The sequence below is a fragment of the Balaenoptera acutorostrata genome, chromosome 12 (assembly GCF_949987535.1).
Source record: "Balaenoptera acutorostrata chromosome 12, mBalAcu1.1, whole genome shotgun sequence".
NCBI classification, from domain to species: Eukaryota; Metazoa; Chordata; class Mammalia; order Artiodactyla; family Balaenopteridae; genus Balaenoptera; species Balaenoptera acutorostrata.
In genome coordinates, this window is record NC_080075.1 from 35,629,602 (window position 1) to 35,701,690 (window position 72,089).

At 38.9% G+C, this 72,089-nt stretch overlaps 1 protein-coding gene across 1 annotated transcript; it reads left to right on the plus strand.

The window, feature by feature from the left end:
- The first annotated feature begins 8,537 nt into the window (after positions 1 to 8,537).
- C1D (C1D nuclear receptor corepressor) lies at positions 8,538 to 29,058 on the plus strand. Its single transcript, XM_007189764.2, has 5 exons — positions 8,538 to 8,631; positions 23,937 to 24,083; positions 24,851 to 24,917; positions 25,220 to 25,275; positions 28,195 to 29,058. Exons 2-5 carry the CDS (start codon positions 23,946 to 23,948, stop codon positions 28,357 to 28,359), a joined length of 426 nt encoding a protein of 141 aa, XP_007189826.1. The 5' UTR covers positions 8,538 to 8,631; positions 23,937 to 23,945; the 3' UTR covers positions 28,360 to 29,058.
- The last annotated feature ends 43,031 nt before the right edge of the window (positions 29,059 to 72,089 follow it).

The following is a 72,089-nucleotide window of genomic DNA, read 5'->3' on the forward strand; positions in this document are numbered from 1 at the left end:
AGAACACTTATACCATGGAAGTCCATCCACTGGAGTGAAGGTTCTGAGCCTCACGTCAGGCTTCCAAACCTGGGGGTTCATCAACAGGAGGAGGAATTCCGAGAGAATCAGACTTTGAAGGCTAGCGGGATTAGATGGCAGGACTTTGACAGGACTGGGAGAAACAGAGACTCCACTCTTGGAGGGCGCACACAAAGTAGTGTGCACATCGGGACCCAGGGGAAGGAGCAGTGACCCCATAGGAGACTGAACCAGACTTACCTGCTAGAGTTGGAAGGTCTCCTGTAGAGGCAGGGGGTGGCTGTGGCTCACCGTGGGGACAAGGACACTGGCAGCAGAAGTTCTGGGAAATACTTGGTGTGAGCCACCCCCCCCCCCCCCAGAGTCCTCCATTAGTCCCACCAAAGAGCCGGGTAGGCTCCAGTGCTGGGTCACCTCAGGCCAAACAACCAACAGGGAGGGAACCCAGCCCCACCCACCAGCAGACAAGTGAATTAAAGTTTTACTGAGCTCTGCCCACCAGAGCAACACCCAGCTCTACCCACTACCAGTCCCTCCCATCAGGAAGCTTGCACAAGCCTCTTAGATAGCTGCATCCACCAGAGGGCAGACAGCAGAAGCAAGAAAAACTACAATTCTGTAGCCTGTGGAAGGAAAACAACATTCACAGAAAGATAGACAAAATGAAAAGGCAGAGGACTTTGTACAAGATGAAGGAACACGATAAAACCCCAGAAAAACAACTAAATGAAGTGGAGATAGGCAACCTTCCAGAAAAAGAATTCAGAATAATGATGGTGAAGATGATTCAGGACCTCGGAAAAAGAATGGAGGCAAAGATTGAGAAGATGCAAGAAATGTTTAACAAAGACCTGGAAGAATTAAAGAACAGACACCTAGAAGAATTAAAGAACAAATAAATAGAGATGAACAATACAATAACTGAAATGAAAACTACACTAGAAGGAATCAATAGCAGAATAACTGAGGCAGAAGAACTGAGAAGTGACCTGGAAGACAGAATGGTGGAATTCATTACTGAGGAACAGAATAAAGAAAAAAGAATGCAAAGAAATGAAGACAGTCTAAGAGACCTCTGGGACAACCTTAAATGCAACAACATTTGCACTATAGGGGTCCCAGAAGGAGAAGAGAGAGAGAAAGGATCCGAGAAAATATTTGAAGAGATTATAGTCGAAAACTTCCCTAACATGGGAAAGGAAATAGCCACCCAGGTCCAGGAAGCACAGAGCATCCCAGGCAGGATCAACCCAAGGAGAAACACACTGAGACACATAGTAATCAAAAATTAAAGACAAAGAAAAATTACTGAAAGCAACAAGGGAAAAATGACAAATAACATACAGGGAACTCCCATAAGGTTAACAGCTGATTTCTCAGCAGAAACTCTACAGGCCAGAAGGGAGTGGCATGATATATTTCAAGTGATGAAAGGGAAGAACGTACAACCAAGATTACTCTACCCGGCAAGGATCTCATTCAGATTCAACTGAGAAATCAAAAGTTTTACAGACAAGCAAAAGCTAAGAGAATTGAGCACCACCAAACAAGCTCTACAACAAATGCTAAAGGAGCTTCTCTAAGTGGGAAAAACAAGAGAAGAAAAGGACCTACAAAAACAAACCCAAAGCAATTAAGAAAATGGTAATAGGAACATACATATCGATAATTACCTTAAACGTGAATGGATTAAATGCTCCAACCAAAAGACACAGGCTTTCTGAATTGATACAAAAACAAGACCCATATATATGCTGTCTACAAGAGACCCATGTCAGACCTAGGGACACATACAGACTGAAAGTGAGGGGATGGAAAAAAATATTCCATGCAAATGGAAATCAAAAGAAAGCTGGAGTAGCAATACTCATATCAGATAAAATAGACTTTAAAATAAAGAATGTTACCAGAGACAAGGAAGGACACTACATAATGATCAAGGGATCAATCCAAGAAGAAGATATAACAATTATAAATATATATGCACCCAACGTAGGAGCACCTCAATACATAAGGCAACTGCTAACAGCTATAAAAGAGGAAATCGACAGTAACACAATAATAGTGGGGGACATTAACACCTCACTTACACCAATGGACAGATCATCCAAACAGAAAATTAATAAGGAAACAGAAGCTTTAAATGACACAATAGACCAGATAGATTTAATTTATATTTATAGGTCATTCCATCCAAAAACAGCAGATTACACTTTCTTCTCAAGTGCGCATGGAATATTCTCCAGGATAGACCACATCTTGGGTCACAAATCAAGCCTCAGTAAATTTAAGAAAATTGAAATCATATCAAACATCTTTTCTGACCACAATACTATGAGATTAGAAATCAATTACAGGGAAGAAAACGTAAAAAACACAAACACATGAAGGGTAAACAATACATTACTAAATAACCAACAGATCACCAAAGATATCAAGGAGGAAATAAAAAAATACCTGGAAACAAATTACAACAAAAACAGGATGATCCAAAACCTATGGGATGCAGCAAAAGCAGTTCTAAGAGGGAAGTTTATAGCAATACAAGCCTACCTCAAGAAACAAGAAAAATCTCAAATAAACAATCTAACCTTACACCTAAAGGAACTAGAGAAAGAAGAACAAACAAAACCTAAAGTTAGTAGAAGGAAAGAAGTCATAAAGATCAGAGCAGAAATAAATGAACTAGAAACAAAGAAAACAATAGCAAAGATCAATAAAACTAAAAGCTGATTCTTTGAGAAGATAAACAAAATTGATAAACCTTTAGCCAGACTCATGAAGAAAAAGAGGGAGAGGACTCAAATCAATAAAATTAGAAATGAAAAGGAGAAGGTACAATGGACACCGTAGAAATACAAAGCAACGTAAGAGACTACTACAAGCAACTGTATGCCAATAAAATGGACAACCTGGAAGAAATGGACAAATTCTTAGAAAGGTATAACCTTTTAAGACTGACCAGGAAGAAATAGAAAATATGAACAGACCAATCACAAGTAATGAAATTGAAACTGTGATTAAAAGTCTTCCCACAAACAAACGTCCAGGACCAGATGGATTCACAGGTGAATTCTATCAAACATTTAGAGAAGAGTTAACACACATTCTTCTCAAACTCTACCAAAAAATTGCAGAGGAAGGAACACTCCTAAACTCATTCTATGAGCCACCATCACCCTGATACCAAAACCAGACAAAGATACTACAAAAAAAGAAAATTACAGACCAATATCACTGATGAACATGGATGCAAAAATCCTCAACAAAATACTAGCAAACAGAATCCAACAACACATTAAAAGGATCATACACCATGATCAAGTGGGATTTATCCCAGGGATGCAAGGATTCTTCAATGTATGTAAATCAATCTATGTGATACACTATATTAACAAATTGAGGAATAAAAAGCATATGATCATCTCAATAGATGCAGAAAAAGCTTTTGACAAAATTCAACACCCATTTATGATAAAAACTCTCCAGAGAGTGGGCATAGAGGGAACCTACCTCAACATAATAAAGGCTATATATGACAAACCTACAGTAAACATCATTCTAAATGGTGAAAACCTGAAAGCATTTCCTGTAAGATCAGGAACAAGACAAGGATGTCCACTCTCGCCACTATTATTCAACATAGTTTTGGAAGTCCTAGCCATGGCAATCAGAGAAGAAAAAGAAATAAAAGGAATACGAATTGGAAAAGAAGAATTAAAACTGTCACTGTTTGCAGATGACATGATACTATACATAGAGAATCCTAAATATGCCACCAGAAAATGACTAGAGCTAATCACTGGATTTGGTAAAGTGGCAGGATACAAAATTAATGCACAGAAATCTCTTGCATTCCTATACACTAACAACAAAAGATCAGAAACAGAAATTAAGGAAATAATCCCATTCACCACTGCAACAAAAAGAATAAAATACCTAGGAATAAACCTACCTAAAGAGATAAAAGACCTGTACTCAGAAAACTATAAGACACTGATGAAAGAAATCAAAGATGACACAAACAGATGGAGAGATATACCATGTTCTTGGACTGGAAGAATCAATATTGTGAAAATAACAATATTCACAATATTGATTCCTTGGGTAGTGAAATATTCACAATATTTCACTACCTAAAGCAATCTACAGATTCAATGCAATCCCTTTCAAATTACCAGTGGCATTTTTTACAGAACTAGAAGAAAAAAATCTTAAAATTTGTATGGAGACACAAAAGACTCTGAATAGCCAAAGCAGTCTTGAGGGCAAAAAATGGAGCTGGAGGAATCAGATTCCCTGACTTCAGACTATACTACAAAGCTACAGTAATCAAGACAATATGGTACTGGCATAAAAGCAGAAATACAGATCAATGGAACAGGATAGAAAGCCCAGAGATAAACCCATGCACCTATGGCCAACTAATCTATGACAAAGGAGGCAAGGATATACAATGGAGAAAAGACAGTCTCTTCAATAAGTGGTGCTGGGAAAACTGGACAGCTACATGTAAAAGAATGAAATTAGAACACTCCCTAACACCATACAGAAAAATAAACTCAAAATGGATTAGAGACCTAAATGTAAGACCAGACACTATAAAACTCTTAGAAGAAAACATAGGAAGAACACTCTTTGACATAAATCACAGCAAGATTGTTTTGATCCACCTCCTAGAGAAATGGAAATAAAAACAAAAATAAACAAATGGGACCTAATGAAACTTCAAAGCTTTTGCAAAGCAAAGGAAACTACAAACAAGACAAAAAGACAGCCCTCAGAATGGGAGAAAATATTTGCAAACGAATCAACAAAGGATTAATCTCAAAAATATATAAACAGCTCATGCAGCTCAATATTAAAAAAAACCAACCCATTCAAAAAATGGGCCGAAGACCTAAATAGACATTTCTCCAAAGAGGACATACAGATGGCCAAGAAGCACATGAAAAGCTGCTCAACATCACTAATTATTAGAGAAATGCAAATCAAAACTACAATGAGGTATCACCTCACACCAGTTAGCATGGGCATCATCAGAAAATCTACAAACAACAAATGCTGGAGAGGGTGTGGAGAAAAGGGAACCCTCTTGCACTGTTGCTGGGAATGTAAATTGATACAGCCACTATGGAGAACAGTATGGAGGTTCCTTAAAAAACTAAAAATAGAATTACCATATGACCCAGCAATCCCACTACTGGGCATATACCCAGAGAAAACCATAATTCAAAAAGACATATGCACCCCAATGTTCATTGCAGCACTATTCACAATAGCTAGGTCATGGAAGCAACTTAAATGCCCATCGACAGACGAATGGTTAAAGAAGATGTGGTACATATATACAATGGAATATTTTTCAGCCATAAGAAGGAATGAAATTGGGTCATTTGTAGAGATGTGGATGGATCTAGAGACTGTCATACAGAGTGAAGTAAGTCAGAAAGAGAAAAACAAGTATCGCATATATGTGGAACCTGGAAAAATGGTACAGATGAACCGGTTTGCAAGGCAGAAATAGAGACACAGATGTAGAGAACAAACGTATGGACACCAAGGTGGGGAAAGCATGGGGGGGTGGTGGTGGTGGGATGAATTGGGAGATTGAGATTGACATGTATACACTAATATGTATAAAATCGATAACTAATAAGAACCTGCTGTATAAAAAATAAAATAAAATAAAATTAAAAAAAAAAAGAAGTTGGAAGTTTGCAACAAGGAGAGAACCCTCACCTGACCATACTGGCACCTTGATCTTGGACTTCCAGCCTCTATAACTGTAAGAAATAGGTGTCTGTTGTTTATAAGTCACCCAGTCTGTAGTATTTTGTTATAGCAGCATGAAGGGGCTATGACAGTATTAGAACAAAAATCATTTTTCTGTGTTTTTAGAATGACTCATGGGCTGACAACCTATTTAAATATTCCTATCCCACCAGAATATTTCAAATCAGTCAAGTACTCCTTGACATGGCGTGGTGGGCAGGGGTGAAGGAAGGAAAGAAGAAGGACAAGGCAACAGAAAAAGAGGAAGTGGCTTATTTATTGAGGTTATTTAGGCAAACAGTAGAGATGGTGATGGCATCAATTCCTCATCCTCTAAAAACTCCTACCCTTGGTTTCAAGATAGAAAATCTCACCATCTGGGTATTCTCTGGCAGCAATACTCAGGCATACATCTGGAAGTTTTAAATGTTGAAATCAGGAATTATAGGAGAAAAAAGTTCGGTGAAGGAAAAGAAGAGGAAAGTAAAGTGGAAGAAAGGGGAGGAAAAGAAGAGGGGGAGGTATTCCCAGCTGTAAATTTGAATGTAAGCTCCATAACGAGGAAGGACTTTTTTGTCACTGCTCTACTTATAAGACGTAGAATAGAGTCTGGTATTTAATAGGGACTCAGAGTAAATATTTGTTGAACAAATCATGGGATTGTGGTGCTGCTGTGGTGTTGATGGTTAGATGTACAGCAGTTCAGGCAATGTGCCCCTCAGATCTCCCTTTAAGAAAGAATTTACCGTTCTGTGGTAGAAGTGCAATTGACTGAGAGCTGCCATCTGGCAGCATCTTTAGGCTCTACTTCCGTTTTTAAGCTGATGCCATGCTCTTGCTAATGACTGAATATAGAGGTGGGTGCCAGTGCCTGGCCATTTCTGCCCAATGTGGTCTCCTCTAAGGGGCAGTCTTTGCTCTGGAACTCACTGTTGGGGTGGTGAGACCCTGTCAGATGTCCATCACGGTCTGAGGCTTTTTGCTCAATCCTGCTTCCTACGTCTTTATCTTTCAGAGACATCTCTGCTTCCCCCACACCTCAAACCTCTTGTACTACTAACTCCATTTCAGTGTTTGCTTCCTGATGACCTAAATGACACGAGGTCTGACAATTTGCCTTGAAGCCTCATTATCACTATGGTGTTGGATGTACTGTCAGCTTCTGAGTTATTCTGGGTGCTTCAGTCTTCCCAGATCTCAACAGTCTTCCTGGTAAGGTTATGCACCCAACTCTCAAGGATTGTGCTACTGAAAATGTGATCTCTGGACTGGCGCCCATCTCCAAACTATTTGTTATTACCTGTCCACAATGAGATGAATGTAGAGATTGAGAATAATCATTTAAAAACTTTTATGACAATTTGGCATCACTCTAACAACTAAGGTCTGTGAACTGGTTTTCTTGAGTAGGGTATAAGATTAGTTTGGATGTTGTTGAACTCAAACTGTGAGTCCCATGTTGTGTGGATTGTGTAGTAGTCATATGTAGTAGGACCACATTGCAACTTGCGATATTTTGAGGTGACTCTAACTATGTATAAAATCTGGAATCTATTTCTTTCATCAAGAGATAATTTAATCTTAAAGATAACTTTAAAGGATAAATTGTTGGAACTGACAATTGATGAAGGATTGAAGATGAATTTTGGAAATGTCATCATTTATTTTACTTTTTAAAAATATTTATTTATTTATTTAGTTGCATCAGGTCTTAGTTGCGGCACCCTGGGATCTTTAGTTGGCTCCTTAGTTGCAGCATATGAACTCTTAGTTGTGGCATGTGGGATCTAGTTCCCTGACCAGGGATCGAACACCGGCCCCCTGCACTGGGAGCATGGAGTCTTAGCCACTGGACCACCAGGGAAGTCCCTGTTTTATTTCAGATAAAAGTAAAAAATGAATATTCTTAGCTCGCAGAAATTGCTTTGAAAACTCTTCTCCCATTCCCATCAACTTATCTCTGTTTCTCTACTGAGTGTAAAAAAAACCCAGAGAAACAGTTTAGATACTCACCACCCTCAACCAGAAGCCTTATCTTTAATCCCTGTAGATTAGAATAACAAACCACAAGAAAGCTCATTTGCCACTTAAAATACTTTAGATATTGACACACACGGTGTTTGTTCAAAGTGCTTTTGTAGGCATTTAATATATGGAATCGCTATTTCATGCATAACTTTTTGTTAAATTACGATTGTGGAATAAAGTCAGGAATGTAAAAACGATGCTCCTAATCGTTCAAGTAGCAATATGCAGTCTTTGTCTTTTTTTCCTCTTACGTTTGTTCTGATTTCATTTATTGCAGTGCAGTTTTATGTTTTTTGAAATAATTAGAAATCTGGGCTTCTCTTTTGCCTTTTTATCCATCTTTCAAGCAATTCATTTTGATTGTATTTTACAAAAGTATCTCGTAGCGATGGGTTGGAAAAACAAAGAACCCGAAACTTCCACCACGGATAACTTGGGAAGCTGCTTTGGAGGCTAATTTTGAGGCGGACAATGGGAGCGTAGTAAGAACCTGGGCCCTGCAACGAGTTTCAGCGAACGTAAACACCAGCACAAAGCTTTAGTAACTAACATTTTTTTTTTTCTGGTTAAATATGCTCAGTTTGTAATCCGGTGGGCGTTCGCCAAATGCAAACAACCTCCCACACCTTCGGCCTGCAGCGCGGTTAGAAAATGGCCTTCGAAGGCGGAAGGGAAAGGAGCGAAGGGGCGGGGCGAGCAGCGTGAGGTCACCGGAGAGCGCCGCTCGCGCCGCGGGCAGAGCCGGCGCGCCACTGACGTCACCGCCGCCGACTGCTTTCTGGGAGGCAGGAGTGGAAGGCCCGCGAGGTATTATTCAGAGCTGGGGTTGGAGTTTCTCGTGCTTTTAAGTTCGCTTCTCCTGGAAGCCCCCTGTCACCCTCCGGCTGACTGTGGGGAGGGGGACCGGGCTGCGTAGCCTTCCGCGAATGCGAGCGTTGGGGCAGCGTCGTGGCAAGATCCCCCACTTCCGCTTTCCTGTGGCTGCTTGCTGGCTTCGGCTTACCTTGGCCCTTCACGTCTCTGGGTCCGGCCTTTTCGCTTTTTCCTCGCTTCTTAGCTCCGCCTCTCAAGTATTGGGGGGCGGAGAAATTAAGAGCACGTGACTTCACCGTTAATTTTCAGTTGCCTTCAAACCTGGTTGAGGGAGGAAGGCCAAAGTGGCAGATGTAGGGGAGTAGCTTTCCCGTGTCATCCGTTATCATTCACATACATGATCACGCATTGCCTGTCACTGCAATATTAGCCCACCTGAGATGGTAGGCTAATTTCGACCTTAAGGTGAAATCTAATGGAATCTCAAAAAAGTGGGTTTTCTTTACGGCCCAGGAAAGTTTAGCGTGACTGAAACTTCTGTTTGAAAGTATCTTTTGTGTCTTGCTGTTTGTTGACTGCAACAGTTTTGGCTTGATAAAGATGTATCTGTCCCAATGAGATGTTTGCTGGCCACTTACTAATCTTTTTGGACTGATAGTAGACTGACCCGAGACTTAACCGAATGTTGACTTTGGATTCGAAAATAACCAAATAATTCCTATTGAAACTCCGAGAACTGTTTGTGATTGATGGAAAATGATAGAGCTCACCGTTTTGTTGAAAGAGAAAATAATGATTGTGTGAACAATGTTTTTTCAAAATAATTAGAACGGTTCTGAGTCAAAAGATGTTATAGCTGTCTTCAGATAGCTGTGTTGTATGTATTGCAGTTCAGAGGTGATATAATTTTTCATAACAGTCTTAAAATTTTCAAATGGCTCTTTATGTGTTTTATCTCAGTTAGCCACTGTTTCCAAACAGTTGACCCTTCAAGTATGGCCCTAAGTAGTCCCCACTGGGTTGGGGTGTTTGATCATTTTCACTTTAGTAAAATAATAGCTAGTATTACTAGTTAATGTATTGAGTCCTGAGCCAGACACTGTTCTAAAAACTTTACCTATATTATTTATTTAACCTGCACAGTACACCTGAGAGGAGATGAGAATATTGTCATAAGCAAATTTCCATAGTTTTGGAAGGTAATTTTACTGGTTCACATCAATAATTTTGAAAACACTTCGAATTAAACGTTAGAATTAACAATTGAAGTAATTTCATTGTAATCTGATTTAATTATTCATCTCGATCTTGAGCAACCTCTTTGTAATTTATATCTTTTTCTACTGTGAGACTTCGGGATAAATTTGTTTTTAGAGGCTAGCATCTCTATCTTTTCTCCGTGATTTTACTCTAAGTATGAAGGAGAGTTACAGGCTGCACTAGCGTAGACTATCTGCCAAAGACAACAATATTTATGGAAAGATTGTTATATATACATTTCACTATCATCTAAGGTAATGCAGTGCAAAAAAGTCATTACATTAATAGAATTCTGATGCAACATTTATGGATGTCTCTCTAGTTTTCCCCCCAAATTATATATATTTTGGATTTGTTCCTGGCTTAGTTCATAATTGTATGTAACTCTACTTAGTATAGGGATGGAAACAGCCCTGGAATGTACATTATTATATATTTTCTTTTGGATCCACATGGTCACTATCCTAATCTGATATTGAGATTCTCCAAAATTTGGTTCCAGTTTACTTTCATTGTTTTTAGTTAGTGAACAAATAGTTATTAAGTATGTGGCAAGACTTTATGTTAATCACGTGGAGATACAGTGGGTAAATAACCAGTGGAAGGTTTTGAACAGAGGAGTGACATGATCTGGTTTAGGTTTTTAATAGGATCACTCTGCCTGCTGTGTTAGGAGCAAGTTGTTGGAGAGAGGGGTAGGGCAAAGCTAGGAGACTAATTAGGAAGGTGTAATAATTCAGATGAGATGATAGCAGCTTCACAGCTGGAAAGACTGTGGTGAGTAGCAGTTCAATTTTGGATGTATTTTGTAGGTAAAGCTAGCAGATTTGCTTCTGGATTGAATGTGGGTTGTAAGAGAACTGTCAAGGTGTTGGGCTTGGGCAACTAGAATGGTTAATTGCCATGAACTGAGAAGTGGAAAACTATGGGAGGAGCAGGCTTGTGAGGGAGAATTGGGAGTTCATTATGATGTGTTAAGTTTGACATCTCTGTTAGTCATCCAAGTGGAGATGTTGAGTAGGCAATTGAGTCTACCAAATCTGGAGTTCAGTGGGGAGGCCATTGCTGGAAAAGAACATTTGGGAGTTGTTAGTTGGTATTTAAAATCGTGAGACTGGAGACAGTCGCCAAAGGAGTGAATGTAAACAGAAAAGCAGTACAAGACGTGAGTCCTTACGCATCTTACTCTTTATAGGTTTGGGGAGATGAAGACCCAACAAAGTAGACAGAAAGAACATCCATCGGGGGACAAGGACAGTTTTGAGAGTCTAGTGTTGTGGAATTCAGGGTGGAGTAATGTGTTCACTGTTCTCAGACGCAAGTTATGGATCAGATAGATAAACGAGGACTGACATTTTTGGATTTATCAAGATAAATGAGGAGGAGTGTTATTAATGGATAAGTGATGACGGTCTGGAGAAACTTGGGAGCAAAGAGGAAGAAGACACTACTTTTGTTTGGGAAATATGGAAGCCTTTATAGAGGAGAGGGCATTTGATGTGGGTTTTAAAGGATTAATAGGTTTTACTAGGCCCAGAAGACAGGGGAGGAGTGGGGGGAAGGGGGTATTGCAAGCAGAGGAAAAAGCCTTACTCTCTCCCTTCACGGCCATACCTCCCAGTCAGCTGTCTTCAAGATGCTTTTGCAAGTCCTTTCCTTTGTATCCATTAGTCAGTTCCTCATTCTGGATTACCATTCTTGCTCCAGGCCTACTGAACCCTGCTAAAGAAATTCACAAAAGACCCAAATTAAGGCTACCCACCTTCAAATGGGTCCTTTCTCGGTTGTCTGACAGTTGCTTTATTTATCCCTACTCTCTTCCTAGCACCTACTCCACATTTACTCAACGTTGACTACATGCCAGGCACTGAGGAGTCATTTCTTTAATAGATATTTATTTAGCATCTATGACATGCTACCCTGATACTTGGAGTGTATATGAGCAAAGACTTGCCCTGCAGCCAAGGTGCTTACAGTCCAGTGTGGGTGATGGACACTAATCGAATAATCACAGAAATATAAAATTACAACAATGATATGGAGAAATACATGGTGCTGTGAGACTATAACTAGTGGATGTGACTTACTGTGAGGCAAGAGGGAATGCTTCCTTGAGAAAGCATTGTTGATGAGGGAGCCGAGTTAAGCAGGCCAAACGTGTTGGTGGCATGGAGTCCTCACAACAACTCTAGGAGGAGTTTCTAGAGAGCACGAGGCTAGAAAGGCTTTTGTACCATGACAATAGGGAGGAAGTGGCCTTATGGTGGCTAGAAAATTTAGGTGTAGGGAAGGCAATCCATTCATATAGTTCTTTGAATGAAATAGTGCTAAAGAATATAGGGGTTTTTTTAAAAATAAATTTGTTTATTTTTGGCTGCGTTGGGTCTTCATTGCGGTGCGTGGGCTTCTCATTGCGGTGGCTTCTCTTGTTGCGGAGCATGGGCTCTAGGTGTGTAGGCTTCAGTAGTTGTGGCTCGTGGGCTCTAGAGCGCAGGCTCAGTAGTTGTGGTGCACGGGCTTAGTTGCTCCGAGGCATGTGGGATCTTCCCAGAGCAGGGCTTGAACCCGTGTCCCCTGCATTGGCAGGAGGATTCTTAACCACTGTGCCACAAGGGAAGTCCCAAGAATATAGGTTTGATTGTAACTGTTGAGTTGGGGGCAAATGCCATTTTATCTGGCATATTCGGAACTAAAGTAAATACAAAATTTCAGAGAGTTGAAAATTTTATTTATAAACTTATGTACTGTTGTAATATGTTACATATATTATTGTTTAGAGATCCTAATTCTGAGAGTATAACATAAAATGTGCTCCTTTACCTTCCTGCTTTGGTTTCTCAGAAGTAACCATAGTTAACAGTTCCTTTTGTATTTTTTAAGAAACTTACATGCATATAGAAGTATGCGTCCACACTCATACATCTTTTTTCTTAGAAACAAATGGGTTGTATTATAAATGCTGTTCTTCAGTTTTTGCTCACTTAATATATCTCAGGAATCGAAGCTCTGCTTCATATTTTTCCCTGCTGCAGAGTATTTTATTGAATGAATATATCATAAATTATTTAACCAGTCCTTGCTAATGAGCATGGTGGTTGTTCCCTGCTTTAAAGTGTGTTTTTAAAAAGTGTTGCAGTGGACATCCTTAAACATTATCTTGTGTGAAAATGTGCATTTTGAGACGTAGAATTGCTGGGTCAAAGTATTTGTGCATGTACAATTTTAAAGCATAGTGCCAAATTTGCCCCCCAAAATGCTCAGTTTACACTCCAATTAATAGTAAATAAGAGGCTGTTTCTCTTCATCTTTGCCCATATTAAGTACTATCAATCTTTTTGATTTTTGCTTGTTTGACAGATGAAAAATGGCATCTTGTTGCCAACAAACACGTGAAAGAATGCTCAACATAATTAATCATTAGAAAAATGCAAATCAAAACTACAATGAGATATCATCTCACACCGGTCAGAATGGCCATCATCAAAAAATCTACAAACAATAAATGCTAGAGAGGGTGTGGAGAAAAGGGAACCCTCTTGCACTGTTGGTGGTAATGTAAATTGACACAGCCACTATGGAGAACAGTATGGAGGTTCCTTAAAAAACTAGAAATAGAGCTACCATAAGACCCAGCAATCCCACTACTGGGCATATACCCTGAGAAAACCATAATTCAGAAAGAGTCATGTACCACAATGTTCATTGCAGCTCTATTTACAATAGTCAGGACCTGGAAGCAACCTAAGTGTCCATCGACAGATGAATGGATAAAGAAGATGTGGCACATATATACAATGGAATATTACTCAGCCATAAAAAGAAACGAAATTGAGTTATTTGTAGTGAGGTGGATGGACCTAGAGACTGTCATACAGAGTGAAGTAAGTCAGAAAGAGAAAAACAAATACCGTATGCTAACATATATATATATATGGAATCTAAAAAACAAACAAAAAAATGGTCATGAAGAACCTAGGGGAAAGACGGGAATAAAGACGCAGACCTACTAGAGAATGGACTTGAGGATACGGGGAGGGGGAAGGGTAAGCTGGGACAAAGTGAGAGAGTGGCATGGACATATATACACTACCAAACGTTAAATAGATAGCTAGTGGGAAGCAGCCACATAGCACAGGGAGATCAGCTTGGTGCTTTGTGACCACCTAGAGGGGTGGGATAGGGAGGGTGGGAGGGAGAGAGACGCAAGAGGGAAGAGATATGGGGATATATGTATATGTATAGCTGATTCACTTTGTTATAAAGCATAAACTAACACACCATTGTAAAGCAATTAACTCGAATAAAGATGTTAAAAAGAAAATTGGCATCTTGTTCTGGTGATTTATGTTTCTTTAATTATGAGTAAGATTGAATAGCTTTATTTTTGCTTATTGGTCGTCTGGATTCCTTTATATGTGAACTGCTGATTTTCTTTGTTCATTTTTCTTTTGGGTTGTAGGTATTCTTTTTTTTTGTTATAAATTTATTTTTGGCTGTGTTGGGTCTTTGTTGCTGCGCACGGGCTTTCTCTAGTTATGGCCAGCAGGGGCTACTCTTCGTTGTGGTGTGCGGGCTTCTCCTTGCGGTCGCTTCTCTTGTTGCAGAACACAGGCTCTAGGTGCGCAGGCTTCAGTAGTTGTGGCTTACGAGCTCTAGAGCACAGGCTCAGTAGTTGTGGCGCACAGGCTTAGTTGCTCAGCAGCATGTGGGATCTTCCCAGACCAGGGCTCGAACCCATGTCTCCTGCATTGGCAGGGGGATTCTTAACCACTGTGACACCGGGGAAGTCCGGGTTGTAGGTATTCTTGTGTGTTGTTCTTAAGTTGATTTGCAGAGGCTTCTTTTATCTGTCTTAATGTTGCAAATATTTTTCCCTAGTTTTTCATTTGACTTTAGACTTGGTTTTTAAATTTATTTTTGCATGCATACATTTTTGTAAGGGCCAAGTAAAGATATAAGGCATCAGGATTTTTTTAGAAGGAAATTTGTGACATTATGGAAGTAATTAGACTGGAACGTCAGCCTTTGTTGGAAAGGTTAGTAATACAATACAAACCTCATTTGAGGCCACTGGCTCTGTCTTGTTTTTATAAGTTGTTTTGCAACTATCACAGAGCTGGTGAACACCCAGTAACCTACCTTTCCCTCACCCCAAATTATATTTGGAGTTGAAATGAGATGTAGTCGAGTATTCTAGACTATACTTTCTATTTAGGTGTTCCCCAATTTATTTATTTTTTTGAAACCTAGGAGGTTTTTAAAAAAAATTTATTTATTTTATTATTTATTTTTATTTTTGGCTGTGTTGGGTCTTCATTGCTGCACGTGAGCTTTCTCTAGTTGCAGAGAGGGCGGGCTACTCTTTGTTGCGATGTGCGGGCTTCTCACTGCGGCGGCTTCTGTTGTTGTGGAGCACGGGCTCTAGGCGTGCGGGCTTCAGTAGTTGTGGCTCGCGGGCTCTAGAGCGCAGGCTCAGTAGTTGCAGCACACAGGCTTAGTTGCTCTACGGCATGTGGGATCTTCCTGGGCCAGGGCTCGAACCCGTGTCCCCTGCATTGGCAGGCGGATTCCCAACCACCGCGCCACCAGGGAAGCCCTCCCCAATTTATGAACTGGGTTATATTCTAAAAGTTAATTTGTGCGTTGGCTATCTAATTTCACTATAGAAATAATGTACATAAGTTCTTATCTTTGTCCTCAAAGTATGGTGAATCCTTGAAGGCTAGCTTTTTTTTTTTTTTAAGGTAAATTCAACATGTCTTGTAATTTTACCCTTATGTGCATCAGTTTACATCCTTAAATCATAGGGGTATTTTCTTATGTAACTGTGATGCCATTTTTATAGCTGAATTATAATTTCATAGCAAAATTATCAATAATTTCTCAGTGTCATCTAGTACCCGATCCATGTTTAGGTTTCTTTCTTTCAAAAATATCGTTTTACACTTAGTTTATTTGAATCCAGATCCAAACAAGGTCTACACATTCCATTTGGTTGTTAGATCTCTTCTTTCTCTCCCTCCTCTCCCTTTTCTTAGTTTTTTTTCATGCCATTAACTTGTTATGGAAACCAGGTCAGTTGTCCTATAGAGTATTTCTCATTCCAGATTTGTGTGTTTGCTTTCTTGTGGCATGAACTTGTTTCTTTATCCTCCTGTAAGTTGAAAGTTAGCTCTAAAGGTTCAGTTAGATTCAGATTCAACTTTTTTGGGGAGTTGGAAATGCTACACAGACGCTGCTGTGTATGTCACATTGCTTCACATCAGGAGGTTCATGATAAGTTTATGTCATGCTTTTAGTGATGAAGACTGATCTGTGGGTTCAGGTAGTGACAGTCTCACTTCTCTATTGTAAACGTCCCCTTTTATCTGTTGGTGAACATTACGTGAATCTGTAATTTCACTAAGGGTTGCAAAATGGTGATTTTCTTTTTTTTTAAAGGTTATGATTTCTTCCACATTTGTTAACTGGAATTTGAACTCTAGTTTTATTACTTGGGAACCTGACAATCATCAATAACATGTCTATTGTGGAAAAATGTTGTCAGAGCAACAATTTGTGATGCCAGGAATATACCTTTCCTGGCTGTAGTTCTGGAGGCTTAAAGGAGTGTGATGGTCTTTTTGATGTGTCAGCTTGGCGAGGCTGCAGCCCCCATTCAGTCCAACACCAAACTAGGTATTGCTCTGAAGGTATTTGTAGATATAATCGAAATACACAAACAGTTGACTTTTATTATTCTAGATAATCTGGGGGGGCTTGATCCAATTAATTAGAAGGCTTTAGAAGCAGAGCTGAAGCTTCCCTGACGAAAAAGAAGTTCCACCCGTGGACAGCAGTTTCAGCTTGCAGCCAAGAGTTCCAGCATGTTCTTTCTTGCTCGCCTGCCCTGCAGATTCCTCCACAATTGCATAAACCAGTTTCTTGCAGTACATCTCTTCAGAATACTTCCTACTGGTTCCGCTGCTCTGGTTGAACCCCAGCTGGTACCAGGAGGCACTCTCTAGGCTCTCATGTTCTCTAACAAAGTGGGGTGAGGAGTGGTGGCAAGGGTCAGAGAACCTACTTTTGTTAGCGTAACCCTCTAATTTATTGCTCAAGCTGGGGCTTCTGAAAGAGAAATGGGGAGCTGAGCAGATGCAAGCTGAAACAATAGACATAAATGGGGACTCTCTTGGGCAAGTTGAGACATAAAGTCATTCTGTGTGTCAGCCACTGGTGACGCATCAGCATGGCGGTGTCATATTGATGACACCGCCCCCTCAGGGAGCTTGTAGTCAAAGTTAAGTGAATCAACACATGTCACCAGATAGTGTTTTAGGTGACATGAGAACCTGTAGCTGTGCTTATCCAGACAGAGGGAACGGGAGGGTGGCACTCAGAGAAGTCTTATCCACTAAAGGGAAACCTGATGTTACCTCCAAACATAAGCAGGGTTTGAACAAAGGGAAGTGGGAAGGGTGGTTCATGTATAGAGAACCACACAGGCGGAAGGTTAGACTGAATGGGCATAGAACATTTGGAAAACTGCCATGGCGGCTACAGCTATAGGATTGGAAGAGGGGAGCAACGAAAGATGAGGCTAGTCAGACAAGCAAGGGCCACATCGTAAAGGGCCTCACATCCATATAAGGGGTTTGGAGTTTATCTTCAAGGGGGCGGGAAGCTATTGCAGGGTTTTAAGCAGGGGTGTGTACCATGACCAGACTATCTTTATAGAAAAGTTACGTTTTGTAACATCCTAACATTGAGAGTGGAGAAATTGACAGTAGGGAGACGACTCCAAGGCTCTTGAAATGATCTAGTTAGTGAGAATGGGGGAAAGCCTGTGACTAAGGAGATTAAGGAGGCCGTATTGACAGGACTGATGGCACTGGGGCCTGAGGAAGCGATGAGGGGCGACTTCCAGGTTCCAGGCTGCACTGAGCTCCCTGAAGCAGAGAATGGAGGGGAGGAGGTAGGTGATGTCGTGTGCCCCTCCTTTTCTCCTGTCGGTACTGTGGCTCTCATCACCAACGAGAGGAGGGAAGGAATGGCAGTAACGTCCTGTAGGGATTGCTGGGCAGGGTTTCTCCCCTCTGCCCCTGAGTCTCAGCCAGACCTTCCTGAGGGATGAAGAGAGGCACCTTTTCTCATGCCCTCTTCCACTTTCTCCACTTCTGCAGCCTGCGCTTTAGAAGGAGTAGGTGGAGGGGTGGGGAGTCCCTGTAGAACCGGGCAGGGAGTGAGGGGCAGAGGGGCGTGAGTTCTCTTCTTTCTCTTCTTTGGACATTTACCACGTACAGTCTTGGGCAAGTTACGGAAACTCACTGTGGGTCCATTTGTTGTGTGTGAGGAGTAAATGAATGAGTGTGTGTGGATGCCTAGGGTAGTGCCTGGCTCACAGGCAGTGGGGTTCAGGTGTTGGCTTTGGCTGCTGATAACCATCCGTCCACTGCTTCATCCTGGCACCTGAGTAACAAAGGGGACAGAGGGCGGCTTCTGCAGCTCCCTCCTTGGCAATGCTTCCTGTGGAAGGAACAAACACTCAGGAACTATCTGTATAAAATGTTAGAAGAAATCATTTGAATTGGGGGGAGTTTCTGATAATAGAAGAACCTTTATTTTTCAGTCTCCCTTGCCTTTATTTTTTAGTTAGGAAAAAGGCAAGTGGTTCAGTTCAGATTTAATGAGAGTCATTATTCTTACTTACTGCCTTGCTTTCAGTGTTCACTGTAACCCATTTTAACAATAAATAACTACTTGTTTACTGGGGCTTAGGGACAAGGAATAATTGCAGGAAAAGTCCCCATCATGATCTTGAGAGGGGAAATATTTTCTAATAGAAAAATTGGATGAAAAATTCACATTTAAATAAAGGCTTTTTTGTGTTTTTTATACTTGCAGTATTTGTTAAAAGCCAAAATACTTTATTAAAATATACCTTTATTTAAATTTAATGATTGTTTATTTTTATTACAATTTTAATACATGCTTTTTGAAATAATGAAATTTAAACAACGAAGAATGAAGAACTAAAAACATGAGTCTGCATTGATCCCATTCCCAATTCTTATCCCTTCTCAGAAAGAATGTCTATTTTTGTATGTCTCCTTCCAGACCTTTTTCTACATTTTTAAAAAATAAATGGCATCTGTTAGACACATTATGTGTTATATACTATGTTCTATGACTTTTTTTCACCACTTATCGTGTATTACTACATAAAGATTTACTTCTTTGTTTTTACTCTTTTGGATGGATGTGGTATAATTCATTTAACTGTTCCCCTATTGATGACTATTTAGATTATTCCCAGTATTTGGTTATAATTTCTTCATTCAACAAATGTTCATCGACTGCTAGGCAGTTAGTGAACAAAACACAAAACTGCCTGTTTTCATGTAGTTACCTTCTTTTGGAGGTAGACAGACAATAAGTGAAATATGTCAGATGCTGTTGAGGCCTGAAGGGTGAAGAAGGAGATGGGAAGTGCTGGGAATGAGAAGAGGGGTATGCATTTTAAAATAGGATGGTCAGGAAAGCTTTACCAATAGATAACATTTGAGTTGAGATCTGGCAGAGGTGAAGTCATGAGCTTTGAAGCCATTGGTGGGGGAGAAACATTATAGGAAGGAGAGAAGTCCAAAGGCTCTGAGATAGGGGCATGCCCAGTGAGGCCATTATGGCTGGAATGGAGTGAGCCAGGGGCAGAGTGGGAGGAGATGAGGTCACAGAGGAGGCAGCAGAGAGTCAGGGTTTTTTCGGCCATTATAAGGACTTTGTCTCTTACTGAGTGAGGCGGCAAGCCTCTGAAGGTTTCCAAGCAGAGGCATGATAGAATCTGACTTAGATTTGAGATGATCATTTTCTTGATAATAAACTATTGGAATGGAAACAGGGAAGCCATTTAGGAGGCTATTGCAACAATACAGGCAAGACACAATGATGGCTCGGACTGGCTCGGACTAGGGTGGTAGTAGTAGAGGTGGTAGGACGTGAATATGTTTTAAAGATAGGGTGAAAGAGGAGTCAAGGACTATTCTGTAATATTAGGTCTGAGCAGTCGAAAAGGTGGAGTTGCCATGAAATGAGATGGGGAGGACTGCAGTAGGCAAGATTAGTTTCTTTTTTTTTCATTGAAGCATAGTTGATTTACAATATTGTGTTAGTTTCAGGTGTATAGCAAAGTGATTTGGTTATATATATGTGTGTGTGTGTGTGTGTGTATACACACACACACACACACAGAGTAAGTCCCCTACATACGAACCTTCAAGTTGTGAACTTTCAAAGATGCAAATGTACGTTCACATGTCCAGTCATGTAAGTTAGTTCAAGTGTCTGGCGTACATTGTCACGTGCATGCATCCTCTACAAGTGGTTGTCCTTTTGTGTACTTTACAGTACTGTATAGAGTATAGTAGTACAGTATCTTTATTTCCTACCTGTTCATTCGATGCCAGCCCCTGTATGCCAGCTGTTGTACTGTACTACTGTACTTTTCAAGGTACTGTACTGTAAGATTAAAAATGTTTTCTTTATTTTTTGTATTTGTTTGTTTTTTATGTATTATTTGTGTGAAAAGTATTATAAACCTATTACAGTACAGTATTATATAGCTGATTGTGTTAGTTGGGTACCTAGGATAACTTTGTTGGACTTACGAACAAATCGGACTTACGAACGTGCTCTCGGAACTGAACTCGTTCATATGTAGGGAACTTACTGTATATACACACACATACATACATACATACATACATACATATACTTTTTCAGATTCTTTTCCATTATAGGTTATTACAAGATAAAGTAAGCAAGATTAGGAATTGGGCTTTGGGCACATTACATTTGAGAATCTATTAACAGCCAACCAAGGTACTGAGTAAGCGGTTGGACATTAAATTTGGAGTTCAGTGGCGAGGTCAAGGCTGGAGATGCAAACCTGGGAGTCATCAGTTTATTAATATAGTTTAAACCCAGAGCTCACCTAGAGAGTAAATTAGAGAAGAGATTCAAGGGCAGCCCTTGGGCACATCAAGGTTAAGAGGCTTGAGGATATGAAAAGGATGCAGCAAAGAAGACCAAGAAAGCAACCTGTGAGCTAAGAGAGAAACCAAGGAAATGTGATGCCCTGGAAACCAGACAGACTGAGCCAGCTATGTCAAATAACGAGAACTGAGAATTGACCATTGAATTTGACAGTGTGGCTGAGTGGGTGACCTTGACAAGAACAATTTTGAGTGAGAAATAGGGGCCTGATTGTAGTAGATTCAAGAAAGAATGGAAGGAGAGGAACTGGAACTCTAGTATTCAATATTAGCAACCCTTTTGAGGAGTTTGTTCTAAAAGGGAGATAGAAAATGGGGCTTAAGCTGGAGGGGGATATGAAGTCAAGGTGTTTCTTTTGTTTCTTATCTAAGATGGAGGAATAAAATGTTTCAAGCTTATGGGCAATGATCCAGCAGAGAGAAAAATTGATGTAAGGCAAAGTCCCCGCTTTAAGAGAAGAGTCTGCGGAGTCCATTTTAATAACTTTATATGCATGTATACAAGGATGTCTGTAGGCTACTTTCTGAAGAGAATATCCTGAGTCAAAGGGTGTGTGCATTTAAGAAATCTGTACCAATTTATATTCCACCTCCAGTGTATACCCTTGCTAACGTCAAACTTTGCCTGTCTTTAAAATTATTGCCAATCTGATGGGTGAGATCTTCATTATTTTAATCTGTTTTATGCTTTGTAGGAACTCTTTATATAATCTGACTAATCCTTTGTTGTATTTTGGCAAATATTTTCTCCCGTGCTGTTTCTTGCATTTAACTTTGCTTATGGTATACTTTTACCATATAGATGTTTTTTCAGTTTTTATGTATTTAAGTCTGTCAGCCATTTCCTTTTATAGCATTTGGGTTTCATTTGGATTATTTACATATTTTATATAATCTTTTAATACATTTATCTTTTAAATTCATCTGGAGTTTATTTTTGTGTATGTTATGAAGTAGGTATCTAAGTTTTCCATCTCCTTCTATGTTCTTAAACAGTTAAATACCATAAAAATTAACTGTTTCTTAAAGGTTTGGAAGAAATTACCTATAATGTTTTCTAGACTTGGAACCTTTTTGGAGCGTAGATCTTTGACTTCTTTAAAGTTTTTTTTTTTTTTGGTCTGTGTAATGATCTATTTGTTTTATGTGCTTCTTTTTAGGTTAGTTTTGGTAATTTTTTTTCCCAGCACCTCATTCTTATCATCCAGATTTTTCAAATTTATTGGTTTAAAATTTTATGTGAAGAAAAGAAATATCAAGTCTTCTCTATATTTGTGTCTGTCCCTGTACTTACACCTTTATCTGGGCAGTAGATGCTGGAGCTGTCCTTTCACAGATTGCGAGATTGGTTTAGCAGCTTTCAGCCCTCATGGTTCACCTCTTACTGTCCTTCATCTTGGGTTTCTTCCTAGATTCTCCTTCTCTTTTGTTCGTAAGGGATTGCAGGCTCCTTGGTTCTGTTCCCTATCAGTCTAATCCCATTTGCTCTTTAGCTTATAAAAATTTCTGCTGTTGAGGTCGGCTGATGGATATGTGCCCTTCTTGGTTTCCAGCATTACTATGGACTTATTTTTGTGTTTCTTCTGTCATTTTGGAGAGATTTTTCTGGGACGGATGAGAGGCAAATCCGTGTTTTCAGTTAACTGTTTGAAATAGGAAGTCACAATTCTTTCCTGTGTGGTTTTCTTTTCTCATAGTCCTTTGTTTAATTGCTGTTTGCACAGTAGTTGGATAGTAACTTCACAGCGTGAGTAGTGATAGTCCCCTGGACTTCACTTTTTTTAAATTTGAAATGAAACCAGATGTCTCAGTGGACACTACTTGTTGAATAGAAATGTGGATATATTGTGACTAAATATTCAAGTAGTACTTTTAAAACTTAAATGACATAGTCATAACATTTAGAATTATAAGGGACTTTAGAGATCATTAGACCAAATGCCTTATTTAGTGGATGAGATATTTGGGGCCCAGAGAGATTCAGTGATTTATCTAAGGTAACAAAGTCAGTGATCAGGCAGGGTGGAAAGCCCGAGTGAGTCCCTTTACTTCAATTTGGCTATGCTGTTTGTTATTTTGCACATTCTTGATGTTCTCCTTATCTGTGTAATGAGAGAGGTATTTTCAGCTAATAAAACCTAAGGATGGTACAATGGCTTGGAATTGCTTCTGAAATTTGATCTTAGATACCATATTAAATACATTGATGTGGATTTTTCTTTTCCGCATATAGCTATTAAATACTATGATGTAAATGTGAATTTTAAAGAATGGGATGTCAAGGTATGCTCTAGCCTAAATGAAAACCATATAGTTTATTTCTCCCATGTTTCATCTTTTCTGCTTACAGAATTTATGTGATCTATGGACTCTTGAATTTCTTATTAATATTTTAAGCTTAAAGAGTATATAGAAATATAAATATAGGCTTGAAAATTTATTTTAGTGATAAATAATCGTAAAATATTTCAGACCTAAGATTTCTAATTTTTTGGTTTAATATACCATGCTGCTAGATCAACATCTAAATTTAGAAGTGCTAATATGTATGTTTTTTAAAAAAAGAGCTTTGCTTATCATTTTTTTCAGCAAGCATTAGGGGGTAGGGTATATTTATCACACTTTCATTGCTTTGCTTGGTCTTTAACTTCAACAGAAAGTTTTTAAAATGTAGGATTTTTATTATTGATATAACATGTTTGGTAGTCGTATCTCTTTAGTTCTCAAAAAGCATCGAGGGATTGAGGGATTGATATGTGTATCGTTAATGAACTTGGGTGGGTCCCATCCTGGCGGCCCACCCCCCACTCCCCAGCAACCTAAGAGGAGGGGAAGTTTAAACGTGGCTGCTCCAGAATTATATTCTAAGATTTGTTTAATTAACTTCAGGTTTTAACTCTTTTAGCACTTTTGAAACATACGATATGACCTATTAATTTTTTTTTTTTGTAACCTAGAGAGCATTCTCTGTCTCCAGTATGAACTAAGAATTTAATTTTTTTCCAGTTGGTCATAATGGCAAGCGAAGAAATTAATGAAGACTACCCAGTAGAAATTCATGAATATTTATCAACCTTTGAGAATTCCATTGGTGCTGTGGATGAGATGCTGAAGACCATGATGTCTGTTTCTAGAAATGAGTTGTTGCAGAAGGTATTTTAAGTAGTTTCTAAAAATGTAATTCATAAAACCGAGTGCTATGTTAATGAAATATATAGAAGAAGAAACAGATACATGATATATGCCCCTTTCCCCCTTTATTTCAATTTTTAAGTGTTTGGATATCTTTAAGGAGAAAATATAACAAACTCCAAGCTTAGGAAATACCTCCTAACTATATTTTTATTTTGACTTGGTTTTGAATAAAAAAAGCTCTCCCAGCATTCTTTTTGACAGACTCTATCTTTGACCTTTTAAGTATTACAATGATGTTATCAGGGTTTCTGGAAACCCTATAGGACAAAAAGAGTAAATTGACTTTGACAGTCTAAAACAAATCTCATTATGTTTCTTCTGTCTTTGGTATTGCCTAAGCATTTTAGCCTGCTTCTTATACATAAATGCATCATGTACAATGTTTATATTGATGAATTACTTTTGACATACAAAGCCCAGATTGTAAATCCTGAAATTAAAATAATTCAAAAGAATTTTTTAAAATTTTGGATTATACACATTCCTTGTTTAACTTAAAGATGGTACGCTGAAGTGAAAATTTGTGGGCAAAAATCACTGGTTAACAAAACTTTTCTTTTTTCAAATTATTTCCAGATTATTTGGTTTGATTATTGGATTATAGGAAGTGAAAAAAACACTTCTTTGATACATTGTACTTGGTGAAAGTTTAAAATATGTGATGGTGCTCAAAGTTTGTATTTCTTTTTTCTTTCTCTTTCTCTCTCTCCCTCTTTTTTTAATAGTTGGACCCACTTGAACAAGCAAAAGTGGATTTAGTTTCTGCTTACACATTGAATTCAATGTTTTGGGGTATGTATATTACTTTAGAGTTAATTAGAAAGCAAATTATTTATCATGTCAAAGGTGACTTATTTTTTAAATGCTAGCAATTATACTTTATGGTAATTTTAATAGTCAGATATTTATTTCTTTTAAATCAGAATACCAGATGCCCATGAGCCACACATACATTTAGTATCACAAAGAGGTTGAATAATTTAAGATTTAGTTAATAATTTGTGTGATGTTTCCTTTTTGTAACTGGAGTTTCTTTAATTAATGCTCTTAATTAATATATATGCATTTTATTCCATGAAATCTTTCTCTTGTAGTTTATTTGGCAACGCAGGGAGTTAATCCTAAGGAACATCCAGTAAAGCAGGAATTGGTAAGATTGCAGTGGATCGATTTCTTTTTATTTTACGTGTAATGTCTGTTGTAGTGTTTCTAAAGGTAAAATCGCAGTACCTTTATCACACGAATTGTGGAGAACAGAATTATTTAGGGATGAAATTACGAAAGTGAGCCAGATTTCATCGTGCCTTTAGTTTTTCTTTCTCTCACCTTTGTCAGAGAAGGGTGTTCCATATATTATATAAATCTCTGGATGGGGAAATGTCACGATTCTAGTAATTATTTATAACTGCTATATTATTTTTCCTATAAATTCTTGAAATCCTGTTCATCTCTACAACTGCCTGTTTTTTTTTTTTAAACTCTTATGCAATTCTTAAAAGTATATTCTAGTTGATTTACTAGCCAAGACGGGAAAGTTTCTCCTCCACCGTTTCAATTCTTCCATTAATTCATTTTCTCAGCAGTAAAGAATCCACTTCGGCAACAAAGCTAAAAGCTTTTTTGGCACCAGTTGTATGTGTACTGTCCAGTAATTCTGCATTAGTGACATATTTACAACCTGTAATAAATCTTATAGGTTTGTCTTTGTATTCCATTTAGATGTATAAGTATAGTATATTATATAAGGTCTGGTATCTTGGAGTTTTTGCTGACTTCAAAAATTAAATCATTCAATTTGAAAGAAAAAGATTTAGAAATCAAACTTATGGTTACCTTCTTGACTTGGCTTTATGAATAAGAATATTAATAAATTTATTCTTTGTGTTTATAAAATATAAGGTAAATATATATGTGAAATACACTTGACACTGTATTATTGTTCTAAAGTTTTATGGTGGTTGACATGTATTTTTTTTATAACTTAGTAAAGTACTTGGTAATTTATTTTAAAAAATGAGTAAACCAGATCTGTTTTCTTCAATTTTTAAATGTGTAGACTAAGACATTTTCTTCTTTTAAATTTCTTGGGAGAAAAGTACATTTATTTTTAAATACAGATATTGTGAAAAATACTTAAGGCAAAAATATAAAGCAATATGATCCACAGAGCTTGATTTGACAAGTGATACTGGCTTTAAATCTTAAGAAGTATGCATTGTATCATCTGCTTTCACCTTTCTAATATGGACTTTACATTTATAAAATTCCTCTTTCTTCTCTTAAACACAAAGTTATTTGGAGTAGTGTAACACTTAATTCTGTCATTGGAAAAAAAATCATCTGTGTTTTTCCCTCAGAATCCACTTTATGGAGGAGTACATTTATATTTTGGACAAGGGTTGATAAATGAAAAGCATCCATAAACCTATTCCCCTTTTCTGACCTTGTGACAGATGTCACTAATTGATCACAGAGTTAGTATGTGAGAGGAAGCCTATTTGCCATATCTTTCATGAATGGGGAAGGGCAATGAAAATAGTTTATTCATTCGACAAATATTTGAATGCCCACTGGAAGCCAGGCATTATTTCCAAGTGAGATAATTCCTCAGTGAATAAAGCCAATAAATATCCCTGCCTTTGTGGCAGGTGCCAGACTATCTAGTGGAGGGAAACAAACAGCATAATCAAACAGACAACAAATAATAAATACGTATGAAGATATAGTATGTTAGAAAGTTATGTTGTGGGAAAAAAAGAAAAAAATAGCCCAGAGTAAGAGGCATTGGAGTGCTTGGGTAGGATTGCCATTTTCAGTAGTAAAGGCAGCACTTATTAACAAGGTGAACACTTGAGGGGACTGGAAGGAAGCGAGGGCTGGCCGTGCGGGTTTGTGAGGGAAGATCATTCTGGGCAGGGCTGGGCTGGGTGTGTGTTGTGAGGACTTTGGCTTTTACTCAGAGAAACAGGGAGCCACGAGAGGGTTTTGAGCAGGGTTGTCAGTTTTTTACGATTAAAAAATTCTAAGGTTCTGCATTTTTCTGTGTATGTTTCTATAACTGTTTTGATTATTTTAATGAAACTTGCTTTTAAGCAGTGATCAATCATTTACTCTGCTGCTTTATAGCTCTCACGCCTTATTTCTCCAACTGAAGTATAGAATAGCCCTTTATTCTGATTAGTGGTCTCAGAAGATTCAAAGTGGTACAGCAACCTAGTATGTTTCTCACCTTGTAAAGTCTGATTAGAACTGTATATTTCATTAGAAAATATCATGTGCTTTTCAGTCAGAACTATGACATTGGATAAAAAGATCTTGTATTTTCATTATACTTACTGGAATTGTGACATGAAGGTAACACAGAAAAATAAATAGTTAAATACTGCCTTAGCCATTTCCTGTTTAGAAAAATTTCTGGCGAGTTTAGTTTGTATGTTGAAAGTATGTGAAAGCTTTAGTATTTTAATTAATTAATTATTTATTTATTCAGGCTGCGCCAGGTCTTAGTTGCGGCACGTGGGATCTTTAGTTGTGGCATGCAGCCTTCTTAGTTGTGGCATGTGGGCTTCTTAGTTGTGGCATGCAAACTCTTAGTTGTGGCATGCATGTGGGATCTAGTTCCCCGACCAGTGATCGAACCCGGGCCCCCTTCATTGGGAGTGCAGAGTCTTGCTCACTGGACCACCAGGGAAGTCCCGAAAGCTCTATTTTAGATTATAGGCTTCAGATACAAGAGAGTTAGTATGTGGATTTAGGTGAATGCTAAATTGAAAAATTTAGTATAACCACATGTAAACAATTAAATGTTTATCTCTGTAGTGTCTAGATCTTCCTCTTTTGAAACACTCAGAACAGTTCTGAAATGACTTTTTTAATATCTGTATTCCCCTCAGACTGTGAACCCCAGGAGAACATGCAATGTGTTTATCCTATTCACTTTGCACTTATTAGCACCACTCAATAAGGAATAAATACAAAGCTGTTGAATTTAACTGCGGTATAGTATAATAGAACTTAGTGGTGAACAGCTTAGTAAATCTGTTGCCTTTCTTCTTTTTTTGTCTTTAAGGAGAGAATCAGAGTATACATGAACAGAGTCAAGGAAATAACAGACAAGAAAAAGGCTGGCAAGCTGGACAGGGCTGCAGCTTCAAGATTTGTAAAAAATGCCCTATGGGAACCAAAACCTAAAAATGCATCCAAAGTTGCCAATAAAGGAAAAAGTAAAAGTTAACCTTTTGATTTGGATGTACACATATTGAAAAAGTACATAATTTTTATTGTTTTCCACAAAATAGATGATGATTATGTGGCATAGTAAGGTTTAAATGTATTCCATATTGAATTCGCGTGTAAAATTTGCATTTTAAATTTGTAATGCTAAATACTTTTCCCCCAGAAAGATTAAGTTATCCTTATTGATTTTCCTATAGAACATTATGAGGTTTTTTAACATTGTGGTATATTTTATATTTATAGTTTACTGTCTCTTGACAAGACTCTTATTTCCTTATATAGGTCAGTTTTTCAAGTGCCATTTTATAAGCAACTATGAAATTTAAGTTAAATGTTCTTTGCAAACATTTGTCTATTTTCGATGAATAATGATTTTATGAAGTATGCTGAAGTTTTGAATACATCTGTTTTCACTATATAATATTTGGAAAGAAAGAAATGACTTAAATGTCCATTTTTTCTGTGAAGTTATTTCATTATGCTTTCATGATTTTGGGAATTACTGCTTTTTGTGATGTTTGAAGTATGAAATTAAGACTTTTAAGGTTATTCTTTCATTCTTGGCGCTTTGCCACTATGTCCCATTTAAAGTAAAATATATTCTCATTAACTTTAGATGGGAAATGAAGTTGTATATTGATGGCTGAATTTTGGCATAATGGCTATACCCTATCAATAAAGCTGTAAATGTTGTGTAGCTGACCTGTTTTTTATTTTTCTCTTTTGAGTAAATTTTCTCTTGAAATTAGGAAGGTAGTTTTTAGAAATCCTTAGGAATGGGGGAATTCATGAGTTTTTGTTCCTTATGAATAGTGCCCACAGGTCTCTTGGCCTCATGTTTTCAGGTTTTTTTATTGTATGTTTCTGAGGCTATAGCAATTACATAGAAGTATTTTGGAACAACTTTGTATGTTATTTAATGCCACTTAAGCAGAGGAGACATCCAAAGGAGATTACACTGTGTTTATATTCTGATTTATTTTTCTGCAGTATTTGCTACAGAGAATTCTAAATATTAAATGAATTTTTTTATGTCTAAGCCCATGAATTTTAATTATATACCCTTAATGCTTTCAGTCTTTGAATTCACATCATTATGTATAGGAATGCCAAGTACAGTAAAATACTTTAATTTTTGAAAATGAAGTTGTTAAAATTTTTTGTGACTAATTCTCCTTAAGTAACCTTGAATAAATGGATTTCTTGATTTATGGTAGCAGATATTGGAAATGGTCTTAAAATGTAATGGATTTTGTAACGCATGTTGAACTCTTTCTATGACACATGAAGAGGTAGTCACTGATAGATGCAGAAAGTCGTCTGGCTCAGATGTCAGACAATTTTTGAAGTGGAAGAACATTTATAGTTAGTTCACTCCTTTTTTCACCTTCGTCCCCTCAAAATTCAAAAAAATTTTTTTTTAAAGTAACTTCTTCATGAGAGAAATAAATGTTATTAAGATCAAATATAGTGGCCTAGTATTATTTATTGCAAAGGTTATAGCTTGCATTTCTTTATATTTTCTCATTTCATTAAGAAAAAAAAAAGTTAAATGAAAAATGTCATGCAGTTGCAGAAAATCATTAGCCAAATTATTGGTTTGTGAAAGTCCAATTCTACCTTCTCTTAAACTGGAAATTCTTAAGTGAATAATTCTTTAAAGTGTTTATTAGAGGTAAAAAACAATTTGAGTGTATTCCATTTTATTATGTATGATTTTAAGTACTTATTAGCACATAGTAAGGAGCTGAGTGATAGTAAGTGTATTGGGTTGCTTATTTTTTGTCTATTCATTTCACAAATACTTAATGACATTTACATTGCTAAATACTGTGCTAGGTTCCAGATAAGACAACTCCAGCCTTTATTCGATTTTAAGTATTATGAAAAAACTAGTCTTTTCATTCAATCCAGTTTTTCTGAGTTACTGGAAAATTTATGACAACTTGTGCTCATTAACCTTAGTGAGAATCATAAAGGGTGATGGGTTGATCTATTTGACTGTGGTACAGTTATTGTTAACATAGTTTGTTCCAAATGGCAGTCTGCTCTAAGTTTAGATGTTAATTATATCTTGTATTAATCTCTTTGGGAATTAACAAACTGGAGGGGTTATAGCTATAGATACTTTTAAGATTAGAATTATGGATTATTAATCTAATACTAAATAATGAGACTTAGTCTTTTAATATTATTTTAAGCCCAGTTTTCTTATTGTTCATAGTTGCAGGATGGGAATTCATTTTAGTAAAGTAGAATATTTTAAGAGGAAAACTGAAGCTTGAATTATGGTTTACATTCCTGGAATTTGAGGTTATGTCAAATTGATTGGTTTTTAAGATACCCTGCAAATTTAAAAAATTGTTCTACTTAGCTATTAGAAATGGATTAGTATTATTTCTAAATGAGCCTTTAAAAATTGACTAGAAATACAGGAAATGCTTAAAAAATGGACAATATATTGAATATAGATACGTTTTCCTAAGTGCAGGTCATTGGAGAAAAAGATGTTTTAGGAATCACTTAGCTTATAATACTGTTAAACCATACTTTTATGCAATAAATTATCAGAAATTCTGGCTTTACAAAGTAACATTAACTGAGAAAGGTTTGAACAGTGATTCGGAGCCTCATGTAATAGCTAAGTTTGGTAGATAAAGCAGAGAAAAAGAAGCACCGGCATCTTGTTTTCTCCCTTCATAGAATAGTTAGTAAACTTGCTCTGATAAATTCAGGGGCTGTTTTAACTGAATAGCAACCTATTTTATATAAATGTGATCCGAATGTACTTAAGTAATAAAAACATTTCTTTTCCCTATATCCTGGTCTAAAACTCATCAGTTTTGGAAATACAAACCATATTTTCCTTATTTTATATATTAGCATTTTATAGTTTTCATGAACAATTATGTTAGGGGGAAGAGTATACAGATTTTATTACATTATTCTGCAGATTTGTTCTACTTGATTAATTTGCTGTTACATTGCTTGTGAGCAGGATTTCAAGAAAATGCTTTGAATGATTTTGGTTTGCAGATTCGTTTTCCTTTCAGAGAGCAACCACCCTCTGACCTGATGTTCCTTTTAAAGTGTTTATTCTATGGTATGATTTTAATATAGCCAGGAAGATTAGTTAAAGCTATCCAGAAAAGGGGGTAGCTAGAGTGATATATACTGGCAATTGAGGCTTAATTTTAATTCTGGAACCCCCTACTCCCAATCTTAGGCCAAAAACCAAAACCAGCCTAGCTCTTTATTACTTACCTGTTTATAAAAGGTTGAGAAAACATGCCAGTCCCTTCCCTCCGACCCCCCCCCCTCCCCAAAACCTTGAAGTCTGGCAAGTGTATCGTGGCAAAATAACTGCATGCAAGATGTCAATTTTGTAAGTGATATATCTCAGATAGTACACAAAATTTCATGGCAGGAAAAATAAGCTTTCACAAATGAAACATTTAAGAGACTCTTTTATTATTTCCTTTCAGTTTAGTGTTGCCTTTAAGGTGTGCCGTTTCAGTTTAGCAGCTGCAATAAATGACGGAAGGAAATGGAAGATGATAATTCAGCATTTCAAGATGCTTCTGCTGAAATGAATGTAGACCTATCCAGGGCTTGAATTTAAAGTTTATAGTAGTACAGTATTTTAAAGCCAAGTACCCAGGAAATTCATGGTGATAGGATTTGAATGAGATGATTAGGAGAAATAGAAAAGAATGCCTTCATTTTCATATTAGGTGAGTATTAGCTATTGAGAGCCTATGTTGAAAAATGTTATTGTAAAAAGGATAGAGGCTTGTTATATGCAATTTACTATAGTGTATAATGCATCTTAGACCTTGTCCAAAGATGTTTAATTATTAAAATACAAAAGAATGATTATAACAAGTAATCATTTCTGATTTAGTGCTATAACAGTGGTCTGTAGACCATGTTGTAATGTATCTGGCTGATTTTGTTTCATTTAGTGACCTTTGCTCTCTCTAATAATACATTCCTTGACTTAGTTAAATTGAAATCATTTACTATCCCATTTCTGATCCTTTTCTTCTTTACTATTTTCCCTTAAGAAAGAAATCATTAAAAGTATGTATAAACATTTGGGGTGCTAGTTTCTTTTTTAGTGTTTTTGTTTTTTTCGGATATATACCCAGGAGTGGAATTGCTGGATCATATGGTAGTTGCATTTTTAGTTTTCCAATGTTCATTATTTACAATTGTCAAGGTATGGAAGCAACATAAGTGTCCATCAACAGGTAAAATGGATAGAGTGAGTTCCCTGGTGGCCTAGCGGTTAGGATTCCTAGCTTTCACTGCCATAACCTGGTTTCAGTCTCTGGTCGGGGAACTGAGATCCCCCAAGCTGTGCGGTATGGCAAAAAAAAACAACACCACCAAAAACCCAAAAAACAGGTAACTGGATAGAGGAGATGTGGTGTACACACACACACACACACACACACACACACAGACAGACACACACACACACACAATGGACTACTACTCAGCCATAAAAAAGAATGAAAGTTTGCCATTTGCAGCAACATGGATGGACTTGGAGGGTATTATGCTAAGTGAAATAAGTCAGACAGAGAAAGACAAATACTGTATGATATCACTTATGTATGGAATCTAAAAAATACAACAAACTAGTGAATAAAACAAAAATGAAGCAGACTCACAGATCAAACTAGTGGTTGCCAGTGGGGAGGGGCAATATAAGGGTGGGGAAAAAATATGTACAATAGTTGCTGGGTTTTGACATTTGTGAGTCTCAACATTTATGATTTTCACTATTGGTGAGAGACTTGTATGTTTTTTTGGTTTTTTTTTTTTTTTGGTGAGTGACTTTATGGAGGTTCATGGAGTATATAGTATTTTGCAATTTTGCCAAGGCATAATCTTAATTCCTGCTAAATTCCATGCAGGAAGGCCTTGTTCAGCTAATGACTTAGCCTAGCTAATCTCTCAGCAGCTACAGTTTTTTTCCTCAGTTGCAGTCACATTCATTTATTCACTCATTCATTCAACAAATATATTGAGCTTCTCATGTGTGCCAAGTTCTGTTACAAGCATGGGAAATACAGCAGTTATTCAAACAGTGTATAGTGATTAGGAGATGTCAAACTTGATCATGTGAAAAATGGCTGCTCTGGGTTGAATTTTTCCCCCAAAATGAATATGTTGAAGTCCTAACTCTTAATACCTCATAATATTACCCTATTTAGAAATAGGGTTGTTGTGGGTGTAGTTAGTGAAGAGGACACCACAGGGTGAACCCTAATCCAATATGGTGTCCTTATAAAAAGGGGAAATTTGGACATAGTCTTGCACCCAGGGAAAACACCATATGAAGATGAAGGCAGAGATCAGGGTGTTGCTTTTATAGGCCAAGGAATACCAAAGGTTGCCTGCAAAGCACCAGAAGCTAAATTAGAGGCATGGAACAGATTCTCTCACAGCCCTCAGAGGGAACCAACCTTGCCAACACTGTGATGTTGGACTTCTGGCCTCCCCAACTGTGAGGCAAATACATTTCTGTCTTGTAAGCCACTCAGTTTTTGGTACTTTGTTATGGCAGCCCTAGCAAACTAATACAATGGCCGTTTAGATGGAAGGAATTAAAAAGATTTATAACTTGGAGTGAAAGTATGTGCAAAGAAACTTCATGACACAAGATGAAAATGTAATTCTGAAGAAAACCAGGAACCTATGTAGACTTATCTAGGACTATTTTTGAATTGGAGCAAAGATCTCAAAATTTAGACCTTGAAATGTCAAGGGTCTCTTACCCTCTTTCTGAAGCCAAAATGTTCAGACCTTTCTAGCAGACTTTGTTAGTTTTGATTGCGTGTACCATCTTTTAAACTTTACCTTGGTTTGAAGAAACTCATTTCCCTGATGGAAAGAAAACCCTGTCAGGTTTCCATGGAGGAGAGATTTTCACTAAGCCTATTATCATGTGACATGTGGTCTTTTCCTAATATAACACAGCAGTCAGGTTCAAATAATGAAAATAAATACATAAAACATCTTACACAAGTTGTATGTAATTTGTGCTCATCCAAGAGCACAAACCACTTAAAAAATTGCTTATTGAATTCATCTGGATAGAGATTTTTTTTTTAAAGCCCTAAAACCTTTTTCCCCCCAAATTCTAAACTCTGTAGTGTACCATTCAGTTTTTTTTTTTCTTTAAAGTTAGGTATTAGAGAACTCAGAAGTGGGTTTTTACTCTTAATGATTTGGGACCAGTTTAATTAAAAAAAATTGTAAATGTTGCTTACTGGTTTTCAGCTTTTACAATCAACCAGTAGATTAAACAGAAGGCAAGAATGTGAAGGAAATCAACTTGATGATATAAAAGTGAAAGTACAGTAGACAGAAGTGAGTTAGAAATGGGGAGGGGAGGGAAGAGGGCATGCTCATGGCAGGAAACCTGGATGTTGCATGACACTGTTGGGTGAATGTGATTTTAAGTAAGTTGTAAAGGTAATAGCTATATTTTTTCTTTCTTTCTTTTTTTAAATTGAAGTATCGTTGATTTACAATGTTGTGTTAGTTTTTGGTGTACAGCAACGTGATTCAGTCAAAGTGATTTCATTTCTGGTGTACAAAGTGATTTCATTCTTCTGTCAAAAACTGGAAGGAGTAAGGGAGTAAGGTGCGGGGAGTGGTATAAATTAAATCCTCATTTTTAGGCTGGGGAGTCAATAGACGAGGGCCAACGAAATAGCAGTGTAGGTGTGTGTTATGAAGGTAATCACCAGAATTAAAGACCAGTTATTTAAAAGTGATAATCCCTCACACGAGCAGAAGTAAAGTGGGAGCAAAGGGTTTTTGCTTTCTGTTGTGTCGTGTGCATGGTTTCTTCGGTAAAAAGAAATGAGAAAAAAAAAGTTGTACTGATCAACATTTGCTCAAAGAAGCAGCACGAGAATCGGATAACCTAGTGAATGCTAGTTATTCAGTTTGTGAGATGTTAGGCAAGAAGTAAAATCCTTCCGTGACAAGGAAATAACATGAGAATGCTTACGTGTAATAGCAGATATTTCATTGTCTTAAAAAAAACACCATGTGTATATTAAAATGTAGGCATTTAATAGTTTCCTACATGTGGGCCCAGTTTATTTTTAATTTTAATGTTAGACAAATTACATTCAGATATAGCCAGAAAAATGAGAATTCTTAGTTGAAAGTGGCTCTTTTTCTAACCTGCTTTCTATACTCTTTTGAAACTTCTAAATGTTGTTCAAGGTAAGGTTAGATACCACAAAAATAGGGTTATGTGTAAGTGATAGTGGGATCTTTGCTTGATTGTCTTAATAATGCCGAATCGGAAGAGGGATCTTATTGCACCTAATTTTCATAAAGGGAGGTTAGTTCATAGGAAGCATGCTTATATTTTTTTCAGGATCTGTTTTCTCACTGCAATCTTAACTGTATTGTAATGGAAATTAATTGTTCAGTATCAGAAATTATATACGTCAGAAGTGTAGCAAAATATAAAATCTTTTTTAGGATTTGTTCTAAACACAATTTAAACTAAGCCTTAACGAATTACAATTGCTAGATTTTATCTATCACTTTTTAAATTTGTAGAAGACAGTAATAAAGACCAACCTAATAGTGTTTCCTTAATTATCGACTACTTAAATTTTTATTTTAGCGTAAGTTGTTATTTGAGCTACATTACATATACTTAGCTATATTATACCTAGATACATAACATTGGAAATATCTGTAATTAAATTTCATTCTCCCACTTAGCTAGGCATTTAAAGTAACTTACAATAATTTAAATATATAACATTGAAAAGAAATGTTAAAAGCAGCTTTTGGGAATAGTGTCAATGTGTGTTTTAATCCTTTAAGGCAGGTACCAGGTACAGCTTAATACATCTTCTTAGACTCTGACTTGTTAAGCTTAGTTCTTATGTGTTGCCTTGAAATTTACAGAAATATTTGAATTAATCATTTTAAGCTATAATTGTATGAGATGTCCTTGTTGCCTGTACTCCCCTTCCCTCTTATATGTAATTTTTAATAGATTAATTAATAAACTTTAATGTTTAGAGTAGTTTTAGGTTCACAGCAGAAAACACAGAGAGGTCCCATGTACCCCCTCTTGCCTCCACCACCAGACATCCACCACCAGAGTGGTACATTTGTTACATACTCTGGATGAACCTGCATAAATACATCATTATCACCCAGGGTCCATGCTTTACATTGGGGTTCCTTCGGGGTGTTGTACATTCTCTGGGTTTGGACAAATATATAATGACATGTATCCCTCATGATAGTCTTGTACAGAGTAGTTTCACTGCCCTGAAAATCCTCTGTGTTCCACCCATTCATCCCCTCCTCCTCACAACCCCTGGCAACCACTTATCTTTTTACTGTCTTAATAGTTTTGCTTTTTCTGGAATGTCATATAACTGGAATCATGTATGTAGTCTTTTCAGATCGGCTTCCTTCACTTAGTAATTTTCATTTAAACTCCTCCATGTCTTTTCATGGATTGATAGCTCATATCTTTTTAGTGCTGAATGATATTCTATTGCCTAGATGTCCCACAGTTTATTTATCCAGTCACCTACTGAAGGGCATCTTGGTTGCTTCCAGGTTTTGGCAATGACGAATAAAATTGCTGTAAACATCCACGTGCCCGTTTTTGTGTGAACATACGTTTTCAGTGCCTGTGGGTAAATACCAAGGTGTGTGATTGCAGGATCATATGGTAAAAGTATGTTCAGTTTTGTAAGAAACTGCCAAACTTTTCCAAAGTGGCTGTACCATTTTGTATCCTCACCAGCAATGAATAAGAGTCCCTGTTTTTCCACGTCTTGCCAGCATTTGGTGGTGGTGGAATTTATTTTTAAAGCTTTTATTTGTGGATTCTGCTATATGTTTTTGTAGGGGTTCAAAGCAAAAAAATTACTTAAGTGATCAAAGCAGAGGTAGAAAATCTTACATTTCTTGATGATAAAATAGAAATGGAGCTAGGGACTGCATCCTGAGAAGCTGGCAACTACAACATTTCATTCTGAATAAGACTTGGGCTTTCATTTAGAATGTGTCTTAAAATTTTTTGAATTTCCTGACTCATTGGAAGGTATTTTCAATATATTCAAATTTCTATGAGGCAAAGCGTGGGAATCCTCTTCCCCAAATACATATTTTTTGTTAGAGAGAAATAAGAAATGCTTGTTAATATGTGGGTTGGGAAGCACAATTGAATTTACTAGGGCTTTGTCCTTTCCAATTGTTTTAAATATTTTTGCCATTTATCAAGATAAAGTGGAATAAGTGATATCTTAAAGTTCCTACTGGATTGCCATTTTCACCGCTGGATTCCAGGCTCATTGTTTACCGTTTTTGTACTAGTACCTGTAGTTAAAGCATAGGTTATAAATTTAAAAAATGATTTACAAATGAATAAAAAGATTCTCCAATCATCCCTTCCTCTCTAAATAATAATTTTTCTGTGCGTATGTATATTAAGGTCGTGCCTGGTCCATGTGTGGGCATTTGTGGCAGCTAACACCAGATCCTGGCCATGGTTGGGGCAGACCTGTGTTATCTCATCTGTGATCTATACAAGCCAATTGAAGTGGGTATTTATGTCCAAGAGCACACAATTAGTGAGGCTAGGATGTGAGCCCACTCTGGAGACTGTACCTCTCTTACTGTCTCTGCCCTGAACTTTATAACCCGCCCAGAAACTGCACACAGAGGGGCTTCGCAGGAGGAGAGGACCCGGGTCATGGATGCTGGTTGCTGATTGGCTAAACCTACACTGAATTTTCAAACACTGGAAAGCTGGTTTCAGTTTTGGTTTATGTAGTCTCGGTGTTAAATTTGCACACCAACTTTGGGGCATGATTTGGAGCTATATCATATCTCTGACCCCGTGCTCTATCGCTTGTGTCCGCGATGGGAAAATCATCCTGAATTTTTGACCGGTTTTGACAATTTGTTCTCCTGCTCAGACTGTCTTAAAAGTATTCGGGGCTTCCCTGGCGGTCGAGTGGTTAAGGCTCTGCGCTTCCACTGCAGGGGGCGCCGGTTAGATCCCTTGTTGGGGAACTAAGATCCCTCATGGTGCGCGGTGAGGCCAAAGTCCTCTCACTGAAAGATAATTGACTAACATTCAAAATACTTTTTTTGAGCCTATTATCCATTTATATTCAAATGCAAATACAGCTTTTTCGTTTTTTATTTTTCCACTTGATTATAATAAGCATTTTAATGAAACGGATTAAAGAGGTAGCTGGTTAGGCTAAACAGGTGTTTAAGCACCTACTACGCGCTGACGCCCAACCAGCCTCAGAGTCTAGGAAGAGTGAAGTGCTGAGCTTCCAGTTTTGCTTGAATTTACAATCTAGGGGAGGTTTTCCCTCAATCTTTATGCAACATAAAGGAACCCTTTTTCATGTAACTGCCTGCTTCGACATGTATCCCTTTTCATAATTTGGATTTTCATGCATTGGGTTTTCTTGAAGGTGTGTTTCTGTCTCTTCAGTTAGATATGTCATCCTGGCACTTGCTGATCAGAGCCACTGGGTGGCAGCAAAAGAACATAGAAGAGTTTGTTTTGCTTTTGCATTCGCAAAAATGAAGAGAAAGCTATTTGGATTTCGTGGGTGATGAGAAAATAAAGTGATTAAAACTTGATATGTAACTAAAGCAGGTGAGACGCCAACACATAGCATCACTGGATGTATGTTACTGTAGTAACATAAAAGATTAAATGTATGCTCTATTATTACCAAAGCCATATTGTAAAGTTCTATTCCAGTTTCTTTCAGTCACAAAATATCTTTAAAAATTCCCATGCCATTACTTTTCTGTTTTTAAAAGTGAAAAATAAGAGCCAAACTAGATATTAAGAAAAACTTGTTTAGCAGGAAACTTGTGAACAGAGATTTTGAATGTCAAGGAACCGTGGAAAGGGGTCATTTTCTTGATAGCCTGTTTTAAAGATCATTCTTGGAGGAAAATCCATTGAGTTTGGAGATCTCGTTCATATACAACAATTTGTTTTTCTTTTAAAAAATTGCTTACCAAGCAGATTTAAAGTAATGAGTGTCTTTGAAGATTTCATCCCATTTCTATAAAGTTACAATGGCTTTAGTTCTGAGCTGAGCATACCTTACAAATGATATATAGCTCCAACTGAAAATGTGAAATGGGCTTGAGGCAGTGACAAAGTAACAAACATTTGTTTTTTTTTTTAATTTTATGATTTTGTACAGATATATGAAATTTGCTTAGGTGAAAATACAGCTATCCCTTTCTCCCAAACATTTGTCAACATACTACTTTAAAAGAATCTTTTAATTTTTAGACAAAATATATTTAGTCTATCTGAAAGCTTCAATGAGTTACATGAAATATTAAGTGCAGAATGGAAAGGTTGCATTTGTCCAGAAAGCTGAGTATTGAGTGAAGCCAGGGTATCGTCCTGGGGCTTGTTGTCAGAGGATCATGGAAGAACAGAGCATGTGTTTCTTCCCTTCTTGAGTTTGGGACCTTCCAGTTGTGTTTGGAACCTGAACCCTTCTTGATTTTATTTCTTACTGGCACATTATCATTGCCTTTTGATGTATGTATGATATGGATCAGGTTGACCTTATGTTACTTAACTCTTAGTGGAGATGAAGTTTTGGAAAGTGGGATAGTTTTCCCCCAATAAGGAAGTATATGGCCACCAGAGTCTCAATGTCTAACTTCCTTTAACAGTACTCAAGAAGTTCCAGCAGTATTTATGGGTACTGAGACCTGAAACCCCAACCTGAAACTATATCTGATAACCTTTCTGGGTTTGGTCTCTGGCCATCAGTGTCTGCTGTAAACCAAGAACAAGGAGAGAGAAATAATTCTTATTTTCACCATTCCCTCCTTTTGGAGCAATTTTTTTTTTGGAGGGGGGTGAAGCGGCAGAAGTGAAGCATGTGTATTGTCTCAATGCAAGACAGATTTATGTGAGATGTATTTAGTTTCTTTAGAAACTACATAGAGTCACTACACTGAAAGAGTCTCAGTTACTATTTCTATTAGTCCAGAGTATCTGGGGGCCGAGGGTTGTAAATCCTCTTGGAAAATTTCTAGGAAAGAAAGTTCTGGGACTTCCCTGGTGGCGCAGTGGATAAGAACCCACCTCCCACCTGCCAATGCAGGGGATGCAGTTTCGGTCCCTGGTCCAGGAAGATCCCGCATGCCGCAGAGCAACTAAGCCCGTGCGCCACAACTACTGAGCCTGTGCTCTAGAGCCCGTGAGCCACAACTACTGAAGCCCGTGCACCTAGATCCCGTGCTCCACAACAGGAGAAGCCACCGCAACGAGAAGCCCGCGCACCACAACGAAGAGTAGCCCCCGCTCGCTGCAACTGGAGAAAAGCCCGTGTGCAGCAACGGAGACCCAACGCAGCCAAAAATAAATAAATAAATAAATAAATTAAAAAAAAAAAAAAAATTGACCAGAGGGCAGACAGCAGAAGCAAGAAAAACTACAATCCTGCAGCCTGTGGACCAAAAACCACAGTTACAGAAAGACAGAGAAGATGAAAAGGCAGAGGGCTATGTACCAGATGAAGGAACAAGAAAAAACCCCAGAAAAACAACTAAATGAAGTGGAGATAGGCAACCTTCCAGAAAAAGAATTCAGAATAATGATAGTGAAGATGATCCAGGACCTCGGAATAAGAATGGAGGCAAAGATTGAGAAGATGCAAGAAATGATTAACAAAGACCTAGAAGAATTAAAGAACAAACAAACAGAGATGACCAATACAATAACTGAAATGAAAACTACACTAGAAGGAATCAATAGCAGAATAACTGAGGCAGAAGAACGGATAAGTGACCTGGAAGACAGAATGGTGGAATTCACTGCTGCGGAACAGACTAAAGAAAAAAGAATGAAAAGAAATGAAGACAGCCTAAGAGACCTCTGGGACAACATTAAACGCAAGAACATTCGCATTATAGGGGTCCCAGAAGGAGAAGAGAGAGAGAAAGGACCAGAGAAAATATTTGAAGAGATTATAGTCGAAAACTTCCCTAACATGGGAAAGGAAATAGCCACCCAAGTCCAGGAAGCGCAGAGAGTCCCATACAGAATAAACCCAAGGAGAAACACGCCGAGACACATAGTAATCAAAGTGGCAAAAATTAAAGACAAAGATAAATTACTGAAAGCAGCAAGGGAAAAACGACAAATAACATACAAGGGAACTCCCATAAGGTTAACAGCTGATTTTTCAGCAGAAACTTTGCAAGCCAGAAGGGAGTGGCATGATATACTTAAAGTGATGAAAGGGAAGAACCTACAACCAAGATTACTCTACCCAGCAAGGATCTCATTCAGATTTGATGGAGAAATCAAAAGCTTTACAGACAAGCAAAAGCTAAGAGAATTCAGCACCACCAAACCAGCTCTACAACAAATGCTAAAGGAACTTCTCTAAGTGGGAAACACAAGAGAAGAAAAGGACCTACAAAAACAAACCCAAAACAATTAAGAAAATGGTCATAGGAACATACATATCGATAATTACCTTAAACGTGAATGGATTAAATGCTCCAACCAAAAGAAACAGGCTTGCTGAATGGATACAAAAACAAGACCCATATATATGCTGTCTACAAGAGACCCACTTCAGACCTAGGGACACATACAGACTGAAAGTGAGGGGATGGAAAAAGATATTCCATGCAAATGGAAATCAAAAGAAAGCTGGAGTAGCTATACTCATATCAGATAAAATAGACTTTAAAATAAAGAATGTTACAAGAGACAAGGAAGGACACTACATAATGATCCAGGGATCAATCCAAGAAGAAGATATAACAATTATAAATATATATGCACCCAACATAGGAGCACCTCAATACATAAGGCAACTGCTAACAGCTATAAAAGAGGAAATCGACAGTAACACAATAATAGTGGGGGACTTTAACACCTCACTTACACCAATGGACAGATCATCCAAAATGAAAATAAATAAGGAAACAGAAGCTTTAAATGACACAATAGACCAGATAGATTTAATTGATATATATAGGACATTCCATCCAAAAACGGCAGATTACACGTTCTTCTCAAGTGCGCACAGAACATTCTCCAGGATAGATCACATCTTGGGTCACAAATCAAGCCTCAGTAAATTTAAGAAAATTGAAATCATATCAAGCATCTTTTCTGACCACAATGCTATGAGATTAGAAATGAATTACAGGGAAAAAAACGTAAAAAAGACAAACACATGGAGGCTAAACAATACGTTACTAAATAACCAAGAGATCACTGAAGAAATCAAACAGGAAATAAAAAAATACCTAGAGACAAATGACAATGAAAACACGACGACCCAAAACCTATGGGATGCAGCAAAAGCGGTTCTAAGAGGGAAGTTTATAGCTATACAAGCCTACCTCAAGAAACAAGAAAAATCTCAAATAAACAATCTAACCTTACACCTAAAGAAACTAGAGAAAGAAGAACAAACAAAACCCAAAGTTAGCAGAAGGAAAGAAATCATAAAGATCAGAGCAGAAATAAATGAAATAGAAACAAAGAAAACAATAGCAAAGATCAATAAAACTAAAAGTTGGTTCTTTGAGAAGATAAACAAAATTGATAAGCCATTAGCCAGACTCATCAAGAAAAAGAGGGAGAGGACTCAAATCAATAAAATCAGAAATGAAAAAGGAGACGTTACAACAGACACCGCAGAAATACAAAACATCCTAAGAGACTACTACAAGCAACTTTATGCCAATAAAATGGACAACCTGGAAGAAATGGACAAATTCTTAGAAAGGTATAACCTTCCAAGACTGAATCAGGAAGAAACAGAAAATATGAACAGACCAATCACAAGTAATGAAATTGAAACTGTGATTAAAAATCTTCCAACAAACAAAAGTCCAGGACCAGATGGCTTCACAGGTGAATTCTATCAAACATTTAGAGAAGAGCTAACACCCATCCTTCTCAAACTCTTCCAAAAAATTGCAGAGGAAGGAACACTCCCAAACTCATTCTATGAGGCCACCATCACCCTGATACCAAAACCAGACAAAGACACTACAAAAAAAGAAAATTACAGACCAATATCACTGATGAATATAGATGCAAAAATCCTCAACAAAATACTAGCAAACAGAATCCAACAACACATTAAAAGGATCATACACCACGATCAAGTGGGATTTATCCCAGGGATGCAAGGATTCTTCAATATACGCAAATCAATCAATGTGATACACCATATTAACAAACTGAAGTATAAAAACCATATGATCATCTCAATAGATGCAGAAAAAGCTTTTGACAAAATTCAACACCCATTTCTGATAAAAACTCTCCAGAAAGTGGGCATAGAGGGAACCTACCTCAACATAATAAAGGCCATATATGACAAACCCACAGCAAACATCATTCTCAATGGTGAAAAACTGAAAGCATTTCCTCTAAGATCAGGAACGAGACAAGGATGTCCACTCTCACCACTATTATTCAACATAGTTTTGGAAGTCCTAGCCACGGCAATCAGAGAAGAAAAAGAAATAAAAGGAATACAAATTGGAAAAGAAGAAGTAAAACTGTCACTGTTTGCGGATGACATGATACTATACATAGAGAATCCTAAAACTGCCACCAGAAAACTGCTAGAGCTAATTAATGAATATGGTAAAGTTGCAGGTTACAAAATTAATGCACAGAAATCTCTTGCATTCCTATACACTAATGATGAAAAATCTGAAAGAGAAATTATGGAAACACTCCCATTTACCATTGCAACAAAAAGAATAAAATACCTAGGAATAAACCTACCTAGGCAGACAAAAGACCTGTATGCAGAAAACTATAAGACACTGATGAAAGAAATTAAAGATGATACCAACAGATGGAGAGATATACCATGTTCTTGGATTGGAAGAATCAACATTGTGAAAATGAGTATACTACCCAAAGCAATCTACAGATTCAATGCAATCCCTATCAAATTACCAATGGCATTTTTTACGGAGCTAGAACAAATCATCTTAAAATTTGTATGGAGACACAAAAGACCCCGAATAGCCAGAGCAGTCTTGAGGCAAAAAAATGGAGCTGGAGGAATCAGACTCCCTGACTTCCGACTATACTACAAAGCTACAGTAATCAAGACAATATGGTACTGGCACAAAAACAGAAACATAGATCAATGGAACAAGATAGAAAGCCCAGAGATTAACCCACGCACCTATGGTTAACTAATGTATGACAAAGGAGGCAAAGATATACAATGGAGAAAAGACAGTCTCTTCAATAAGTGGTGCTGGGAAAACTGGACAGCTACATGTAAAAGAATGAAATTAGAATACTCCCTAACACCATACACAAAAATAAACTCAAAATGGATTAGAGACCTAAATATAAGACTGGACACTATAAAACTCTTAGAGGAAAACATAGGCAGAACACTCTATGACATAAATCACAGCAAGATCTTTTTTGATCCACCTCCTAGAGTAATGGAAATAAAAACAAAAATAAACAAGTGGGACCTAATGAAACTTCAAAGCTTTTGCACAGCAAAGGAAACCATAAACAAGACGAAAAGACAACCCTCAGAATGGGAGAAAATATTTGCAAATGAATCAACGGACAAAGGATTAATCTCCAAAATATATAAACAGCTCATTCAGCTCAATATCAAAGAAACAAACACCCCAATCCAAAAATGGGCAGAAGACCTAAATAGACATTTCTCCAAAGAAGACATACAGACGGCCACGAAGCACATGAAAAGATGCTCAACATCACTAATTATTAGAGAAATGCAAATCAAAACTACAATGAGGTATCACCTCACTCCTGTTAGAATGGGCATCATCAGAAAATCTACAAACAACAAATGCTGGAGAGGGTGTGGAGAAAAGGGAACCCTCTTGCACTGTTGGTGGGAATGTAAATTGATACAGCCACTATGGAGAACAATATGGAGGTTCCTTAAAAAACTAAAAATAGAATTACCATGTGACCCAGCAATTCCACTACTGGGCATATACCCAGAGAAAACTGTAATTCAAAAAGACACATGCACCTGAATGTTCATTGCAGCACTATTTACAATAGCCAGGTCATGGAAGCAACCTAAATGCCCATCAACAGACGAATGGATAAAGAAGTTGTGGTACATATATACAATGGAATATTACTCAGCCATAAAAAGGAACGAAATTGAGTCATTTGTGGGGACGTGGATGGATCTAGAGACTGTCATACAGAGTGAAGTAAGTCAGAAAGAGAAAAACAAATATCGTATATTAATGCATGTATGTGGAACCTAGAAAAATGGTACAGATGAGCCAGTTTGCAGGGCAGAAGTTGAGACGCAGATGTAGAGAATGGACATATGGACACCAAGGGGGGAAAACTGCGGTGAGGTGGGGATGGTGGTGTGCTGAATTGGGCGATTGGGATTGACATGTATACACTGATGTGTATAAAACTGATGCCTAATAAGAACCTGCAGTATAAAAAAACAAACAAAACAACTAATACTAAACTTTCATTGGGTTATTTGTATGGAAATATGTTAATATAAATGTTTCAGACATTACATGAAATTTCTAAAAATCTTATATTTGTATTTGTATGGAAATATGTATGGAAATATGTTAATATAAATGTTTCAGACATTACATGAAATTTCTAAAAATCTTATATTTGTGTTTGTATGGAAATATGTATGGAAATATGTTAATATAAATGTTTCAGACATTACAGGAAACTTCTAAAAAAAAAAATAAATAAATAAAAATTAAAAAAAAAAAGAAAGTTCTATACACTTCTTCAGTAATAGTCACCTATACATCTCCCCTGTGTCTATCATTTGGCCATGTGGTTTTGATTTATTTGTATTTGCTATCAAGATAAAGGGAAATTATAAATAAATGAAACAAAGTTCGTTTTGAAAGTAAACGATGGTAAAACTAAAGGCTGAAACTAAATATAATTTGTAGCTGTCTTTACAGACCATACAGACCTAGCTTTCAAATTTCAGGGTTTATTTTGCTCGACTTATTTTTGTGGCTATTTTATTTTATTATTTTTTAAAATTAATTAATTTATTTTTGTCTGCACTTGGTCTTCGTTGCTGTGCGTGGGCTTTCTCTAGTTGCAGCGAGCGGGGGCTACTCTTCATTGTGGTGCACGGGCTTCTCATTGTGGTGGCTTCTCTTGTTGCGGAGCATGGGCTCCAGGCGCACAGGCTTCAGTAGTTGTGGCTCTCAGGCTCATTAGTTGTGGCTCGCGGGCTCTAGAGCGCAGGCTCAGTAGTTGTGGCACACGGGCTTAGTTGCTCCACGGCATGTGGGATCTTCCCAGACCAGGGCTCGAACCTATGTCCCCTGCATTGGCAGGCGGATTCTTAACCACTGTGCCACCGGGGAAGTCCTGTGGCTATTTTAAATTTCATGGAATTTGAAGTTCCAGCCTTAAATACTGCTTCTTAAAATATATCTTGAGGAAAATATCTTAACAGAGTATTTTTTAGTATAAATTTTAGAACATCAGAAGGAACATTACAACACAGCTTTGATTTTCTTTTTTTAAAAAATTTATTTAATTAATTAATTTTTTTCTGTGTTGGATTTTCGTTGCTGTGCGTGGGCTTTCTCTACTTGTGGCGAGCGGGGACTACTCTTCGTTGCGTTGTGAAGGCTTCTCATTGTGGTGGCTTCTCTTGTTGCAGAGCACAGGCTCTAGGCACGTGAGCTTCAGTAGTTGTTGTGTGTGGGCTCAGTAGCTGTGGCTTGCGGGCTCTAGAGCTCAGGCTCAGTAGTTGTGGCACACGGGCTTAGTTGCTCCGCGGCATGTGGGATCTTCCCGGACTAGGGCTCGAACCCGTGTCCCCTGCATTGGCAGGTGGATTCTTAACCACTCTGCCACCAGGGAAGCCCAGCTTTGATTTTCTTGATTCTGTCAATGACTGCTGACTTTGAAATAAGTCACTGAAATTATGCCTTTGCTTCTCCAGCTATAAAGTGGGTACAACCATGCCCATTTTTCACCACCAACTATACAAATTCAAATGAAAGGGAGTAGGGGCTTTGGAAGAAAATGCTACTTAAAATGTTATGTTGATAGTACTAAAATTAAGATGATTTACCTCAAAACTGGACAAATTTAATGGAAAGTTTCTCTTCTAGTTTGTCCTTTATTTTCTTTGTTCCAAATAAGGTTTCTAAATTAATATTTGAAGAGGTCCTATTGGGAGGTTAGTGTTCTCAGACCTCTACATGTATGATTCTTTGCCTAGAGTCTTATGCACTCTGTTTGGATAGCTAAGGTTTTGCTATGTTGTTTGAAATCATGGGCTGACCCTTGAAGGAGTCAGGCAGTGAACAATTTCTAACAAAGGAAAAGGTATTATATTATATGAGAAAGTGTCAACGCTTCTCTAATTTATTTAGAGAGAGAAGACCACACCACAAGAAATAGATTCCCCTGTGTTTGTTATGAGTGGGAATTGTTCCTCTTGACTCCAGAGCAGTGTCTAGACCAGTGGCTCTGAGTTCTGGCTCCACATCACTTTTGGAGTTAAAAAAAAAAATCCTCAGGTTTAGGAAGTACAAATCAGACTTTCTAGGCCTGGTGTCCAGGCACTGGTATTGTCTGAAGCTCCTCAAGATATGTAATGACTATCCAAGGTTGAGAAGCATTGATCTAGAGACAGGTGGGGAACAATAACAACTTTGTAAAAGCCTTAAAAAGAGAACAGCCTTCAACGTCCGTTACTTTGTTCTTGCTTTTGTTATCTTATTTTTCCAAAGCGAACCTGTAACTTGAAAACAAACAACATATAATGAAGATGTGCTCAAAGTCAGACAGCGAAACTTGTCAGCTAACCATGGGCCTTCCTGGGACAATTCTAACTTGGCTGTACTGCTGTGCGGGAAGGGGTCATTCCTTCCAGCCTATCTACTCACTCTGCCATTAAAAGGAACTTAAAAATGAACATGAAATTCATCTGAGCCATCTCAGATACTGCTGAAATTCTTAGATATTGACACAGAATGAAAGAAATATTTTCCCCAAGTTGAACAAGAACCCGTACAAAAATTACGAGAAATTAGCAGTTTCTCTATTTTGCCTGGAATGAATAAAAAAAAGGAAGAAAAAAGAAATCTCACTACTTGAAGCATTCAAATACGGATGTAAAATCATTTACATATACATATAAACAAAAACACATGCAGGAGATATCAGTTGTAGGATCACAGCTCGTGATTTCATTGTGTGGTACAAAGAAGATCCACCTGGGGGATAGACATCGATTCTGGACCTGAGTTGGTCCTGGCTGGGACCTTAAACGTTTCTTTTATTCTCACTCAACTTTAATTTCCTCACTTATAAAAGGGGGTTGCAGTCGTGATTCTGGAAAGCCAAAGACTTTATCTACTACTTCCACGATCCTTACTGACTTCTCAAATTAACCCTGCTTGTAGAGATTTGAAGTTCCAATTAGCTGTAGACTTGCTTTAGAAAAATTCTAACCACAGGTGATCATTTTTGCTGGGTGAGTAGAAAAGAATGTTGATGTCATTTACTATCAATTGCATTTGTCCCTTTTTATGAGGAAGATAATACCGACACCAGATTAAATTTCAAGGCTGTCTTAGAAAGACACATTACACCGAGAACTGGGAGATATTCTTTTCACTGATTACGTTACAGACAGTAATGTTTAACATGACACGTAAATCAGCAAACGACAGGAGCAAGAATCTGACATGTTTTAAAAAGGAACCTAGCAGTATACTTATGTGTTTGACATATAGTTAGTGCTCAACAAATATTTGTTAAATGGTGAATGAATTTGAAAGATTGAAAAGCAATTTCTGTCTCAAATGCTAATCTGAAGAGATTCTAAAAATTAGTGATTTTTGGTCATGATTTATGATTTAAATTGGATTTTCTGAAATGGTTAAAGTTTGAGTACAGTAAAGTTAGAAAACATCATGAGACAAGAATGACAATTTTTAATTCGATAGTGCTTGGGTTAACATACTTAGGCAATCATTTCGAAAAGTTCACAAAAGTTGCAGCAAGCTTTGAAATATCTTTAACTCATTTTATTAAAACCGTAATCTCAATGAACAAGTCTAAGGAAGCTTTTCCTGTGAGGAATACTTCTAGTTATTCCTATGGTTACATCAACTATGATAAGCTTTGTGACTCTGAAGCACAGTTTTGTTAAGATGTTGAAGAAAATGGAAGTCACATTAACATTCTGACATAACCTACACCTTAAACTTGTACAGGGCTGTATGTCAATTATATCTCAATAAAACTGAAAGAAAAAGTATTCTGATATAACCATTTGTTTAGATTAATACTTTTTAAAAGACATTAATTTGGTCAAATGAGTATTTGGTTACTCTGGATTAAATAATTATAAACTGATGAACTGCTTGGGAGTAGAAGGAATTAGGTAGCATTTTGTTTTCCTAGCTCCTCTCCTTTAAGATTGAAAACAAAGGATGAAATTAAGTTTAAGTATATTCTGCTTTTATATCTTTTCATTTAATTAAGTTAATTAATTTATTTAGGCCATGCTGCATAGGTTGTGGGATCTTAGTTTCCTGACCAAGGATTGAACCCTTGCCCTCAGCATTGAACCCTCGCCCTCAGCATTGAAAGTGCAGAGTTCTAACGACTGGACTGCCAGGGAATTCCCTCTTATTCCTCTAATAATGGTGGACAGAGTAACTTAGACTGACCCTCCTGAGCCAATAATCTAAGCTTGTACCTCAAGAAGTTAGAAGAAAATATCAAATTTTATCTAGAGAAGGAGAAAAAGAAGAAATAATAAAGAGTAGACATCTATGAAATAAGAAATAAATGTATAATAAAATCAATGAAATGAAAATTAATAAAATTAATAAAATCTTTAGCAATACAGACCCAGAAAAAATTAGGTAAGGTACAGACAGCCAGTGCTAGGAATGGAAAAGGGGATATTACCATAGATCATCTCAATAGATGCAAAATAAGCATTTGATGAAATTCAGCATCCATTCATGATAAAATCTCTGGGTAAACTAGGAGTAGATAGAAACTTTTTGGTTCGTTAAAGGGTAACTACAAAAAGCCTGCAGCATAGAGACACAGATGTAGAGAACAAACGTATGGACGCCAAGGGAGGAAAATGGCAGGGTGGGGGGTGGGTGGGTGGCAGTGGGATGAACTGGGAGATTGGGATTGACATATATATACTAATATGTATAAAATGGATAACTAATAAGACCTGCTGTATAAAAAAAAATAAAATAAAATTCAAAAATTCAGAAAAAAAAAAAAAGCCTGCAGCAGACACCATACTCCCCTTTGAGTTTGGGAACAAGTTAAGAAAAAAGTAAAAGGTATAAGAACTGAAAAATAAGAAATAAAACGGCCTTTATTTGAAGATAGGATTATGCACATAGAAAATTTAGAAGAATCTACAAATAAATTATTATAATTCATAAATCAGTTAAGAATACTAATCACCCAGGAATAAATGCAAAAAGCTTGGCCCAAGGCCTCTGTTAATGGATTGAATGTTTGTGTACCCCGAAAATTCATATGTGGAAACCTTAACCCCCAGTGTGGCTGTATTTGGAGATGGGACCTCTAAGGAAGTAACTAAGGTTAAATAAAGTCAAGAGTGGGGCCCTGATCTGGTGGGATTAGTGTCCTTATAAGAAGAGACTCAAGAGGGCTCTCTTGCTCTCTCTCTGCTCATTCTCAGAGGAAAGACCATGTGAAGACCATCTGCAAAGTGGCCATCTGCAACACAGGAAGTGACCCTCACCTGGAACTGAATCAGCTGACACCTTAATCTTGGACTTTGAGCCTCCAGAACTGTGAGAAAGTAAATTTCTGTTGTTAAGCCACCCAGCTTGTGGTATTTTGTTATGGCAGCCCACACTGACTAATACAGACTCTGCAGAAAACTATAAAAAATTATTGAGAGCCATTAGGGTAGACCTAAATAAATGGAGTAGTATAGCATGGATTGGAGGATAATCGTTTTCTTCCAAGTGATCTGCAAAAGTACTTCTCAAACTTTACTGTGTACACAAATTTTACGAAGGGATCTTGTTCATGTGGTTTCTGATTCAGGAGATCTTGTGCGTGGCCTGAGATTCCCCATTTTTAGCACGCTGGCAGGTGATGTTGATGCTGCTGGTCTTTGAGCCACACCTTGGCTACTAAAGGTGTACAGATTCAATGAAATCCCACTCAGTGCCCTAGTACCCTCACCCCTTCCCTCCCTCCACCTCTCTCTCTTTCTGTAATATTAACTAGTGGTGTAACTTCCATGATTCTCATCACATGGTCAGTTGCATTTCCTCGAATCCCCCTCCTCCCTCCTGCAATGGATTATTCTGGAGTAAAGTTAGACATTATATCATTTCATCAGTAAATACTTCAGTGGGAATCTTTTTAAAGCATTAGTACAATGCAGTTATCACATCTAAAAAAACTGACACTACTTAAAAAAAAATAATCAAATACATAGAACGTTTCCAACTTTCACCTCTTGTTTTCTTACAATTATTTATTAAGAAAGTTAACGTAGTTTCTCTTTTCCTCCATGATATGGTTCAATATGTACCTCCACCTCCTCCATTACCCATAAAATGATAATAGACCTATAGATGAGGCTTGATGAGATCTGGCTTTTCTTTTTCTTTTTCTTTTTCCAAGAATACTTCGGAGGTGGTGGTGTATACTTCCCATGGCACTTAAGAGAAGGCACATAACATCTGTTTCTGTTTTTCATGACATTAAGATTGATCAGCTTTTCACCTACTGGTTTTAGCAGCCATTGGTGGTATCTGCCCACGTCCACTATTTTGTTAGGGGTTGCAAAATGGTGATATTCCAATTCCATCATTTCTTATTTATTTAGGTGGAATTCTTCTCCTAAAGAAGAATTTTCCCTTTCCATCTATTGTTACCCAGAGGTATAGTTCATATAGGAAAGGGAGAATAAATACTTGATTCTTTTCCTTTGTTTGCCAGTCTTCAGAATAATGATTTGAGTCTCTGGCACTCTTAAAAGGTGACTAATTTTTTTAAAAAGTGTTGTTATCAACTCCGGATTTCCCACTTTCACTGTGTTTCAATTTTTGGTAGATATCATTCTTTTCAAGGTTTCATTTTCCATCTGTGGTCAGTGGGAGCCTTTTCAAGTTGTCTGCTGCATACTTTTGCCACAACCCCAATGAGTCCGCAGCTTCAGCCCCGTTCACTGCTTAGCATTTATATCCTTTTCTGACCTACAGAGATTTTTATCTGGTTTTTGAGCCCAAGTTTGGAGTTTTGTCTTTTTGTCTTTACACTTTATCATTGCTTTCTTTATGAACAGAGTGGTGAATCACTGCACCAGCTTGAGTGAAAAGTCAGAAGAATTTTTGAAATGATCATCCATTTGTAAGATACCTTAAACAATAAAGATTGAAATTTCAGTGCATGATGACGTAAGACGAAAGTTTCATGATCATGAGACACATGTAGGGAGATGAAAGGTCCAGAAAGGGTCAAGCTGAAGATATGTGGTCTTGACCACAGGGTGGAGGAAGGGGATGTCAGAACTCCATGTTTACTGTGTACATTTCCCCACAGGTCAGCCATAGGAAAATGTTGATCATTCTCATTCTAGAATGTGAATTAGCCACTCTCAGCAAGTTATTTTGCCTTACGTTTTAGCTCAAAGGACTCTCCCAGGTAATGTTTATCCACAGATTCTTGGATGGGGTGACCTACATACCTGATGTAGAGAATAAGCACAAGCAGGTAGAATGCTCTCCCAAAGAGCTGTCCTATGAGGTGTATTTTTGTTGGACTGGGCTTTTCCTCTACAATGACATATCCAATATTTTAAGTTCTCAAATTGATACTGTAGAAATAATCTGTTCATTTTCTATTTTTAAAGAATCCCCTTTTAAAATTTACATTAATTTTTGAATAGTTAATATTTCAAAAGGATGTGTGTTTCTAGTTAAAATGATTTTTTCTATGCTGAATGAAACTGTCTGAAATATGTTTATTAATTTAAAAAGACAAATATGTGTGTGTGTTTAAAGTATTGTTTTGGGTTTCAATGCTATCATCCTTATCTGGAATCACAAGAATCTCTGCCCTTTCTCTTTCCCAAATGTTCATGATTAACCTTTTAAATTGGAGCTAAGTAGCGAAAAAACAAATATATACATCAATAAATAATTATTATTTTCTGAGATACTCTTGAAATCTGAAAAGTTTCTTTAAATTTACTTTAAATTATTCTTAAGTTTAGAATAATTGAGCACCTTCTTCTGGTAGGAAAGATGCTAAAATTAATCCTAGACTGATATTGCATTTTTCTGAGGAGTATTATAGTTTAAATTAATTCACCTTATGTTAGTTAATGCAGTTGAAACAAGTTCAGTTTCTTTTATATGTATTACTTGAGTGGAGGTTCAGACTATTGGCATTAAAAAGTAATGTGAAAATAAGGTAACAAATAAAGTATTTGATGGTTGATAAGGCCTAGACTTCTTAGTTATATTGTGTATGAATCCACAAACACCAGATTTTAGAAAGCGAGGTCTCACTAAATGGGCTGGGTGGTTTTAACATTCCAACATTCCAATGTTGACTGAAATCAGTTAATTTCCCCATAACATTCTTGTTTCTGCTAGATTTACTTTGCTGATAGTTTTTTTTTTTTTTTTTACTTTTTTTAAATTTAAACTTAGGTACTTTTTATAAGTCTTTGGATTTTCAAATTTTGTAGACAGACGATCCAAAGGCAGGCATGAAGTTTAGGAAACCAGGATCTCTGCCTTGGCTTCCTCCTTCTGTCACCTCCAGGAGCTTGCTGCAGGCACTAGGAATATGACTGAGAAGGCCCTCTGACTTGGAGCTTAGCGGCACATGAGATGACAGATCTAAAATGACCGTGCTACCACCACCTCTTTCATGTTGGGTACAATATGGTTCTGAATTGCCTTGTTCTTAGTTTTGAATCGGACAGTTTAGTTGCTTGCAAGAGCTACATTTTATCCCATCTTTTAAATGCTCTTTGCATTTCCCTTTGGCATTTTTAGTTATATGTGTTTTATTCTTGTTACTAATGCAATAAATTTATTGTAAATATTCAACATGAGAGAAATACAGTGTAAAAAATGAATGCGTTCAGCAATCTCATTGTAGCAGATGCTGTTGGTGGCCCCATCCACAACCACTCACACTTGTCAGTTTCATGCATCACTACCAGCACCAGAAAGTTCTTGCCTGCGGACTTTGCTTGAGGGCCTGCTCTACCTGTGTTTGGGATGGTTGGAAGTGCTGGGGAATGAGTAACCTTTGGGATCCCTCGACCAGTGTCTGACAGGATGCGTGAGTAAATATCTCAGCCTCCTTGCCGCTTGGTTGGGATAACTGAAGATAATGAATGTTCTGCAGTCTCTCCCGGCATTCCCTGTTGGGATTAAGCTGAAGTTGCCCACAGTAGCAACTTGCTTGAAAACACACTTTCTAATGGCTTCCTTCCTTTCCTGGTATTACGTCTCCACTCCCCTACTGAGGTTTCCGGGGATCACTTCCCAAATGAACCACTTGTACTTGTTCCTTCTGGGAGGACCTAACCTAAGGTACCCATCATCCAAGGATGACACCATGACTTTAAATTCTCACTCTTCTCATGTGGATGTGAAGAAACTACACTGTTCTAGGGACTTTCTTGAGTGCTCTTAGGCTGGAAATTTAACCAGAAATCCTGTTCATTATTTAGGAACTGGGTCAGGTTGCCTGTTCCCTCTAGACAGTCATTTATCTGGGTTTCTCCAACTTGGCACCACTGACACTTAGAGCCGGATAACTTTGTTGCGGGAGCTGTCTTGTGCATTGTAGGATGTTTAGCAGCGTCCCTGGTTTCTATCCACTAGATGTCAGGAGCATCCCTGACCTGAGTTATGAAAACCCAAAATATTTTCAGACATGGTCAAAAGTCCCTGGGGGCCAGAGTTGGCCCCAGCTGAGGACCACTGAGTTAGATCCAAGTTTGTGTGGGTCTGATGTGACAAGTTTGTTTAGGGTACTTAAAGGCTTTCTGATCACCCGACAGGAAGGAAAGGACAGATTGAAGATGACCTGAAAAAAATCTTTGTGGTTATCCCCTTGCATTGGAGCTACCTCCTCCCAATAAAATACATATAAAAGGTATATATTAGAAGAATTTTTGTATGGCAGTAAGGGTTCTTGGGTGGTGATACTTAGTCTGAGAGAAGTTAACATCTTTAGAGAAGGTGGCAGCTGGCTGGTGTCCTGAAGTAACTTGGGAAGTTACCACTGAATTTCGCAGAATGCCCAGTGGATGCAATTCTTCAATAAGAGGGAGCTCATGAAGACCTGGGAATTCCTGCTTTCAGTATGCAGGTGGATGAAGAGCATTTGATGTTTCTACCTGCTGCTCTTCTGGTTTGGTGTAGGGGAAACCCAATCCCAGATGCAGATGGGAAGCCAAGAATTCTTTCCACAAACAAGAGTCAATCAAATTACGTCCTAGAGCGACATAGGGTGGGAATCAAACAAGTATTTGACATACTTTGTTTTCACACTAGGTGTGATAAGATAAGACTGTCCAATGCCAGGGAAATTGTTAGGGAAAAGAGACAGATTGTCATCTAGTTGATAGTTTAGAATTCCTGACTCCTCCCTCAGTTCTAGTTCTAGTTCTCAAAAGCTTGACCCATTCCTTTCATATACCCTGGGAACATAGTCCAGACTTATCTGAGCTGTACCTTTACTTACCTCAAATATGAGATATCCCTTCTCCTTTTCAAAGTGACTCCACTTTTTCCTGTGTTGAAAACTGCAGTGGCTGATTCTGTCCTCAATTTGGAATCTTGAGGGAAGGCATAGGAAAGTTAGTCTTTTCTAAAATGATTGGATTGGCATGGAAAACATGCTACTGCAGCCTCTGTTTCATGGTCGACGGTGGTGATTCTCAAAGTGTAGTTCCAAAACCAGCCGCAGCACCATCTCCCGGAAACTAGTGAGAAATGCAGATTCTCAGGCCCATCCCAGATCTGTTGAATTAGAAACTCTGGAGGTGGGGCTCAGAAATCTGTTTTGTAACAGGCTCTTGGGGGTGATTCTGGTTTGCACACTCAGGTTTGAGATTACTGGTCCATGTTATAGGGGAAAAGGAAAAGTGAGGATGTGACTTTCAATCAGGCTCCTGCTTGGATTCCTGCACCCAGGGAGGGTCCTTGTCGTCATCTCGTTGCCCAGGGAGGCCCTGACACCAGGCCCTGAGGAAGATCACCCCTCCCATAACTCAGACCTCTGTGTAGCACCAAGGACATAGACACGGGGAGCGAGACTTCCTGGGACCAGGGAGCAAGGCCTGCCTAATTCTCAGTAACAGGCAATGATCTCCCTTGTTGGAAATGTCATTGCAAACTGCCTGCCAAACACAGCACTGGGTGAACACTGGTGCTGGCCTGTGGAGATGCTTCCTCTGCCCGTTCCCTAAAACAAATGAGAACAATGGCCACCTTTAAGCAGTTCCAATGATGTGCCAGGCACCGTGTTAAATCAGTCCTGTGTGTGTAAATTTCATTTAACCCTCACAGCATCTCTCTGTGGTGGGTACTTGCTATGGACTGAAAGTCTGTGCCCCTCAAATTCATATCTTGAAGCCCCAACCAACCCCCAATGTAATGGTATTTGGAAGTGGGGCCTTTAGGAGGTGATTAGGTTTAGATGAGGGTTGTCATGAGGGTGGATCCCCCGCTGATGGGATTAGTGTCCTTATAAGAAGAGGAAGAGACCAGAGCCCTCTCTCTCTCCACCATGTGAGGACCCAGTGGAGAGGGGACATCTGCAAGCCAGGAAAAGCAACCTCTCCAGAATCCGACTCTGCTAGCACCCTGATCTCAGGTTTCCAGTCTCCAAAAATGTGACAAATAAATTTGTTGTTTAAACCGCCTGGCTTATGGTATTTTGTTATGGCAGCCAGAGCAGATACAGTACTATTATCATCCCATTTTATAAATGAAAAAAGAGGTTCAAAAAGACCGAGTCACCTGTCCTGGTTCACCCAGCTAGTGAGCAGCAGAGTAGGTTTGGTTGTGGCCTGTGTGATTCTGTCCTTGTCAACCTGAAGGTTCCCATCTCCTGGGTGGCTGAGGGTATAAATCCCTGCTTTTGGCTGAAACCTTAGTGACAGGGCCCTCTTGTCTCATCCATCACCCATGCCCGGCCTTTGACCCTTCCTCAGTGATCCAGGCCTCAATTTTCCTGTGCGCTTCCTCTTGACTCCACAAAGTTGTCCCATGTGGGGAGTAGCTATATTAACCTGCTCTGTTCAAAATCACTCTAAGGCCCTTGCACGGGCCTCTGTTCCCTCCTCCTCTCTTGCCCCTCCCCCATGAACCCACTCTCTCCTGGTGACTTGTTCAAGTACCACTGGCAGACTCTCTGCTCTGAGAAGGCAGTTCTCTACCTCTCAAGACTATGCTCTCTCGTCTTGAGGCTGCTTTTATTCACTCTAAGCAGACCGAGGCCTGGCCTGGCCCTTAGAAGGTGGATTGCCATATCTTTGCATGTGTTGTTTGTGTTTGCCTTACTTCTTTGGTGAGCTCAGTACTGAAACCCCTGTGTATTGTCACTCAATGAGGCTGAAGCAGAATTCTGAGGAGAAGGGCTGAACTGGCTAACTTTTATGACTGAGGAAAGATGTGTGTGTGTGTGTGTGTGTGTGTGTGTATGTGTGTGTGTGTGTGTGTGTGTGTCTGTGTGTTGCTTGGGGGGTGCTATTGGCAGAGAGGGAATGGTGCTATTCTGGATGTATCTATGTTTGCGCTGACATTTCATGTTTGCAAAACCTCACAGCTTGATGTGTTGATCCAATAAAATCATCCAGGGAGTGAAATAAAAATACCCAGAAGATTGGTGGGCAGGAGAGCTGACTGTGTGTGAAAGACACCAGAAAACTCTTCTTGTCACCCAAAGCATTGCTAGAAGGAAAAAAAAAAAAAACCAAACAGTCAAGGAGAAAAGACCTAGCAGGCAATAGGGGGATGGCGGCCCTGAGTTTGCCTTGGGCCTCTCATGATAGGCTTTTATCTTGTTAGAGCTGATTGGCACAGAACTTATTAACAAATTTAGAAGTGTTCATTCCTTGGACTATTTTGGACATTATACCAACTTTTTCTGGTGGGTTTTTGAAAGGACTTTATTATGTCAGTTTGGCCTGGGACCCAGGAAATGAGCTGGCACTCTTCAAAGTCAATAAAACATCGTCTGCCATAGAATTTGCAGGTGTGACTCAGTTCCTGCACTAAAATATACAGTAGGAGGCCAGGGCTGAGGAGCCAGCCCTTCGGCAGGCCTAACGAGCGTGCTCTGAGCAGTCTGGAATCTTCTGTGTGCTGTCTAGGTTTGAAGTGACTTATCTGTGGGAGGATCAGACCTGCTACCCTCAGCACCACGCAGGCCACTCTTGCCCCTGGGAAGTGCAGGAGAACCCCCTGTTGTCTCTCTGGGGCTGGTTGCAGGTCACCCTACAGATGTGCTTTGACATCACACATGACTTTCATCTTCCTAAAGAGGGGAATGTTATTGACAGGCTCATGGCACAGGTGGTGGCCACAGTGGCCGAAATCTGAGTCTTTTTTCTAGATGAGGTGGGTTCCAGGATATTAAAGGGAGTGATCTTGTGTTCAGAACCTCACTTCCCCAAACCGTCTGTTGCCTACAGGATCTTCCCCCCAGGGAAAAGAAGCAGGCTGATTGATGTCCCCTGGATGAAGTGCTCTCACCTTGGCCTGTCTCCCCAGCCTTTCTCTTGTATGAAATTCCTTTTGAAGACGATGATGTGTTCATACTTCGGGTGGAATAGTGATTTTTCAATCTTTTTGGTCACAGGACCTCTTTATACTTCTAAATTATTGAGGACTCCACAGAACTTTTGTTTCAGTTGGTTATATCTATTGACATTTATCATATGACAGGGGTCAGCAAACTGTGGCCCGTGGGCCAAATCTAGCCCATGACTGTTGTTTGTAAATAAAGTTTTAGTGGAACACAGCCAAATGCATTTGTTTATGTATTGTCCATGGTTCTTTAACGCTCTAACGGTAGAGTTGATTAGTTGTACTAGAGACTGGCTGGTGAAGCCTAAAATATTTATTATCTGTACCTTTATAGGAGAAGTTTACTGATCGCTAATATAAAAAGTAAAATGAGAAATGTTTAAAATATTTATTTATTAATTCATTTAAAAAATCAGTAAAAATCCATTACAGGAAAACAGACTACTTTTTTTTTTAATTGAAAAATGTCCATACTTTCCAAAATAAAATAAAACAAAAAATATTTAGTGAGACTCAGAGTGGTGTTGTTTTCCATTTCTGCAAATTCCTTTGATGTTTTGCTTAATAGGGACAGCTCAATTCTCATCTGCTTGCATTTAATCTGTTGTGGTATGTTGCTTTGTTTGAAGTGGGTGAAGAAAATCCAGCCCTGTAAAGGTATGTAGTTAGAAAAGGGAGGGGTATCTTAGTAGTCATTTCATATATTTATGGATGTTTCCCTTTGACTACAACAAATCTTGACAAGTGGTAATTTCTAGAAGGCTGCATGTAGAATCTGAAACCATAGCAATGAAAATTTCATACTCTGTTACGTTAAAATCCACTGGTCTAAATTGTACTTTGAATGGTTCTTATAACCATGTAAGATTTTTGTAACATCATGCATTAATTATTTTGAAAATATTAGTTCACTGAGTTATTCATATCTTCCAAATGTTGACATATTTCATTTTGTGTCATATCAAAACATCACATTTGTTAATATCCCCATCGAGCTCATTAGAAGAGTCTTTAAGCTGTCAAACGCATGATGGTGCATAGAGTTTTCCAAAATTCTAATTTTTGCTTGAAAGCTCAAATTTTATAATTGACATCAAACTCTGCCAGTTGTTTTGCTTGTCGAGATCTGCTCATTTCATTCATTTTCAAGAAAATGTCTGCCAAATACTCAAATCTGTATAACCATAGTTTGTCTGTCAGTCAGTTAAAGTGGTGTCCCATTTAAAAAAAGACTAATTCAGTTTTCAGCTCTAACAATTGCACAAGAGCATTTCCCAGAGCCAACCATTCAATAAGCAGGAGAAGTGCTTTATGTATATTTTTTATGTATTCACACAGCATGTTATATAAATTATATATATATATTCAAAGGTTGCAATTAAATAAAGTTAATATTTCTTACAGCTTCATAAAGGACATTTTTAAAGTAAAAGTGTTTTTTCTTTCTTGTGAGTACATGGTGGGAAAGACATACACTACGAGGCCACTGCCTTGATATATGCTTAGGCACCAGCAGTTTTACCCTCCCCCTTACTGCTTTTGGATCATCCATGTGAATGTCCAAATAGTGAAGAAGACAAATAACATCTTACTATTATTATGAACATAGATTTGACCTTGTGGATCTTTTTTTATTGAAGTATAGTTGATTTACAATGCTGTGTTAATTTTCACTGTACAGAGAAGTGATTCAGTTTTATACACACACACACACACACACACACACACACACACATGTTCTTTGGTGGGAATGTAAGTTGGTGCAGCCACTATGGAAAACAGTACGGAGGTTCCTCAAAAAACTAAAAATAGAACTATCATATGATCCAGCAATCCCGCTCCTGGAAATATATCTGGACAAAACTCTAATTCAAAAAGATACACGCACCTCTATGTTCATAACAGCACTATTCACAATAGCCGAGACATGGAAACAACCTAAATGTCCATCAATAGATGAATGGATAAAGAAGATGTGGATTTTTGAAAGTGTGTCCATGGGCCACTCTTGGAGAACCTGCTGAGGTAGAGAGGGAACAAATTGAATTCAATTCTGCTGGTTCTAGGAGATGCCATGTGGGGAAAGGGTGATTAAGTCCTACTGGGAAAATGCAATGTATTCTATCACAGTGTTGGGATTTCCCAGTGCTCATTAGCTTTTAAATGCTCTGAGAAGTCCTCGAGAAAATAAATGTCTTTGAACTTGGGATTTTTCAAACTCATTTGGGCAAAACATCCGTTTCACTTTTTCGATATATGTGAATACCCTTTGGGAAACCGTGGCTTTCAGGGTGTATACGTGGCTGTTGGGATCCCTGAAAGCAGGCTGTGATGGGCTAAGAAGTGATGTGTCGGGGGAGGGCTCAGAGAATAGGCGGACCCTGGCCTGAGACCACCCCTGGGGCATCTTTTCTTTGTTCCTGGGCTGAGTTCCTGACCACAAAGCCAGTGACTGAGCCCTTGGAAAGTATGCAATAGTGTTAATCCTCCCACCCGTGTGCCTACTCCTTGCAGAGGATGCCAGCAGATCTGCAGAATTGCATTTTTCACATTGCTGGGTGGATTTTGAAGAGCTGAGCCAGGCAGAAAGGCCCAGACATCTGCCCTGAAGGCGGCAGGTATGTCTCAGGGGTGCTTAGCAGTGAGGGGTTTATTTCTCTCTTCCAGCCCCTGTTTGTGTTTGTGGGTCTAGAACCTCAGCCACCTGGCCCTAGGGTTCTTGTGATAATTGGGTGCAGTCCCTTTTTAACTGTGACAGGCTGGGGACTCCGAGATGGCACAGGCCTTTCTAGGAGCCCTTCTCCTGAGGATTTACTCTGTACAGCCCATCCTCCGAGAAGAAAATTCCCCGTCTAAGGAAAAACACCGAGTGTGATGATTCATCCTCAGTGAAGTTGAACTGCTGAAGTTTCTTCCTCAGTTGCACTTCCTTCCCTCCTGACAAATACCTCCTGTCAATTTGTATACACACCCCTTGGTTGTGGCTTCCCCAAACTGCCCCAAGGCTCTGTGCCTGCATAGTTTAAGCAGATGTGTGTCATGGTTTTTCCTACAGATAACGACAAGTCTGCAAAGGGAGTGTGTGCTCTTTCTGTACGAAGTCTTTCCAGACACCCACCCAGACCCAGGTATTCCATCCTGCCCGTGGGTCCCCTCTCTGGTTGATGCCACCAAGGTTGTGGTGTAATTCTGGGCAATCACTTCAAGAGCCTATTGTTGGGCGTCCACTGTGGGCAAAGTGCTCCCCAAGGTGTGTGTGTGTTTGGGGAGGGGGGGACAAAGTCAATTAAACCGCCCAGTGCGGGAAAGCGAGATGTTCACAAATATCCCTGGGGGTGAGGAAGTTGGCGGGGGTTTGGGGGTGTGTGAAGCAGGAGCCTGGAGGGCAGGGCAGGGACACTTTTGACTGGAAAGATCCCAGGAGGCTGCCTGGAGGAGGAGGCATTTCTGGTGGTCCTTGAAGGTTGACCAGAAGGCTGCCGGGACAGGGTTTGTGTGACAGTGGGAGATGCAGAGTGCGAAGGCCCCTGCACACAGTGATGTGTGGGTCAGGCTCAGGGGAGGGGAGGGAGGTGTGGATAGGGATGGGAGGAAGAGGGCACAAAGGCTGTTAGCCAAGACAGGTGAGAGGGAATCAGGACGTTGGTGGTGGGACTGCAAAGGCAAGGGAGGGTGACCCTTAGTGTCCTCCTCTATGAATGAGTGGGGCATCAGACTGGATCCGTGGGGTGGAGAGGGCAAGGGAGATGGGACCGTCCCACCCCAGTTCATTTGAGCATACCCGCTTTTACCTGTTCTAGACTCTGCATTTTGGCAATGGGCTCATTCAAACCAAAGATTCTGTTGCTTAAAAAAATACACTGAAAATCACCAGGCAGCATGTCTGCTAAGGTTCCTCCCGTCTCTAAATGTATCCCACACTTCTCGGTAACCTCAGCTTCCTGATGTTTTCCGGGTATTTTCTTATGATTCTCAAGCATTTGGCCTTTGTCCATACTCAGTGACAAGCTTCTAGAAGGCAGGGAGCTTCTATACGCTTTGATTGTTGTTAAAACACCCAGCAGGGGTGTGAACACAGGCCTTCCATAACTGCCGATGGGGTGCTGCCGCCGGTGTTCTGAGCAGGCTTCTGAGTTCCCACTGTTTCCCTCTCTCTGAAAACTGGCCAGTGGGCGCCTAAAGGGTTTGATGAAAATGACACTGAACTGGGCAGGAGACCTGGGTTAAAATTCTGCCTGCCATTCCCTAGCCCTGGGACTGGGGCCATTCACACAGACTCTCTTGTTCTTGGTTTCGTTTTCAGTGAAATAAGGGAGATTTTTTTAAAAGCCATGTTTCCCAAATGTGACCACAGAGAACTAGGATGACTACAGGGTGTCCAGACACATTATGAAGACATAATGTCATGTATATATGTAATTTATTATTAAAGTGTTACTGAGTTCATAGTGCCTGTTAATGGCAAATGTAATAAAGACTAACGTTTATTAAATGCTTGCCGGTTGTGAATTATGGTGAGTGCCTGCCTCAGGCTGGACTTTCAAGTCCAGAGAAGAGAATTTGTATGCAGGAGACTCATGTAGGGTTTCTCTGAGAATGGAAGAAGCAGGGCAGAGGAAGAGAAGAAACCAAGCAGGGGTGTGATTTTAGGTGAAGCCCCAGTCTCAGCCTGATCGCGTGGGGGGCTCTGGAGTGTAAGTTACATTGTGGAGTTTGTCCTCACTGATGGCAAGGGAACTGGGCTTTCTTATACCGACCCCGGTCCATTGCGGGCTCAGGGTCACCTCAGTGGGGTGATGGTGGTGTTGGGGGCTGTGAATTCCCAGGTACTTCTGGCTTTTTGTGTCACACCACAGAGCAGCCTTGGTAGCCTTCAAACAGTTTTCTGACAGGAGTTAGAAAGAAGATGAAGGGAAAAAGACCCAAGAAACCATGTGAATGCTCTGGTGTTCCTGGTGGAGTGTTCACAGGACCTGCTTGTTCATTCTCAGCTCACTCAAACTGACAAAAGAAATTTTCACATATTGAGATATAGGGAAGTCATTCTGGCTTATCCATGAATTAACCTGAATTTTATGCTAACTAAAATAGCCTGTTTATGGCCTATCAAACACACATTGTACATGTGCTTTAATTATTAGAGAAAAGCACACACTGACCAAAAGTAAAGAATGTCCGTGTTAAAAATAAAGATTAAATGCCTCTCTTCCTGGGACGCCAATGCTGGTACTCCTTTAATGATAAGACACCCTCCGCAGGTGCAAGGCCATGCTGCTTGCTATGTACATGCTGGTCTGTTCTTTTTTTTTTTTTGAAGCCTTGAAGAAATGTATCCCTGACTTTAATGTTCTTTTCTCTGACAAGGTATAAAACTGTGCTGGAAACCATGCTTCTCTGGGACAGTTTCTCTGAGTAATCCGGGCAGTGGGTATCTGGGCTAGCCCTCAGTTTGGCTCAAATAAACCTCTTTTCTATTCTTATTCTTGATTGTTTATTGATTATTTTTGTTGACAAATCCTTCCCACAACCTTGGGAAGTAAGTATTATTGTCTCCATTTTACAGGAAACTGAGGCACAGAGAAGTTAACAAACTTGCCTATGGTCACACAGCTAGTAAGTGGCAGACCCAAGATTCAAAGCAAGAAGCCCATGCTTTTACCACCATACTGCATGGTGCTTCCCCAAATATAGCAGCTGTCATGTAATCAAGCTGTGTAAGCTGTAATCAAGAATATTTGGGGAAAGAGTGAACAAGATATTGGAGGGTCTGTGTGGCAGTCTAACATTCGATGACATCATGAGCTCTTGCCTGTTTGTGCTCTGATTTCAAAGCAATTTCAGGGGCAATTTGGATTTCAATTATTTTCCGTCTTAACAATCATTCTGACTGAAGCAATTTAAATCAAAATCATAAAGGTCCAACCGTAGTTGGTTAATAGCTACGAAAACAATGGCCAGAGGTGAAAGATTTTTAAAGAACTACAAGGCACTTCTGTTGGCAGAATAATTGAGAGGTGGCTGTTTGGGCGGGAAGCAAGGTGATCTAGATTTCTAGTTTCAGTAAAATTACTTAACTGACAGCATATGGTTCCCAATCACTGTAGCAGACCAGGGAGGTGTCTTGTAAGTGGGGAACACGTGGAATGGTGCAAGATGGAAGATTCCTTAATATGGAAAAGAGAAAAGGTTGTCTTCTAGTCACTGTTAAATTCTTGGCATTAATTGTCTCTTCCCCCCTGTAATCCTGTGTTCATGAGGATAGTGACACAAAGTTCCCATCATGGGCCGCTTTGAGACTTCCATGGGCGGTGAAGCACTCTACAACTGTGCTGAGCGCAATACAGTCAATTGTTGAGGGCGCTCGGGAGGTCCTGACCTAGACTCACAGTGGTTCTCAATCAGGGACAGTATCCTTGCCCTCCCCAAGGGTTCTTGGAAATATGGGAGGAATCACAGTGAATAGGTTGTCTCATGGTGAGTGTATGTGATCTACTGGAATTTAGTTACCAGGGGACTAGTGGTGTTAAATAGCCTGCAATGCACGGGACAGGCCCACTTGAGGAAGAAGTCTCACTCTGAATGCTAATGACACCAACACTGAGAAACTCTGGGAGAAGTGATTTGAAGAAAGTGAATCATCTTCAAGTATGGGACACCATGGCCTCTGAAATGACTTACACTTTTCCATGTATCTCTGGAAGACCACATGTGAAATTAGGTGGAGACCAAGCATCTCAGCAGTTAAGGCTGCTCAGGATGGACTTGCCTTTGTCTTTGGTAGTGAGCTCCCCATCACTGGAGGTATTCAAGAAGAGGCCTGTTGACCTCATGGAAGGGATAGTGTGAAAGGGATATCCAGCCTGAAGAAAAGGACAGATTAGATGATCTCTGAGAGGTATCCTACTACCAAGATACAAGGTTTCTTCTTATGGTTTATTCTCAGAATTCCTGGTGAGGCTTGGGAAGAAAGGAGTTAAAACTGAAAATCCCCCTGCATATGTGTGAGGTCTAGTCTGAGAAACAATGTTGGACTGAAAGAACATGAGTTTAGTATTAAGAGATAAAGGAAAAAGCACGTCGTGTTGGAAAGACCTCTGGGTGAGGAGTCAGCCAGCCCTGATTCCTGTCTCCACTGGAATCTCGCTGGTGAGTGTGGTGCTGGGCTCATCACATTTTCTCTGCATCTGTCAGGTGATGGCTCTCAGTGGTTCAAAGCTCAGAATCTGTGATTCTATAGTTTAGGGGTAGACCGTGTTCTTTTTTTTTTTTAAGATTTTTTTTTTTTTAATGTGGACCATTTAAAAAGTCTTTATTGAATTTGTTACAATGTTGCTTCTGTTTTATGCTTTGGTGTTTTGGCCACAAGGCAAGTGGGATCTTAGCGCCCCGACCAGGGATCGAACCTGCGCCCCCTTCATTGGAAGGCGAAGTCTTAACCACTGGACCACCAGGGAAGTCCTCTAGACCATGTTCTTTGACATAATTCTACTGTGGCCTTAGGTAAGTACTTTATGATTCTTTCCCAATATGTGAAATAAAAATAATGTCTATATTTTTTTTTCTAATTCACAAGGAAATAGAATCAAGTAAGCTTGATGGCCAGAATACCTACCTTAAAAGTAGAAAGGATGGTAACGTAAGTGTCATTTTGAGATTTTCCTTCTCTAACACCACCTAAACATTCTAGTACCAGTGGGTAAATGGGTCTCACTAAGTTGTTTGCATCCTTCACAAATCCTTGATACCCTTCTCTTTGGAGTCCCGTGTTTCATCATAGCGAACATATTATAATATTCTCACATCCCCATTAAATAAATTTACATGTAACAGTATGTTTTTTATTCTGATAAAATGTTTTATAAGCATTTAATTAAATTATACTGAGTTTTATATTTTGAAGATGATGAATTTGTTTTTTTCTCCATCTCAAACCTTCTTGGTAGGCCCTTTAAAAGCTCAGAGCTACTTGTCACTGTAACTAATAATGCTTCGTAAAGGTCTTTAGAGAAAAGACTTAGATCAATTGGTAGAAAGAAAAAAATTCCCTTCTCAGAGCCTCCCTCTATGCTCCAATAGGCTAGCCCTTTTATTTATTTATGTTTTATAGCATTTTAAAAAATATCTATTTATTTATTTGGCTGTGCTGGGTCTTAGTTGTGGCACGTGGGATCTTCGTTGCCATGTGTGGGATATTTTAGTTGCGGCATTCGGGATCTTTAGTTACGGTATGGGGATCTTTTAGTTGTGGCATGCAGGATCTAGTTCCCTCACCAGGGATTGAACCCAGGCCCCCGGAACTGGGAGTGTGGAGTCTTAACCACTGGACCACCAGGGAAGTCCCAGTTAGCACTTTTAGGTCAAGATGGATCTGGGCACAGGAACGGGGGACATGGGGAGGCCATTGGTAATGGCCAAATGCCTGCAGCTAATTTGTAGGTACCTGTGAAAAGTAGTGAATGTGAGTGCATGTGTGTGTGTGGTAGTGAGAGTGACAGACGAGGGCCCTGAGGGGTAAAGGGTTATGAGAGAAAGGACAGCACAGGGTCAATGGTAGGGCATGGTAAGCAGAGTTCTGAGATGGCTCTCAAAATACCCACCTCCTGGAGTACGCAGCCTGTATAATCCCTCTCCCCCTGCCCCCACTTGAGTGTGTGAACATGATGAGATTTCACTCCTGTGGTTAGTTTATATCATATGGCAAAGGTGAATGGGTTTTGTAGATTTAATTAAGGCCCTTAATCAGCTAACTTTACATTATCAAAGGGGAGATGATCCTGGGTGGGCCTGACCTAATTAGGCGAACACTTTAAAAGGAGGTCTGGAGGTCAGAGATGGAAGACGTTAGAGACACTCTCCTGTTGGCCTTTGTTATGGACTGAATGCTTGTGCCCCACGCCTCTCCCCAGTCGTATGTTGAAGCCTTGACCCTTAATATGATGGTTTTAGAGCTGGGGTCTTTGGGAGGTCATTAGGGTTAGATGAGGTTGTGAGGGTGGGGCCCTCATGATGAGATTAGTGCCCTTATAAGTAGAGGCACCAGAGAGCTTTCTCTCTGTCTCTCTCTCTCTCTCTCCCTCCCTACGCCCGACCCCACCCCGAGCACATGCATGTGCAAAGGTCACGTGAGCCCACAGTGAGGAGGTGGCTGTCTGCAACCTAGCTGGAGAGCCCTCACCAGAACCCGACCATGCTGTCACCCTGATCTTGGACCTCCAGCACTGTGAGAAAGTAACTTTCTGTTGTTTAAGCCACCCAGTCTGTGGTATTTTGTTATGGTAACCTGAGTAGATTCATTTAGCCTTGAACAAGCAAACGACCATGTTATCAGAGGGCCATGCAGCAGGACCAGCAGGTCTTCAGAGGCTGAGAGCCTCAGTTCTACAAACGCAGGGGGCTGAATTCTGCCAACAACCAGTGAGCTTGGACAGGAACCCTGAGGTCCAGCTGAAAATGCAACCTTGTGAGATCCTGGGCAGAGAACCTAGCTAAGCCATGCCCGGGCTCCTGACCCATGGAACTGTCAGATAATAAATGGGTGTGGTTTGAAGCCACTAAGTGTGTGGTGATTTGTCGCATAGCATAGAAGACTGAGGCATACTGCCTGTTGGAGGGCTGCCTTTGCTCAGGACAAGACAAAATTGGGGGAGCAGTAACCTGTTTTCCCTCACTTTCCTTCTTAGCCTCACTCAGCTGAATTTTTGCACCTATATGATTCACAATATATTTCTCTCAGGAAAAGTGAGGAGAGTCTCTGCATTGGCTTCAGTATTAAAGGTCCAGCTAACCACGGACTCCATGTGTGATGGAATTTCTGTGCTGAAGCACTTTGCAAGTTTTCCTTGGAAGGTAGCTCAGGATGGATTTAAGAGAATGAGAAGCTTTTATCGGCCATGGCTTCAAGGAAAGAAGCAGTGCCATAGGAGACCAATAATTCCTTTCCGGATAATATTTCCAATTCTTCTCTCCTGTTGCTGACAGTTGCTCTTTATTTGTTCTCAAATGAATTCTACCAGTCGGCCTGCAGCTGGAAGTGTGTTTGGTCACCAGGAGGTTGTCTGCCCTGCATTCCTCCTGGAGAGATGAAAAAACTGGGAACTCACCCTGTTACTCTCGAGTTTCCTGCCTTTTTTGACTCAGCATTAAGTGGAAAGAAAGTTGAGTTTTGATAGAAAAAAAATCTCTCGGACTCTCTCCCCTTTCAGGTTAGAGGAAGAAAATGCATCCACAAGCTGGAGCCCTGGTGGGTGTGAATTGCACAGTTTCGAGGAAACTTGATATTGTGTCTTTCACATCATGTTGCACTTGATTAAGCGCCGTTTCATCCTGCTGATGGAGTCTCTTTCCCCCATGACCCAGGTCCCCTCCATAATCCCTCTCTCAAAGCCTTTTCCTTTTCATTATGCGGTCGTAATTATTTCTCTGTCAAGCACATAACCTAACACCTCTCGGTGCACAGTGCCAAGGTTTGAAACCATAATAAGTGGAATGCTCACCTTTGAAGCCATTACTTCAATCATTAGAACAAAGTTTATTCCTCAAGAGGACATTAACATTTGAAAACGTGTCAACCAGAGTAAGAAATTCATCACGATCACGGACTACCTGCCAACTGGTTAAAATGCAATATTCCGATTTTCCTGGATTTTTTCAATGATCTAACATCTGACATTAGTTTACGTTTTTAAGTTGTCTTTGTTCAATTCCTGGTAAGTTGTTTGTGAAAGTCAAAGTAGTTGATTTTTAAACACCAAACTAGGAAAGAAATGCAGCCAGAAGAAGGCAAAGGGATCCACTGAACGTATCAGGGCTGATGGGAGAGACTTCCCATTCCAGGAAGCCATTTCCATCCTAGTGGGACTCAAAGCCGACAATGGCCTCTGCGTTTGGGCACCTATAATCTTTTTTTTTTTTTTTTTTTCCACACACACACACTGTATTTTATTTTTACAAGAGATAGATAGACTGACACCAAGCATTGTACATGGATGACCACAACAAAAGCAACAATGATTTGGGCACCTATAATCTTAAACAAAAATGAGTCTGTTTGCTGTGCTGAATTTCTTAGTAGACTTTAATGAGATTATCTCTGAAGTTCAATTGGTAAGGAGTAAAGGACAAATATTCCACTTCTGCCTAGCAAAAAGCCACATTTCATCATTAATAGCATTGAAACCATTAGTTGAAAACATCTAGCAAAAATGTGTAGGTTGGAAAGTAAAAATATATAAATTCCCCGGGAGCTGGAACGTGGGGTTAGTAATATGTTAACCCAGTGATTTTCTGGATGGTCCTCGTCATCAAAGTAGCACCACTTCTTTCTAAAGCTCAGGGAGGGAACCAGCAAAGTGAAATGGTGCAATTAGAGTGACCTTAACCATTCACCCTGCAGCTTCGGGGATGTATTCGAAATGGGGAATATTTCTGGTTGGGTATTCCACAGCTCCTCGCCTGTGGATCCAAATCTCTTCCTGTTATCTAATGCTTCATGATGAACCACCCAAACTTCAGTGGCTTGAAACAATAATATTGATTTTGCTTATGAATTTGGGCAGTGGGGACTGTTGGGAAGTCAACAGGGGTAGCTTGAAGGCTGGGGTTAGAATCATCTGAAGGTCATTCACTCCGATATCTGGGGATTAATCCTGGGAAGATTAAAACAGCGGGGGCTAGCACAGTTGGAGTTCCTTGGGCATCTTTCTGTTTCCATGTGTCCCCTCCAGCTTGGTGGCTTCAGTGTAGCCAGCCTTCTTATATGTCAGCTCAGCATCCCAAGGTCTACGTTCTAAGAGAGAGCTAGGCTATGGTCAACAATACTACACTGTACACTTAAACTTTTGTTAAGAGGGTAGCTCTCATGTTGTGTTCTTATCACAATAAAAGAAAATTTAAAAAGAGAGAGAGAGAGTGCCAGGGAGAAGCTCTATCACCATTTGTGACCCAGTCTTGGAAGATATGCTGCATCACTTCTGCTGCCTTCTGTTTGTTAGATGCGAGTTGCTAAGCTGGCCCACGTCCAAAGGTGGTGGAATTCCACTCCACTTTTGATGATGTCAAAGAATTTGCAGACATATTTTAAAAGCACTGCAAATCACTAAAATGTTTTCAAGCATCTCTGCCAGCATCTCTGTAGGCACAGTTGGTGATAAAGAGACATATGAGCCACGGCTCCACCCTCATCTAGGTGCATCTCAGCCTGGATATAAGGTCATACCAAGTAAGATGACAGCAGAATAGGAAAAAATGATGAAACACATATAGGGACATTATCTCTAAAAGAGATTAATTACTGAACAAAGTCAAAGACAGAGCTAGGAAACCTGAAGCTCTTGAGATGATTTCTCACTGGGCTGAGGAGGTCTGGGAAGGTAGCTGTGACCTTGGAAGCTGCAAGTAGTAGTACATTTACAAAACACTTTCACATGCTGTGTAGTCACATGGTAAGTGCATTTAATTTATATGCCGACTTTAAACCTAACCCTCTCCTAGGATAAGACCTGTGGTGCAGGGCATGAGAGGTAGGTAGCTTCATGGCACTATGGAGACCCTGACAGAAAGTGCCAACTTGGAAAGACAGGAAGTGGGGGGCAAGTTCTTTTCTATGCTTTCAAAAAACTATGTGCCCATGGGTCTGACCAAGCCAGGTGTAGATTCACAGCCAGCAAATATTCATTTAAAAAAAATTTTTTTTAATGTTTTTTTAATTGAAGTACAGTTGATTTACAATGTTGTGTTAATTTCTACTGTACAGCAAAGTGATTCAGATATATATATATCTGTATCTGTACATATATATATACATTCTTT

Bases quoted from the DNA above. Each gene is read 5' to 3' on its own strand.
- C1D (XM_007189764.2), top strand. From the start codon at position 23,946: ATGGCAAGCGAAGAAATTAATGAAGACTACCCAGTAGAAATTCATGAA. The intron at 24,084-24,850 runs GTATTTTAAGTA...TTTTTTTAATAG, and splicing joins GAAATGAGTTGTTGCAGAAG to TTGGACCCACTTGAACAAGC. The intron at 24,918-25,219 runs GTATGTATATTA...TTTCTCTTGTAG, and splicing joins ATTGAATTCAATGTTTTGGG to TTTATTTGGCAACGCAGGGA.